Raw genomic sequence first — 70,176 nt, forward strand, 5'->3', positions numbered from 1 at the left:
CTATTCTATTCTATTCTATTCTATTCTATTCTATTCTATTCTATTCTATTCCATTCATTTTCATTCTCTTCTCTTCTCTTCTCTTCTCTTCTCTTCTCTTCTCTTCTCTTCTCTTCTCTTCTCTTCTCTCTTCCATTCCATTCCATTCCATTCCACCAGGACAGGAAGAGCCTTCCCAGGTCAGATCTAATCTCTTGAGGGTCAAACTCACCTAGGACAGAGTCCTGTTGAGAAAGGAGGACTACTCTGGTTCAGGTGAAGGGGTCCTCGTCCCCCCACTTTGGCTCCTTACAATGGTCAACCTCGAAGGAGGCATGAAAGCATCAAGGCCCCTTCACGGTTCCAACAATGGTGAGCATCAGGAGATGGACATGTTGGTAACGCTGAGAACAATGACCCTGTGGAACGACCTGCCTCCAGAGGTTGTGGCTGCTCCATCAGTGGAGGATTTTAAGAAGAGACTGGACAGCCATTTGTCTGGAATGGTGCTATAGATCTTCTAATTGGATGGGGGCGGGGGGGGAAGGGCTGGACTGGAGGATCTTGGGTGTCCCTTCCGACTCTGTTACTCTGTTATTCTTTCTATGATGACATGTATCCATCCCATCAAGCCCAAAGAAAGTCTGGAATGGTATAGGACGGGTAGGCAACCTCGGCTCTTTTACGACTCATGGACTTCAACTCCCAGAATTCCTGAGTCAGCTATGCTGACTCAGGAATTCTGGGAGTTGAAGTCCATGAGTCGTAAAAGAGCCGAGGTTGCCTACCCCTGGTATAGGGTCTCCAGCCGTGGGAAGGGGGCTGGACTAGAAGACATGCAAGGTCCATTCCGACTCTATTGTTCCATGTTCCATGTCTATGGAGATTCTCAGTCATCCAGGCCATGGTTGTCCCAGAGGTCCTTTTTTCACGAGGCAACTGGACTCGTGAAGTTCAGTCGCCTGGTGAAAAAAAACATCTTTGGGACTTCCATGTTCAATGTTGCATGGTGAGGATCAGGAGGTGGCCATGCCGATCACTTTTCTCAAGAGTGTTCCTCGGCGGTGTGTTCTCCTCTCCCCACAACTTGTCCACCGTCCCACACAGTCCTTCTTCAGAAACCCAGATCTCTTCTCCCATCATTCAGCAGGTGGTCTCCCAGAGACCACCTGCTGCCGGCGTCAACTCCCCTCCGCCCTGTGCGTTCCCACAGAGAGGGCCTCCTCAGGGTGCCTCCGGTCAGAGAATGTCGGCTGGTGGCCCCCAGGGGGAGGGCCTTCTCTGTGGGCGCCCCGGCTTTATGGAATCAACTGCCGGTGGAGCTCCGGATGGCACCGGATCTCCGCTCCTTCCGTCGGTTAAAGACCCATCTGTTCGAACAAGCTGGCCTGGCCTGATGGGGGAATGTCAGGGTTTTTATGGGTTTTTACATTGATTGTTTTAACTGGGCAATTTATTTAATCTTTTTTAACTTTTGTAAGCCTATTTATATGCCCTGTTCACCGCCCTGAGTCCTTCGGGAGAAAGGCGGTATAAAAATCCAATAAATGAATGAAATGAATGCATGAATCCTCCATCGCCACAGTCTCTGTATCCATTTCTTTTGGTGGCCACCATGTTCCGTGGGCTGCATGGAACCGAAATGTCTTCTTCGTGACCTCATTCCACTCAGGCATAGCTCCCTCCAGCCTCCTCAGTGGCCTCTACCACTAGCCCTGACCCTGGGGGAAATCCGGCACGGGGGTGGGGGGGAGGTGGCAGGTTGGGGGGAGATCTGTTCCTAGGCTGGGCTGGATGCATCATAGATGTGGCCGGGTCTGGATTGTAACTTCTGGGGCTCCTTTCTCCTCTGACAGCTCTTTGGAGGACAGCCAGGAACCCGTTCCTGACCCCATTCTCCAGCGTCTTGGGTGGTGACTCCAAAGATGCCGTCTCCCTCTTGAGATCAGACATGTAGCAGAGGGTGGAGGCCTTCTAGAGCGCCCCAGGCAGGGCTAACAGTTTGCAACTCGAGAAGACAAACGGATCCATCCATTCTTTGAGAAGGAACATTCAAAGACCACCCGATTCTCAGCAGTAGGAGGGCCACCAAAGCTTGGGACGAGGTGGGCGAAACCACAGTGCTGGAGACCATCTCCCCATCATCCTCAGATCAGGGTTTTTAGGGGATTTGGGCTGGGTCCCGACCCACTTCAGACCTTCGTTGTTCGATTGAAATATGTCCGGAAGAGGCCCTGCGTGGCCTGCAGAAGCTCCTCCCGTTTTGAATTCTTCCCGTGCTTTCACTCACAGCTTTTAAGTTCCTTTATTTCGGTCAGTGGCCAGCATTAAATCTTAACGAGATGGAAACCACCAACAGTTAAGTCACCAGGCAAGCGATGAAACGAGAAATGCAAAGCAGAGGAGATCAAACCCATGTGTGCTTTTCCAACAACATTTGGATATAGGAAATTATAGCCATGGTTGAGTATAACAAAAGAGATGGTTCTTTAGGCTTGTCTTTCTCAACCTCAACAACTTTAAGATGCGTGGACTTCAACTCCCAGAATTCCCCAGCCATCATGCTTTAAGATGCGTGGACTTCACCTCCCAAAATTCCCCAGCCATCATGCTTTAAGATGGGTGGACTTCAACTCCCAGAATTCCCCAGCCATCATGCTTTAAGATGGGTGGACTTCAACTCCCAGAATTCCCCAGCCAGTTATTCTGGGAATTGGAGTCCACTCATCTTAAAGCGGCCAAGCTGAGAAACACAGCCCAAACAGCAGTGCAATTGAGGAAGAAGTGTCAGAGAGATGAGAGAGGAGCTTTTCCGTGTTTGTGCATGCGCGCGCGCACGTGCATTAATGTGGCCATATGCATGACCAAACACCAGCAGCCATTGATGCGTTAAAGGTTTCCCATGCCTGAAGTAAAAATGACATTTGCAGAGATTCACCCACGGGCTATTTTGAAAATGACTCAGTTCCGCTGGAACGAATTGTTTGATAAGTCCATATTTGTTTCCGCTGAATCTGAGAACATCAGAAGGAACCTCAGAGATCAGCTAGTCCAACCCTAATCAGCAGGCATCAGCCCCCACAACATCTCTGATTGACAGACTCCAGCCTTGGGTTCAACACCTCCGGTGAAGGCAGCTAAGTTCCTAAGCAAATCTGACTTGTTAGGTTTCTCTTGAAACCATGTTCTTGTTGTTTATTTATGTCCTGCTTTTGTTATTTTTTTTAACAAGTAACTCAAGCTGGCAAATACACCTAATATTCCTTCCTCTTCCTATGTTCCCCAAAACAACCCTGTGAGGTAGGTCTGACTGACAGGGAGAAAGTTGCCCAAGGTCACCCATCTGGCTTTCATGGCTAAGATAGGACTAGAACTCACCATCTTCAGCTGATTGGCCCAAAGTCACCCAGCCAGTTTTCGTGCCTAAGGCAGAACTAGAACTCAACAGTCTCCCGGTGATTAATCCAAAGTCACCCAGTTGGCTTTCATGGATAAGGCGAGACTAGAACTCCCTGTCTCCTGGCGATTGGCCCAAAGTCGCCCAGCCAGTTTTCGTGCCTAAGGCAAAACTAGAACTCCCCGTCTCCTGGTGAGTGGCCCCAAGTCACCTAGCCCTCTTTCATGTTTAAAGCAGGACTAGAATTCACCGTTTCCCATTTTCTAGCCTGGAGTCTTAACCACTACACCAAACTTGCTCTTATATTATCCAATCACATTGAATAATAATTATTAATTGTATAATGAGTGATCTTGGCTGCTACATTACTTTGTGTTATTTCTCTCTTTTTTATTATTGTTTGAGTTAAGTTCTTTTTCCTGGGTTTTTAATTCTTTTTTTTATCATTTAGCCACCCAGAGCTGGGCCTACAAGCCTTCCCATCCTGGTTTCTTTAAACCTGCCCAGGAACCTGGATGCCCTTTTCTTTCAAACTCTCCTACCTCTCTTAGGCCAGTATTTCTCTCCCATCCCTCCTGGCCTAGCCCAACAGCCCTGCAAGGTAGACCAGTTTTGAAGAAGAGGGTTTCCCTCGAGAAGACCCATTGAGCTTTGTGGCCAAAGGAGGATTCGAACTGAGCTCATCCTGCTCTTAACTGACCCTCCTCCCCAGTCTTTACAGTCTTTCGGGGTGTCTCAACCGTCCCCCACCCACCCTGGCCAGAGAGGACTCTAATGGTTTCCTTGGAGGTCACCAGACCAGACAGAACTCCGGATCACTTTTCCAACCTTTATGACCAAGCTTTCCTTAGGGGAGAGGGGGGGGCTGGGCCCCCAGCCCCTTCCCATGCCTGGGTCAGGGATCATCCACGGCTCGGCCTCTCCTCGGCCTGGGAACGATGAATTGTGGTTTGCAAATTCTTTTCAAGTTCTCCAACTTTCACCCCCTCGTTGCTGGTGTCAGCAGGAAATGCCTTCCGGATGGGTCAGCCGAAGCAGCTACCGCACACACATCTTACACTGACACACAAAGGGGGCCTCCAAGGGCCAGGAGAAGGCTACTGTGCACCGGCCACCTTTCGCACGGCGGGCTGGGGCTTCCCAAGAGGCAAAACCTGAATCCAAGACCCCCTTGAACCCACGACCCCTGTCGCCTCTCCTGAAGAAAGATGCCCCCTTATTTTTCTCCTCTTCAGGAGATGCTCTGTCTGCAGGACTAAAGGAGTGAATTCTCCAAGGGAAAAAAAGCTAGAAGAGAGAGAGAGAAGGTTTAAAACTTAAGTCTTAAGGTTTTTTATTCGAGAGCCCAGAAAAGCCTCCATGTTCCTCAACCTGTGCAGTTCGAAGAGGTGCGGACTTCAACTCCCAGAATTCAGTTCTGGGAATTGAAGTCCTCACAGCTTCCAATTGCACAGGTTGGGAAACACTGCTCTGGATTATAACCCCCCCCCCCATCATTTAAAATCAGCCTTGAAAGAAAAACATGAGGTTTCAATGTCTGTGGAGATTCTCAGTCATCCAGATCCTGGCTGTCCCAAAGGTGCTTTTTTTTCCAAGAGGCAACTGGACTTTTTGGTTCTCCTTTGTCCAAGAAGCTTCTTCAGCTCCGACTGGATGGTGGGGAACGGAAGGATTTATACTCCTTGCAGCCAGCTGATCGTTTGCCTTCTTTTAGAGGGTCGTTGAGGACACTTGGAGGTTCACCTGTGTCCTGGGGACGGGGGGGGGGGTGTCACTGGAGTGGTGCAAATGGGGGTGCCTCCCCTGCTGAAGACAGGCACAAGAAAAAAAAAATTATAAAGCCACTTTTTCCGGTGCCTTTGCAACTTTAAACCGTCACTAAACGAATGGTTATAATTTGAGAGCTACCTGTATCACCCACAGAGGATTTGCAGTTCCCTCTCGCCCTCCTGGAAGTACAACACCAAAATTCCATTTCCCCACCCCCCCATCCCCCCCCCCGCTGCTGTGAATCACAACCCCTTGTGAGATCAGAGATCTGACATCAGTGAGTATCAAAGAGACGGACAAATCCAGACTTTGAAAAGCGCAGTTCAATGCACTGGGGAAGGCCCTGAGGTTAAGGGGGGGTGGGGGTGGTGTCAGCCCATCCAGATAGTTTTACAGGCTCCTGGGGGGGTGTGGTGGTCAGTCCACATCTGGATCCAATAGCACCTCTGGCCATGGCAATGAGGTGGGTGGGAAGAAGAAGACTCACTCCAGACGATGACCCGGTCGTCCCCGATGAGGTCCCAGAACACCTTTGGCAGGAGATCTGGAGATCTTGTTCTTGGCTGGGTCAAGAAGAGAGGCTTGTGTAGTTTTTCTGCTGACCCGCTGGGGGTCTTAGTCACTTTCCATCCCTGATCCACATCAAAGCCACTCAGAAGCTGCTGATGTGAGCCACAGTGGGAGAAGCCCGAAGGGAAACAGCTTGGGGGAATTAGATTTGGCAGGTGGGTGGGAGCTGGCTGCACAATTGGCAGGGGGTGGCTGGGAAGGCAAAAACGGCCCTCGTCTTTCTGACTCCTGATAGAGTGGAAGATGTGGTATGCCGGCTGAGCGAGAGATTCTGGGAATTGAAGTCCATAAGTCTTAAGTCATGTCGACTAGGGGATTGTGGGAGTTGAAGTCCATACATTTTAAAGCATGCCAGCTGGGGGAATTCTGGGAGTTGAAAGTCCATATGTCTTAAAGCAGGGATGTCAAACTGGAGGCCTGCAGGCCAGATGCATCATGCACAGGCCATGCCCATCCTGGCTCTGCAAAGACAAAAAAACGTTGTGAGACATCACGATATGTCACATGACGTGATCGAGTTTGACACCCGTGTCTTAAAGCGTGCTGGTTGGGTAATTCTGGGAGTTGAAGTCCATACATCTTAAAGTATGCTGGCTGGGGGATTCTGGGAGTTGAAGTCCATACATCTTAAGGCATGCTGGCTGGGGAATTCTGGGAGTTGGTCACTGGCTGGGGAATTCTGGTCATTTCATCCACATTGATTTTTACACCCTAAATCTCTTCATTGCAACACCTCTCCCCCCCGCCAATGTCCATCAAACTCTTTCTTGGCTTCTGGAATTAAGGCCCGGCATTCTGGGCCTTACTCAGCTTTCAAATCCTCCTGGTGCCCATTAGCAAAAGATGGGTGCTTTTTCCATCAACCACCTCGTGACTCGGTTGTTCAGAGCTTCGTATAATGAACGTTGGTGGGCTTGAACCCAGCTCGGCCTCCGTTTCTGGGTGGCCATGACTCTTCTCTGCTGGGACGGGATGCTGCTCAGTTTGATGGATGGACCACCCCCGGCTTGGGCTTTGAAAGTGTTTGGCCATCAGGCTGCCCATTGGGAGTGACATTCATGTTGACGGAGATCAACTAATGCACTAATCCGGGTGTGGATTGACACTTTCCACCCCAAAGTCCCCAAAGGCACAAAGGTACCAATTCTAGTCGCTGGTTGGCAAGCCAAAGGCCCTTTTTGGAATTGGGTGACCACCCAATCTCTCGTCCATCCCTCCCTATAGAAGTGATTCCTTTCCTCTCCCGGGGTTGGGGAGCGAAAGAGATGAGACCGGTGTATTTCCGAGGTGCGGGAGAGAGACCTGTAGTTCTCTGAGCAATTTCTCCTGGCTGCTTAAGCCATCCTGATGCACCTTTTGCCTTCCGATAGCAGGAACAAGCCAGCATCTATTCCATCTCTTGGCTAAGCTGCCTCACCCTCCTCCTGCTCGAGGCGAGCGTGCCAAACGCGGCGGGAGAGGGACCGGCCGACTCTCTTGCACGCTTCTGCTCGGTGCTGGGAGCAGAATTGCTCAATCTTGTGGCTGTTTGTACACCCCACCCCCTGCTCCACTGTGGCTGGTCTTGCTGGCACGGCCATAAATTCTTCTCTTGGCTTAGAGCAAAGCTTGCAAACAAACACTGATGTAATTCTCGCAGGACGAGGGTGGAGAAAGCACTGGGAATTACTCACCCCAAATTTGGACTTTCCTTTTTCCTTTTGCCTTTTCTTTTCCTTTCCTTTCCTTCAACTCCCAGAATCCCCCAGCCAGCTGTCTTGGGTTAGGGTTAGGCAGGCTGGCTGGGGAATTCTGGGAGTTGAAGTCCACCTATCTTAAAGTGACTTCGAAACTCTGCAAACTGAGCGATTCTGCACCCTAAAACTACATAAGGATCTGGGAATTGGCATTCAGCGTGATCTGAGTCTGCAACTGAATCACAAGTTCTCCAGAGAGTAAATGGCTTTACAGACAAGATCTGCGGATCTGTTCTGCTGCCGTCCTCATGAAATGGTCCATTTTATGGAGGTGCGCCTTTTCTTCCGGATACTGTTTACATCCCTCAATGGCCAGCCGGCAGGAATGTTTGCCGATAGAGTTTATACAGCAAATGCTTGAAGCTATTTTTAAACTTCGTTTTGGCTCCCACCCCAGTTTTATTCAGCTTCCCCTCCAGGGTTCTCGATGGGCCAGGAAATGCAGGTAATCCTCAACTTACAACAATTCGTTTAGTGACCGAAGTTACAACGGCACTGAAAAAAGTGACTTATGACCATTTTTCACACTTAACGACCGTTGCAGCCTCCCCATGGTCACGTGGTCAAAATTCAGGCGCTTGGCAACTGACCCATATTTATGACGGTTGCAGTGTCCCAGAGTCACGCGATCCCCTTTTGCGTCCTTCTGACAAGCAAAGTCAGAAAAAGACCTGCCCTCTATACATGGGACGCCGTGACTCAGTGGGTTAGGGCGCTGAGCTTGTCGATCAGAAGGTCGGCAGTTTGGCGGGTCGAATCCCGAGTGCCGCGTAACAGAGTGAGCGCCTGTTACTCGTCCCAGCTTCTGCCAACCTAGCAGTTCGAAAGCACGTAAAATACGCAAGTAGAAAAATAGGGACCGCTACGGTGGGAAGGTAACAGCGTTCCGTGCGCCTTTGGCGTCTAGTCATGCCGGCCAGATGACCATGGAGATGTCCTCGGACAAGTGCTGGCTCTTCGGCTTTGAAACGGAGATGAGCACCGGCCCCTAGAGTCGGAAACGACTAGCACGCCTGTGCGGGGTTACCTTTACCTTTACCTTTTTCTATACATGCTTGAAAGCCCTCTGTCCGAAGCCTTCAAAGTGGCCAAAACTTACACCCTGGGGTCACCCCAAGGGTTGATGCCAGCCTGCAGCTCCCCGTTTCTGCCGGTCCCAATCTTGCAGACTCCCCAAGAGCTCAAAAAGCTTTTGTCGTTGTGGGCAAGCTGTTACTCACACCACTTCCTGGCCAGCTGAGAGCCAAGCCTGTGCAAGCTAGGAAGAAGCCGTGTCATTTCCTCTCCCCGTGATGAGCGGCTTCTCCGTCTTTAAAACTTCTTTCTGGAAGTATAGATTTACCTGTCGTCCACCCCCACCCCCCTAGCAACGATCGACATGTTTTTTTCCCCGTCAGGGGCCCTGAGCCAAAAAATGGTGGTGCAGTTGACCCCAAACCTCCTTCTCTCTCTTTCTTAAAATGAAAAGAAAAAGGCAAAGGGGTTGGAGTAGAATCACAGAGTCAGAAGGGACCTTGAAGGTCTTCTAGTCCAACCTCTTGCTCAGGCAGGAAACCCTGTACCATTTCGGACCAACGGTGGTCCAGTCTCTTTTTAAAGTGGTTGACGGAGGCTGCAGGATCTGAGGAGGTCAGATGTTGGGGTACGCCTTTCGTCACAAAACGAGTGTTGGCACTGATCGATCAATTGTTATTATTTTGCCGTCCGTCTCTCCTACAAGGTCAGGGGTAGGCCACCTTGGCTCTTTTAGGACTGGTGGACTTCAACTCCCAGAATTCCTGAGCCAGCATGGCTCAGTATGGAAACCCTTGCCTTTCCCCTCAGCATGGCTAGCTGAGGAATTCTGGGAGTTGAAGTCCACCAGTCCTAAAAGAGCCAAGGTGGCCTACCCCTGCGATTCTGGGCGGCTGGCAAGTTATAAAACAAACAAGACATCGTCACTCAAAGATTAAAACAACACAAAGTTAAAATATCGCAGGTAAATCCTCGACGTACGACAACCGTTTTGAGTGTTTCTGTTGAGACATCGGTTAAGTGAGTTTTGCCCCCCCCCTTTTACGACCTTACTTGCCACAGCGGTTAAGTGAATCACTGCCAGGGTCGAAGCGAGTGAAACAGCTGTTAAGCGCATCTGGCTTCTTCCGCCTTGACTTTGCCTGTCAGAAGGTCACAAAAGGGGATCACATGACCCCGGGACACTGCGACCGTCACAAATATGAACCAGTTGCTAAAAGTCTGAATTTTGATCAGGTGACCCATGGGGAGGCTGTGATGGTCGTAAGTGTGAAAAACAGCCATAAGTCACTTCTTTCAGGGCCGTTGTCACTTTGAACAGTCACTAAGTGAAGTGTTGTAAGTCGAGGATTAACTGTCCCCATAGCCTGAATAAGAAAATAACCTAGGTCCATTCTTCTAGATCAGGGATAGGGAACCTTGGCTCTCGACTTGTGGACTTCAACTCCCAGAATTCCTGAGTCAGCATGGCTGGTTTGGGAATTCTGGGTATTGAAGTCCGCAAGTCATAAAAGAGCCAAGGTGGCCTACCCCTGTTCTAGATGATGGATCTTCTCTCCCCCACAACTCTTTAAAATTGTCTTGTTCAGGGATTCAACCATGCCAAAGTTGTGCAGGCCGTTCAAAAGCCCCTGAAAGTGCTTTTTTACACACACACACACAGAGAGAGAGAGAGAGAGAGAGAGAGAGAAACACACATCTCTGCCATCTGTCCGTCAGAATAAAAATTGGAATTTTCTTTTCGTTTTTCTCTCTCTTCTCCCCTGCAGCCTGCAGAGGAAGAAAGCCAGGGCTATTTTGGGGCTCAAACATAATTGTGGAGGCTGTTTGTTTTTGTTGGGATGCAAAGCGGTGTTATTGTTCCGCATGCTGAGTGCCTCTTTTACAATAGAGGAGCTCCTGGTCGGCTGCTGTTTTCGCCGGAGGAGCCAGATGTTCCTGGGAATTTGTTCCGCCTCTCGGAGCGTTGCTTACGAGTCTCACAATCTGATCAGGAAATGCATTTATAGGGAGCGGAAAAAGAAAAAGCGCTCTGCTGTTAGGATGATTGTTATTAATCTCCCTGGGGCTGTTTGAAAAGGCCGTTATCTCAAGCCCTTATCCAGCGACACAAAGCCGAGCCGAATGATGCAAAACCTATATTTTTTTGGAGTGGGTGCATTTTATGATGGGTTAAATTTGGATCCTGTCTCGGCTCAAGGCATCAAAGTCAACACTTCTTTCCCTCCTCACAATAACAAGAAGCCCTCTCAGAGGCAGGCATGGGTCCATTCACACAAGGCCAGTGGTGGGATTCAGCCAGTTTGCACCACTTCGGCAGAACCGGTAGCTAATTTTTTGTTGGCCAGGCCCAGAATGGACTTCCGGAAGCAGCGTCCACACAGAGAACCGGTTGTTCCCCTATTTGAATCCCACCACTGCCTTGAACCCAGCTGACCCATTGGTCCGTTTTATTGATTGGCACGCTACTCTTGAGTCATAAACGTCACAACTGGGCTCGCTCCAAGGCCCTGAGCCACCTGCAGGCATTGTGGTCGTACGTCGGGGACTACCTTTATGTATCCATTTATAATGTAGATTTATGATATACAGCCACCTGAGAAAAACAGATCTACAGATTTTTAAAACAGTCCAACTCCCCAAACTCAATCAGCAGGCTTGTTCTGATAACATCTCAATCTGGGTTGAAATTAAACCATGTTCCTGCAACGATGGGATCCTAAACAAACCAAACAGATTGGATTCCTTCAACGTCCATTAAAACATCCCCCAAAAATCATCACCAGGGTTGTTGTTGTTACTGATCATCGCACAGTCAGCCAGATGTTCAGACTGGATTTGGCATTTTTGTCTGCCTATGGAGTCCTTACCAAGAACCTGGGATAGGCAGATGTGGATGTTTGAATTGATGGTATTGCAAATCTCGTCACAGGATGGAAGCAGTTCCCAGGAAGGCTGCCTTTTGCCATTGACTGATGTCAATGCCGATGTCCAAGTGACAATTCGCTATCAGTCAGTTGCAAAAGGCAGCCTTACTGGGAACAGCTTCCATCCTGCAATGATGATGATATTTCTCTTGCTTTGCATGTACTCTGAAAGCTGCCACACTGCCACACAAAATTCCTTCTGTGTCTAATCACACAAATTAAAGCATTCAAAGCTGCTTAGCATGGACATCTGCAGACGGGGGTTAAGATCCTCACTTTTTTGGACACCCTCCCCCCGCTTCCCGGGTATCCCTACCAAATTACAGTACTGGGCTAATGCCCGGCCCAGGTTTATCCCTGATCTAGTTCAGGATAAATGCAGATCTTTCCTTACCAGGTTGTGTGTAAAACAAGCCACTGCATGAAGCCACAATATGGTTTTATTGGTTTGGAAATTGCATGTTACATAAATACAGCCATTTACCAATGCGGGTTTTCGGTTGAGCGTTTGTGCGAACCCGTCCAGTTCGTGGTGTCTGAATTTACTGCCGATACAGGTCATCCTCGACTTACAACAATTCATTTAGTGACCGTTCAAAGTTACAACGGCACTGAAAAAAAGGGACTTGTGACAATTCTCATACTTACGACCATCGAGGCATCCCTGCGGTCGCCTGATTTACATTTTGGATGCTGGACACCTGGTTCGTATTTATGACAGTTGCCGTGTCCTGGGGAGGGTCACGTGATCCCCTTTTGCGACCTTCTGACCAGCCAAGTCAATGGGGGAGGAGCTAGACTCACTTAACAACCAGGTTACTAATTTAACCACGGCAGCGATTTTACTTAAACGTGGCAAGAAAAGTCGCAAAATGAGGCAAAGCTCGCCAAACCAATGTCTCACTTAATAACATCAATTCTCAGCTCAATTGTGGTCGTAAGCCAAGGACTAGCTGTACTACTAAGATTAGGGGAGAAAGGCAAAATTGATCTTGGCAGACCCTTCCCTTCTCTTGTGGGGCCTGGGGGGGAAAGTTAGAACTAAGGAGAAATTTCCTGACTGCGAGAACTATTAATCAGCGGAACAGCTTGCCACCAGAAGTTGTGGATGCTCCAACAACGGAGGTTTTTAAAAAGAGACTGAACACTTGTCTGAGATGGTATAGGGTTTCCTGCCTGAGCAGGGGGTTGGACTAGAAGACCTCCAAGGTCCCTTTTGTTATCCTATTCTAAAAAACAACAAAGTCCACTTGCCTCCTGAAAAAGCACCTTCGGGACAGCCATGAGCTGGATAACTGAAAATCCTCCATACCATTCTTTTAGCGACTGTTAAGTTACAAAGGCACTGGAAAAAAAGCAACTTACACCTAGTCCTCACACTTATGACATTCGCAGCATCCCCAGGGTCAGCGGATCAAAATTTGGGCACTTGGCAACTGACGTGTGTTTATAATGGTTGCAGCATCCCGGGGTGGGGGGTGGGCGGTGGGGGGGTCACGTGATCACCATTTTGCGGCTTTCACAACCCAGCTTCCGACAAGCAAAGTCGATGGGGGAAACCGGATTCGCTGAACAACCGCAGTGATTGGCTTAACGAAAGAAGGTTATAAAATGGGGCGTAACTCGCCCGGACGACTTGCTTTAGCAATGGAAATTGTGGCCGTAAAGTTGAGGACGACCCGTAGTATTTCTTTCCACAGCTGGAGTAGCCCAATCCAGCCCGCCTTTTCGTGGTTATCCCAGCGCTGTATGAGCCCCAAAGAGCCCCCCCACTCCTTTTCCTCCTCCCCCCTCCAATTTCTCTGGGAAACCGGTATGGGGAGGGGGACGTGGGGCCGGCAGAACCACAAGATAGGAAGAAGAGTCGTTCACCCCATCCAGTTTTGGGGGTTTTTCAAAGAGCGAGGTCCGAACATTGTCCAAACGGCCGCATCGACGTGCCGCCAGACAGAGTCTAAAGCAGAGTTTATCCACTTTGGGGGACGTCTTCCCTTCCCCACAAGGTCCAAAAGCAGTAAATCGGGCATCGTCCAGCGACCCAAGAACTCCCCCAAAGTTTGGGCATCTGGAGAACATCCCCCTGGATCTTCCAAACTAGACAAATTCCGGACACTGTTCCAAAGTCAACACGGCAGCCCTTCAGCGGCTTTATCCTTTTTTTTTTTTTTTACAATTCCTGAACCCTGATCAAATTTTAATTGAGTTCTTTCTTTTCTGCTGTCTTGCAGGAAGTTGCTTCCTTGCACTTCTCTTTAGCAAAGAGATGGTTTCTTCTTCCCGGCCTGTTCTTGGTGGTACATCCGTGTCTCTCTTCTTCTTCCTCCTCCTCCTCCTCCTCTTCCTCTCTCTCCTGAGAAAGTCCTCTCCACCACCGAAGCCAAATAATAATAATATAAAAAGAATCCTCACCTCCCCCCCAAAAAACATAAATTTACCAAACAATAACAACAACAACAATAATAATAATAATAATATACGGTAAGTTGTTTGTGTTTTTTTAAAAAAAAAAGAGAGAGAGAGAGAAAGAAAAATGCCTTTTTTGGGAAGACAAAAATAAACAGATGAAAGAAAAAAGGCAGGAGGTTTTAGAAGAGGGGAAAAACGAAGCCGGCGTCCTCGCAGTCCTGACTCCTTCCCCAGAGGGATCTTTCAGACGTTCCAACCTGACCCGAACGGCAATCCCAAGTCCGCAACCCATCCTATTTCTCAGCTGCACCGGCAGGATTTGACAATCATGTTGGAAAGTTGTTCTACTTTGGCTTGTCGCCCGACGTAGTAAATGATGCCCAACGGTTCCAGCTCATCGGGGACACAACAGGGTGCAGCTGAGGCCGAGGGATTGTGCAGGTTGTAGAGAGCGAGGACCTATGCGGAGGAGACAAAAACAGCCTGCTTAGAGATCCAAGGTTTCATAGCAAGGCCACACACCTGGAGTATGGCATCCAGTTTTGGTCACCACATGACAAAAAAAGGTGTTGAGACTTTGGAAAAAGTACGAAGAAGAGCAAAGAGAGAAGCAGGCTGGAACTAAGGAGAAATTTCCTGACAGAACAATTAATCAGTGGAACGGGTTGCCTTCAGAAGTTGTGGGTGCTCCAACACTGGATGTTTTTAAGGAGAGACTGGACAGTCACTTCTATTCTATTCTATTCTATTATTCTATTCTATTCTATTCTATTCTATTCTATTCTATTCTATTCTATTCTATTCTATTCTATTCTATTCTATTCTATTCTATTCTATTCTATTCTATTCTATTTTCTATTCTATTCTATTTCTATTTCTAATTCTATTCTATTCCTCCACTCCATTATTCTATTCTATTCTATTCTATTCTATTCTATTCTATTCTATTCTATTCTATTCTATTCTATCTATTCTATTCTATTCTATTCTATTCTATTCTATTCTATTCTATTCTATTCTATTCTATTCTATTCTATTCTATTCTATTCCACCACTACATTATTCTATTCTATTCTATTCCATTCCATTCCATTCCATTCCATTCCATTCCATTCTATTCCATTCTATTCTATTCTATTCTATTCTATTCTATTTTCTATTCTATTCTATTCCTCCACTCCATTATTCTATTCTATGCTATGCTATGCTATGCTATGCTATGCTATGCTATGCTATGCTATGCTATGCTATATTCTACCCTTCAGATGATTGAATATCTTTCCCAAGTGTGCAAAATTTTTAATTGGAAAGTCTGTTTTATTCTCCTATTGTTTTTTCCCTACTCTAGTAACCAATTGTTGTGTTCCTGTCTTTTATTGTACTCTTTTTATGGTTAAAAGCTGGTCAAACACCATAATAAAGAGATGGGATTGGATTGGATTGGATAGCCATCCAAACGAAGCCTTCATCACAGGTCTGGGCCACCCACCTCTTTCTTCCCTACCATCTTGAACCTAACCGGCCATCAATCTTGGCTGGTCAAATGCCAGTCCCTTGTGCAACGTTTAGCTAATGCCTTCTCCGGAGGGAGGTGCCAGCCTGCAAACCAACCGCAGGGTGGCTCGGTGCCCTGTTTTTTCATCCAAAGCCAGGAAATTAATTATCCTTCCTCCTTTATCAAAACAACCCAAGCAGAAAACCAGGGGTGTCCACAGAGCATGGCCATTAAACTCCTAAAAAGCCAACAAGGGCTTAACCGTTCCATAACTTGCAAATATAGTTTGAAGTTTAAAAATGTTGGGCCTGCTTCACAAGGGATGGGGAATTAACATTCTTGCAATATCACTATGGCAGTAAGATTTCTAGTTAAAAGGTAGAATTACTGATTACAGAAGAATGGATTGTAATTTTTAATTTCGAGGATATGGTAAAGATCTTAGTGTACCTGAAAGACTATTTGCAACAGAGAGATACTACGGAGCAAATATGGGACTAAAAAGTATTTTTTTGCATTTGAATAATTATTGATATGATATATATACGTTTGGAGTTTATCTATATGAGTTAAAGTGTGATAGTTTAAATAGTTTAGGATTGTTTGCATAAGTTAGATTATGATTGTTTGTATTTTATACCCTGTACTCAGCTCTGGGAAGTTGGGGGGGGGGGAAGGGAGGGAGGGGTTGGGGAGGGTTGGGGAGTGGGAAGAGGGTGGGAGGGGAGGGGGTTGGGAGGGGTTTTGTTTTGCTAAAGATAAAATGTATTGTAAAACTTTTCAATAAAAAAAAACATTCTTGCAATATCAATATTCAGCTAAGGGGGAGATAATATATGTATATAGGTAGTCCTCGACTTACGACCACAATCGAGCCCAAAATTTCTGTTGTTAAGTGAGACATTTGTTAAGTGAGCTTTACAATCTTTCTTGCCATAAAGTTGTTAAATGAATCGTTGCAGTTGTTAAGTTAGTGACATGGTTGTTAAGTGAATCTGGATTCCCCCATTGACTTTGCTGGTCAGAAGGTCGTCAAAAGGGATCACATAATCCCGGGACACTGCGACCGTCTATAAATACGAGTCAGTTGCCAAGCGTCTGAATTTTGATCAGGTGACCTCGGGGGATACTGAAACGGTCGTAAGGGTGAAAAACGGTCATAAGGTACTTTTTGGGGGGCCCTTGTAACTTTGAATGGTTACTAAATGAACTGTTGTGAGTTAAGGACTACGTGTCTCTTTTTTAAAAAATACACATTTTTAATATGTGGTTTATTTTTTGTTTTTGTAATAAAAAAATAATTCCCTTTTTTTGGAGTTTTGTATAAAAAAAGTTGAAAAGCAAAAAAAAAAATAGTATAAAAAAACCCCAATAAGTGTGTTGATGGCACCATCTTGACTTTTTTGACCACCCTGGCCAGAGGGCAAACGCTTTCCCTTACCTTGCTGTACTGAGTGTCCGAACTCCAGAGATAGGGACAAGGCCCCATGCAGAAATTGGCATAGTAGCCTTTGGGTTCGTAGATCCACTTCCATTTTAAATCTTTTCGGAAATCGATGTAGAAACGGCGTACGCAGCAATTCTTTGCTTCCGGTGATCTAGGAAAAAGGAGCCATAAAAATGCCCTTAAGTCCTTTTGCTCTGAATTTTGGAACCTCCAATTTTATGAATGGAATGGAGCGGAAATAATGTAATGTAATGTAATATAATATATAATATAATAATATAATATAATATAATATAATATAATATAATATAATATAATATAATATAATATAATATAATATAATATAATATAATATAATATAATATAATATAATAAATATAATATAATATAATATAATATAATATAATATAATATAATATAATATAATATAATATAATATAATATAATATTATATTATATAATATAATATAATATAATATAATATTATATAATATAATATAATAATATAATAATATAATAATACAATATAATATAATATTATATAGTATAGTATATAATATATATAATATAATTAATATAATTAATATAATTAATATAATATAATATAATATAATAATATAATATAATATAATATAATATAATATAATATAATATAATATAATATAATAATATAATATAATACAATATAATATGATATAATATGATATATTATAATAATAATATAATATAACATAACATAACGGAACAGAATACTTTGTGTGATTAGGCCCACAAGGAATTTGGTGCAGAAGTTCTCAGTGTACATGCAAAACAACAGAATAATAATCATCATAATAAAGATATCAATAAGAGAAGGTAGTAGAAAAGATGAGAAAGGTAATAGTAATACAGCCATACTACATGGGTAAATAGACATAAGACAGTATTTTGAGAATTAGGTGTTCAGCAGAGTGATGGCACAAGGGGGAAGGATGTCTCTGTATCATATATTTATTTGATTGATTGATTGATTGATCGATCAACTTGATCAATCAATCAAGTTTTAAAACAGCTGATGGCGGGAAGCACCCAGCCTAGCAGGGATCAAGCACAAAGTTAGCCTGGAGTCTCTGCTCAAGCGGAAAAGGGCTAGGAAGACTCTCCCAAAGTTCCTTGGAGGCTGATCTATTCGGTGACTGCCAGTCTGGGGAGATTCCTGTATGAGAGGCAGAACGCAATGAAGTAGTTAGCTCAGACTCTGCCTGTCTGGGTCTGGCTGGTCACCCCTGACAGCGACTTACTGACTGCTGCAGAACTCTGCATCCGGAGCAGCCCGTTTTCTCCGCTTGTGACTTGAGGAATCAGCTCGTTCTGGAGTGGTGGACATGATCAGCAGGTACGGCCGCTGCTTTGTGTCCAGACTTAATGGGCCCTGGTCCCCTCTTCTGACTGTGATGCCTGCAAAAGGAAAGTGGAGTCACTGATTGGCATTCTCCGCAAAGTGACACGGGAGGCTCCATTGAATTGGGAATCTGTTGCGACTTCCTCAAAACTCAGCTGGAAAACTGCTCTAAATTTTAACGAGGATGCATCAGGAGGGAAGGAAGGATCCAAATTACAGGTAGTCCTCGACTTTCAACAGAATAGAATAGAATAGAATAGAATAGAATAGAATAGAATAGAATAGAATAGAATAGAATAGAATAGAATAGAATAGAATAGAAATACAGAATAGAATAGAAATACAGAATAGAATAGAATAGAATAGAATAGAATAGAATAGAATAGAATAGAATAGAATAGAATAGAATAGAGCAGAGCAGAGCAGAGCAGAGCAGAATAGAATAGAATAGTTGAAAGGGGCCTTGGAGGTCATCTAATCCAACCCCCTGCTCAGACAAATGGCTGCCCAGTCTTGTCTTAAAACCTTCCAGTGTTGGAGTATTCACCACTTCTGGTGGCAGGTTGTTCCACTGGTTAATTATTCTAACTGTCAGGAAGTTTCTCCTTCTGGGGAGGTCTGCTGTAATTTTGAACAGCCACTAAGCTATCGGTCAAAATTTAAGGTCTACTTGTAATATAGTACAGTGTTTCTCAATCTTGACAGCTTCAAGACTGGCTGGGGAATTCTGGGAGTTGAAGTCCACCCGTCTTGAAGTTGCCAAGTTTGAGAAAGAAAGAGAAGGGAGGGAAGGGAAGGGAGGTAGCTTCCCATATTCAGAAGTGACTCCTGCATCATTTTGACCATCCTTTGACCAAACCTTTCCTCTTAACTCATTACTCATACATTCTGAGCATCCGAGCACATGATGCAACCTTGGCAGACAAATCAAAGAACCTTAACTGTCTTTCCCTCACCCCCTTCTCCTCCCCCCCCCCCGATCGCCACCCTGGGAGCCGAAGGTCAGTAATTCCTTGCAAAAAAAAATCTGACCAAGGCTTTTGTAAGCCGGACGTCACCCAAGAGAGAGCCTATTGCCTCCCTGTGTGACTCAACATGCACAACCTCAGCCACGAACGATGGAGGGGGAGTGGCCGGCAACTCCGGCGGAAACGTTGAGACTGAAACGGGAAGGAGAGATTGGCGTGCTCACCCAGAGGTGCCTCTGCTCTAATTTGGGAGGAAGTTTAGGGAGAAATGACTGTGCTAGGTGTGTTTTGGCTGCCAAATACTCAAGAAGGGTGTATGCCTGGCAAGCAGGACCCCTACAGTGGACTCTGCACATGGCCCCATCCTGATGGCCAGTGTCCCCTGCAGACTTTCAGTCACCATGACACAAAAAAGATGTTGAGACTCTAGAAAGAGTGCAGAGAAGAGCACCAAAGATGATTAGAGGACTGGAGGCTAAAACATATGCGACGGACGGTCACGGAAATTGAGTATGTCTAGTCCAGGGTAGGCAACCTTGGCCCTTTTATGACTCGTGGACTTCAACTCCCAGAATTCCTGAGCCAGCGTGGGGGAAACTATGGCCCCCTCATGACTCGTGGACTTCAACTCCCAGAATTCCTGAGCCAGCATGGCTCAGCTTGGAAACCTCTCCCTTTCCCCTCAGCATGGCTGGCTCGGGAATTCTGGGAGTTGAAGTCCATGAGTCATAAAAGAGCCAAGGTTGCCTACCCTTGGCCTAGTCTAACAAAGAGATGGGCTAGGGGTGACACCATAGCAGTCTTCCAATATTTGAGGGGCCATCCCAAAGATGCTTTTCCAAAGGCAGATGGCTATGGAGATTCCCAGTCATCCAGGTCGTGGTTGTCCCTAAGGTGGCCACTGGCCTTTTTCCGTTTTTCTTTGAAGACGTTTCACTTCTCACCCAAGAAGCTTCTTCAGCTCTGACTGCATGGTGGGGAGTGAAAGAGCTGAGGAAGCTTCTTGAATGAGAAGCGAAACGTCTTCAAAGAAAAACAAAAAAAAGGCCAGTTGCCTCCTGAAAAGGCACCTTTGGAATTCCAGCTGTATTATTCTGAGGAGGAGGGGAGGGGCGAAGGAGGGGGAGAAGCAGGAAAGGTTTTCTTGCCTGAGCAGAGGGCTGGACTAGATGACCTCTTCAGCTCTGACTGGATGGTGGGGAATGAAAGGGTTTATACATTCCTTGCAGACAGCTTGCTCCTTTGCTCTCTTTGCTTTTGCTGTCTGCGAGGAGTATAAATCCTTCCGTTCCCCCACCATCCAGTCAGAGCGGAAGAAGCTTCTTGGAATGAGAAGCGAAAGGTGTTCAGAGAAAAACAAGCCAGTCCAGTTACCTCCTAAAAAAGCACCTTGGGGATTTCAAAAGGCAACTGGACTTCCTTAGTCCTTTTTTTCTTGAAAACGTTTCACTTCTCAACCAAGAAGCTTCTTCAGTTCTGAACTGAACTTTGGAAAAGCAACTCCGGGATAACTGTGACCCAGATGGTTGAGAAGCTCCACAGACATTTGAGGGGCTGTCACAGAGAAGAGGAGGGTCAACCCATATATAAATAAAATTATCATTTATTATTATTATTATTATTATTATTATTATTATTATTATTATTATTATTATTATTATTATTATTATTATTATTATTATTATTATCCAAAGCACCAGAAGGCAGGACAAGAAGTGAGGGGTGAAAACTAATCAAGGAGAGAACTAAGGAGAAACTTCCCTGGCAGTTAGAACAATTAACCAGTGGAACAGCCTGCCTCCAGAAGTTGTGAATGCTCCAACACTGGAAGTTTTTAAGAAGGGACTGGACCAGCTGAAATGGTATAGGGTCTCCTGCCTTAGAAGGGGGTTGGACTAGATGACCTCCAAGGTCCCTTCCAACTCCGTTATACTGTTACTTTCTTTTAGCTGACATAACTCAGCCAGTGGGGCAAGCTGGGCTGGTGTGCGTGTGGATGTTAGTGTGCACAATTTTCAGCAATCCCGTAGAGTCTCAGCAGGGTGTATCTCATGGATGTATGTGTGTGTGAGACACACACATACACACACAGACAGACACACACACACAGAGAGACAAACACAACTGGGTCCCTGGGCTTGGCACAGCTGGCATACACATTACCCTCTGCCAGCCCCACACCTTCACCCCCAAATCTCTGGACGAAAGAAAGAGCGGCAGGCCTCAGAAGAAGGAAGCCTGGCTCGGCCAGATTCCCAGAAGGAAATCTGACTGTGTGACTTGCAGTTGTCACTTCTTGAGTGTGAGGTTGTGCAGGCAGCAGAGATGTGCGAAAGGGGGGCACTGGGGGAGCAGGAGGGGGAGACAAATGAGGCCTCTAGTCAGGACCTGGGTCTCGACTCCCCCATTAAGGTGACAGCCAAAGATTTATCTTCTGAATGCTGGGGTTTTCGTTTCGTTTTTTTTTCTCTTCAATTCCCTGCAAATTATCCTTAGCCTGGACGGGGCTTGCAAAGGTGTGATGCTGCTCTGTGAACACAGTGTGTGCATTGATGCATCCCACGCTGACCCCGTAAGCTTCTGTTTACAAAGCAGAAGTCATCGGACAGGCTAAGAAGCTGGCTTGGCTTGGCAAGGTTTAGTTCTGCCTGCCGGGCAGCCCTGACTCACGTGGCGGGGCCCACCCTAGCTTAGCTCCACGGAGAGGCTTCCCGGCTGCAGGAATGTTGTAAAGATAAAATCAAAAGGGAAAAAAACACAAAAAACCAAGCCCTAAGCCACCCAGCGTCACCTTGCAGGGCCGACGGGCGGCATAAAAATTTAATGCTAAGCACATTTGATTTGTGCTTAGATTGTAAGCCGCTCTGAGTCTTCGGAGAAGGGCGGGATATAAATGGGATTAAAAAAAATTTAATGTAAAAAAGAAAGAAAGATAATACAATGAAACGAATCTTTGCAAGGATCGTGGCAGGCACGAACTGCGATGAAGAGCAGAAGGCTCGTCCCCCAGCCTATTATGGGCAGTCCTCGGCTTACGACCGCTAAGTGGTGGTGGTGGGGGGTTGTTAAGTAAGCCAGGTCTGATTTCACAACCTTCTTTTATTGGGGTTTTATGAGACTCAGATGGTTGTTAAGCAAATCTGTTGGTAAATGGCAAACATGTGACTCAAGTGCCTGAATTTTGATCCCCTGAGAGCAGGGATGTTTCGACGGTCATAAATGTGAAGACTGGGTATAAGCCAGTGTTTTCAACGCTGTTGTAACTTCAAAGAAGCCACTAAGGGAATAGTCATAAGGCGAGGACTACTGGCGTCTCCCCAGAGATTCTAGCCCACGATGGTGTATGGGGGCCACAACCATGATTTAGATAACTTAATAAACAATGGGGTCAAATGACAACTTGGCCAGGTGCAGACACCCCCCCCCCAACCCAGACCCCCTCCCCTTTGCCCAGCACTTACCTTCGATTTTTATTGTTAGATCATTTCGTTTCCCATCACAGGAACAATGAGTGCTAAGTCGAAATCTTCCCAGCTCGTCTGAAATACATACATTAGGATTAGGTGTGTGTGTGTGTGTGTGTGTGTGTGTGTGTGTGTGTGTGTGTGAGGATTGGAGTTCTCCCTAAAGCCAGCACGCTGTTTCAGAGAAGCCCCCTGGCCCAAAAGCAGAATCGAAGTGTGCTTAAAGCAAAAGGCTTTTTGCCCATTTCAGGGGAAGTTCTTATCAGATGCCTCCTTCCAGCTTTGGAGTAGGTTGGCATATACCATTCCCCCCAAGGTTATTTAAATTTGGCAATTTTAAGATGGGTGGACTTCAAACTCCCAGAATTCCCCCAGCCAGCATGCTTTCTTAGTAGAATAGAGCTGGAAGGGACCTTGGAGGTCTTCTAGTCCAGCCCCCCGCCTCCACTTAAGCAGAAGAACCTATATCATCTCAGACAAGTAACCATCTAGCCTCTTCTTGAAAATCTCCCAGAATTCCCCAGCCATCATACTTTGAGATGCATGGACTGCAACTCCCACCATTCCCAGCCAGCATGCTTTAAGATGGGTGGACTGCAACTCCCATCATTCCCAGCCAGCATGCTTTAAGATGGGTGGACTGCAACTCCCATCATTCCCAGCCATCATACTTTGAGATGCGTGGACTGCAACTCCCACCATTCCCAGCCAGCATGCTTTAAGATGGGTGGACTGCAACTCCCATCATTCCCAGCCATCATACTTTGAGATGCGTGGACTGCAACTCCCACCATTCCCAGCCAGCATGCTTTAAGATAGGTGGACTGCAACTCCCACCCTTCCCAGCCGGCGTGCTTTAAGATGGGTGGACTGCAATTCCCACCATTCCCAGCCAGCGTGCTTTAAGATGGGTGGACTGCAACTCCCAGAATTCCCCAGCCAGCCATTCTGGGAATTGGAGTCCACTCATCTTAAAGCGGCCAAGCTGAGAAACACAGCCCAAACAGAATTCCCCAGCCATCATACTTTGAGATGCATGGACTGCAACTCCCACCATTCCCAGCCGGTGTGCTTTAAGATGGGTGGACTTCAACTCCCACCCTTCCCAGCCGGTGTGCTTTAAGATGGGTGGACTGCAACTCCCACCATTCCCAGCCAGCATGCTTTAAGATGGGTGGACTTCAACTCCCAGAATTCCTCAGAACTCACCAGAATTCTGGGAATTGAAGTCCACCCACCTCAAAGCTGCTACGTTTGAGCCGCCCTGCCTTATCTGCAAACCGGCTTCTGAAAACTGAAGTCTACCCTTCGGTTGGCACAAAGGGGCGCGAGTCCCCAGGGCCACCCCAGTCACGCAGCCTCCTTCCACCCTACCTCTGCTTGCGAGCCACAACCGGAGGACGTTGGTGACGTCGAAGGAGAGCCATTCTTTTTCGCTCTTCAGCTTCACCGACAGCCCTTGCAGGTAGTACCAAGTGGAGTCGTTCCCCGAGTGGGCTTTTTGCTAAGGAGAGACGGACAAGACAAGAGGCATAAGAAGGAGCAGCCTCTGTGCACCTTTACCCAGCCGGACAAAATACGCTGCCTGGTTTCTCCTCCAGCTTTTGAGCTTTCGGTTTTGAAAGAAAAAGGTTCTAGTCCTCAAAAACATTTCGGTGCTATTTTTCTGCTCTTGGGGCAGAACCAAGAGGCAAAGTTTCCTCCCCCCGCCCCACCAAAAAAAAAGTGGCCCCTTTGGCAGTGTCATTTAACCTCGCCACAAAAAGAGAAACGGGCAGTCAGTTGTGCAAGTGAGGCTGCGATAACATTTCATACTAAAAGAAATTTAGAGACGGTTCGTTTTTCCTTTCCCTTTCCGTTAACAGCAGGAGCGTCCAACCGTGGCAACTTTAAGGCCTGTGGAATTCTGGGAGTTGAAGTCCACCAATCTTAAAGCTACCAATCAGAGAGAATCAGAGAGATCTCCTTTCAGTTCTGTCGTCACGTAAACGAATGGTTTACATCAAAGACTGCCTGTATCTTCTGGGAACGGTGAAGGAGGAGCTGTCTTCACCCTCTTTCTCCCACACAAACTATCTTAGCTTGGCTGTCTCTGGAAGGCAGCCCCTCCCTTCTGGGAATCCAGACTACATTCCACCCCATCTTACCTGGTAAAGCTCCATTCGCTGCTCTTGTCCGTTCCCAGAGGCGTGCATCCTCAGCTCTGCACGGTACAGCAGGTTGGGGTCACTAAGGACCTGTCGGATTGGAACAATTTCGAATCCAAAGTAGACATTTTGGTCATCCTTCTTGTACTGATCGCCGTAGCTTGCTGAGACAGGAGAGAGGAAGCATTGCAGGAGATTAGCTGAAGTTCTTCCAACCTTGGCCACTTTGAGATGAATGGACTGCAGGATCCAGAATTCCCCAGCCAGCATGGGAATTCTGGGAGTTGAAGCCCGCCCATTTGGAAGCAGGCTAGTGGTGGAATTCCTGGGTTCACTCATTATAAGTTTCATTACTGTTTTAGAGCGGGGGCTGGTCTCCAAACTTGGTAACTTTTAAGGCTTGTGGATTTGAACATGACGGCTGAGGAATTCTGGGAGTTGAAGTCCACAAGTCATCAAGTTTGGACACCCCTCGGTCTTCAGAGATTGGTAGGACTACATCTTCCAGCATTCTCAGCCAGGAGGGAAAGGAGCAACCAGACTGGGGGATTCTGGGAGTTGAAGTCCATACATGTTAAAAGTGACTAAGGTGGAAAAATTCTGTCTCAGCCTCACAATAATGCAGCCAGGAGCTTATCCCGAGAAAAAGGCCATCATGATCCAATTCACACAAGCTTTTAAACCAGGGGTCTTCAAACTTGGCCGCCTTAAGACTTGTGGACTTCAACTTCCAGAATTCTGGCTGAGGAATTTTGGGAGTTGAAGTCCACAAGTCTTAAAGCAGCCAAGTTTGGAGACCCCTGTTAACAAAGCACAATGGCTCTGTTCATATCACAAGCAACATTCAAACGAGAACTATTGTCTGGCCTGAGGTGATGGTCTTGCCGAGTTTATTTATTAACCACATTTAAATTACAGGTAGTTCCCCCACTTATGACCACAATCGAGTCCAACATTTCTGTTGCTAAGTGAGGCAGTTTTGCCTCATTTTATGACCTTTCTTGCCACAGTTGTTAAGTGAACCACTGCAGCTGTTTAATGAGTAACACAATCGTTAAGCCAATCTGGCTTTCTCGTTGATTTTGCTCATCCGAAGGTTGCAAAAGGGGGTCACGTGACTCCGGGACACTGCAACCGTCATAACTGTGAGTCAGTTGCCCTGAATTTGTGACCGTGGGGATGCTGCGACGTTTATAAGTGTGAAAAGCAGTCATAAGTCGCATTTTTTTCACTGTAACTTCAAATGGTTACTCAGGAAGATTCATCACCTCCGGCTCCCTTTGAAGGCAACTCAGCAGAATCAGCAAATCAATCCGCAGGTTTTGTATTCAAGATCTAAGCCCAGCTCTATGGGTCAGGCCCAGCTGTATGACCTCTGGAGGTCAGTTGTTTTCGGAAGTCTAGCTCATCCCGCCATCCATCCAGGCAAATCGGCCGATTTCCAGAAGACGCACACCAACCTCAGCCCAACCTCGGGTTTTTTTGCCCGGACGACTACTTCGTCACAGCATCTATTTTGGCTACAGGAAGAGACTATTTTTAAAGTTTCTCTTCCTCGTGAGATCAAAGGAGCTTTGACTTTGGTCAAACAGACAGAGATCACGGGTTTGTTTGTTGTTGTTTTTTTTCCAGTTTCTCTCCAAGTCTCCAACCACAGCATTAAGGACCGTTCGGGGTTTTTTTTGTTTTTTCAAAAATATGCACCGTCTTCCGTTGCAAACAAACAGGACACAGCAATTTGGAGAAAACAAAGAGAGAATCCAGGGCGAGGAAATTGGAAGGAAGAAAGGAAGAAAAACTTCGGAGGAGGAAAAACAAAATATCTTGTATTTCTAATAAAAGAGAAGAGAGCAAGTAAACGAGAGAGAGAGAGAGAGAGAGAGAGAGAAGATAAAGAGAAAAGAAAAAAGAAGATAGAAAGAAGAGAAAGAAGAAGAAAGAAAAGAAGGAAAGAAAGAATGAATATAAAGAAAAAAGAAAGGGAAAAGGAAAAAAGAAAGAAGAGAAAAAAAGAAGATAGAGAAAAAGAAAGAAAATAAAGAAAAAGCAAAAAAGAAGGAAAGAAGAAAGAAGAGAAAGCATGAAAGAAGGATAAGAAGGAAGAAAAAGAAAGAAAGAATAGAAGGAAGGAAGGAAGAAGATAAAGAAAAAAGAAAGAGAAAAGGAAAAAAGAAAGAAGATAGAAAGAGGATAGAGAAAAAGAAAGGAAAAGGAAGAAAGAAGAAAAAGCATGAAAGAAGAAGGAAGGAAGGGAGAGAGAGAGAGAGAGAAAGAAAGAAAGAAAGAAAGAAAGAAAGAAAGAAAGAAAGAAAGAAAGAAAGAAAGAAAGAAAGAAAGAATCAATCCCCAGGTTGCCAACTGACCTAAGGAGATTGGCTTTCTCTGCTCTTCTGCCCTCCCTCTGCAGAAAGCAGCCAATGTAAACTTGCAGAACTGTGAACTTATCCAACCAGCCCAGGAAGAACTGGTGAAAAACAGAATCGCATTTTTCCAGAGAGCGTCCTTCAAGCTCCCATGAAATCATATAGTGTTTTCCCTTCCAGATGTTGGGAGTCTGACTCAGTCGTGGGGTCATCTCTGAAGTTGCCAATTTATTTTTTTTTCCCCCTCGCCCAGCCTCAGCGGCCTCGGTTGCAAATAGCTGCTCTGTCCCTGCGTCCCTTAAAACCGGGGTGCCCAAACCTGGCAACTTTAAGACTTGCGGACTTCAACTCCCAGAATTCCTCAGCCAGCTGTGCTGGCTGAGGAATTCTGGGAGTTGAAGTCTGCAAGTCTTAAAAGTTGCCAAGTTTGGGCACCCCTCCTCGAAGGACAGAAGCCCTGGGGGGGAGGGGGGGAAGAGAAGCAGGAAAGTTGCCTTCCCCTCTCCTCAGCATCCCAGCCGCCACCACTAGGAACCACTTCCCTATCGGTGGCATGACAGGAGAAACTGGCCCCCGGGTTTCCCACTTCCCCTCTTCGAGTTTGGATGTGGTCATCCTTTTTTCATTGTTTCCAGATGACATGGCCGCGGGGAGGAGAGTGACCGCAATTTCTTGGGGAGGGGGGGCAGGGGGGGGAAAAAGGAATTTTACAGCTGATGTTTTACAGCTGCAAAAAGAAAGATAAGGCCTGCGGCCTTATCAGCCGGAGGAAATTCCCAAACTATTTTGGGACTTTCCGACATGACAAATAAATAAAGAAATAAAACAAAGGAGGAACCGGTTTGGCCCTACTCGCTCCCCTAAATTAGAAGTCGAACTCGATCCCCTGCTGACCTCAGTTTTCCTTGCTGCGAAATGGGATCGGGTCCAGAAAAGGGTTTCTAAAAAGAAGGCCTTGCATTTAGTCTTAAAACATGCTGGCTAGGGAATTCTGGGAGTTAACATCCAACCAATTTAAAGAATGAGCTCTGGGGAATTCTGGGAGTTGAAGTCCACCTATCCTCAAGTTGCCAAGCCTTTTTTTTAAAAAAGCCCTCCCTTTTGGAGTACAAATCCTCTTCTTACTTCACTGTAAACCTCACTGGGGACGCAGGTATGAACCACCGGTACCGTGGCAGATATGATTCATTGTAGGCCTATTGCTTTTTCTGATCTAGCCCTGGATCTTCACTTCAGGGGGTTAGACTAGAAGACCTCCAAGGTCCCTTCCAACTCCTATTCTCCAAAGCACCTGAAGGCAGGACAAGAAGCAACGGATGGAAACTCATCAAGGAGAGAAGCAACCCAGAACTAAGGAGAAATTTCCTGACAGTCAGAACAATTATTCAGTGGAACAACCTGCCTCCGGAAGCTGTGGACACTGGAGGTTTTCAAGAAAAGATGGGGCATCCATTTGTCAGAAATGGCATGGGCTTTCCTGCCTGAGCAGGGGGTTGGACTAGAAGATCTCCAAGGCCCCTTCCAACTCTGTTATTCTATTCTGTTCTGTTCTGTTCTGATTTACCCCACAGAAATGACACCATTGGCTGAGCCTCTGGATCTGGCAAGTCTCCCCACGGCTTTGGGGTTGCTGTGGGAGGAGACAAAACAGCCGGATGGGGCTTCTGGGGGGAGAAGAACCTGAAGCCACAAGGGGAAGTTGGTTTAGGGACCAGGCGGGGGTCCTTATCCCCGGGAAGGGGCACAAGACATCCGTCTTTGGAGCATCAGCTTATCACCAGCCCAAAGGCTTTGCTAAGTCATGCTACCGGATGTGTCAGCTCTCCCCACAACGTGCGCTCCCCAACACATACACACACACACACACGTGGGGCTAGAGTCTTTGAATCTCGCCTCTTGTGTGACTTCTCTCGTTCTCCCCTGGGTGACAGTAAAACCACAGAAGCCACTCGGGGGTTGTCTGTGGAATAGCACTCTGCACGCGCACCCAGGCGCCCTTGCTACTTTTCATGGCAGGGCTTCGGGCTTTCTGCAATGGATGGGATGAATTGGTGATGCTGGGCAGTGCCACTTTGGTAGGCTGGGCGGGCTGGCATGATGTGAAAATGGCTACAATTTCATTGCACTTGACCAAATAACAGAGCTGGAAGGGACCTTGGAGGTCATCTAGTCCAACCCCCATCTCAGGCAGAAAACCCTATGCCATTTTAAGCAAGTGCTTGTCCAGTCTCTTCTTGAAAACCTCCAGCGATGGAGCAACCACATCTTCTGGAGGCAGGTAGTTCCACTGGCTAATCATTCCAACTGTCAGGAAGTTTCTCCCATCCGTTGCTTCTTATCCTGCCTTCTCTTTGGAGAATAGGTTGACACACATACCTCTCAAAGATTGGATATGACTGCTGTCATATCAGCTGTCATAAAGTGCCAGATTGAGGCCTTCAAATTTTAGAATCTTAATTTCTTTTTTTTTTTTTTACCTTCCGCCTCTTCTGTCTTTTTGCAGGATTGGGAAGAAAAATTTGCACGAGGAGCTCGGGAAAAATTTACGGGAGGGGGGAACGGGCCCTCATGCACAATCAGCAGGATATGATGATTAAAGCCAGTGAACTAGGGTGGCTAAATTGATGGAGCCTCCAGGGGCAGAAGCAGTCTACCTCAGGCGACCAGCAAGCAATCCAAGAGAAACACACCCTCCAAGTGAGCATAAATGCCATTTGGCAACAGAACCAGACCATCTATTGCTAAGTGGGCTTGGCTCAGTTTATACAGGTAGTCCTCGACTTACGATCCACTATGAGCCCCAAATTTATGTTGCTAAGCGAGACAGTGGTTAAGTCAATTTTGCCTCATATTATCGCCTTTCTTGGCCCACTTGCTAAGCGAATCACCGCGGTTGTTCAGCTAGTCACACGGCTGTTAAGCGAATTTGGCTTCCCCGTGGACTTTGCTTGTTCAGAAGGTCGCAAAAGGGGATGATCACGTGACCCCGAGTCAGTTGCCAAACGTCTGAATTTTGATCAATTTGAGGATGCTGTAATAGTCACAAGTGTGAAAAAGGATCATCAGTCGTCGTTTTTTTTTTCAGGGCTGCTGAAACTTTGGCCGCTAAATGAACCGTTGTAAATCAAGGACCACCTGCATTCAGGAGTCGAGCGATGGAAGTGAAGTGGATCGCACAAACAGCAAAAAAGAAAAAATGGTCCATTTCTCTCTCTCTCTCTCTCTCTCTCTTTTGGCACAGCCCACAGAAACCCATCCAGGCCAAACCCCCTTTTGGGAGAATTAAGCCCTACAGCACAACACACACCTACGGAAAAGTCTTCTTGTGCTTACACAAACCTTTTCCCGGATTCCCGGGCTGGCTGGCACGTGCCGGGAGGGGGGGAGAAGGGGGAACGATAGAGAATCCATCTTACCTTCTAGGAGACCACAAGAACTACCCAGGTTGCCTCCCACGCCCGGAGGGCTCCTGGATTTGTTCAGGCGACACGCCAGCCACACCCAGCAGGTAATTACACCTTGAACCAAGACGGAGTTGGCTGCAATCTGGGTGGGATCTGCGTCTTTTCGGCAGACTCTTGTCCCCCCCCTCTCCTCCCCTCCCCTTCTCTCCTCTGTCTGTCATCTCCTCCCTGCTCAGTTCCCAGAAGTCCGGATGCTAATTTTGCAGCCTGTGGGAAGTTTTATAGCCCAATATGTCATTCTTTATACCCATCTTCCATCTTCCTTTTAAAACATCAACAGAATCCACAACGGACGGAGAATCCGTGTCTCCGGCGCATGACCGGCAGTCAAGCTGAAACTCAGCCAATTGACTAAACTTGGCCAGTTATCCAGACCTAATCCACATATCAAAGGATAAGGTCTGCAGATGCAGACGGGTTAGTTCAGTTAGGTCTCCCAGAGGAACTGCATGTTCACAACGACAGACATACGCAGAAAGCAGACCAACACACAGCCCTCAAGGGTCACCCTAGAATCGGCACGTAAGACGCTTCCAAGCCAGGACAAGCTCCCCCTGTAAAACTCTGCGGGCTGTGCCCCATTTTTCTGCAGCTGCCCCAAAAGGCAGTCGCTTTTGCTTTTAGGAAGGAAACATTTCTTCTTTCTTCACAAGTCTCTGGATTGCATTTGTAGTTTCTTCTTGCACAGGTTGGAAGCCCCAAGCCGGAGGAATGACGTGCCCAACAGGGTGGCCACAAAACACGGCTTGTGAAGGTTGGCGACAGTAAACCTGGTGGCCAACTTCTTCCTTGCCCTAGCTTGCTGGGCTCCTGTGTTTTGTTTTTTTTTTAGCTTCAGGCCCTGATAGAGGATCCTGGTTAATTCTGGCTCTCCAGAGCTGCTAAGGAGCCCCAGAATTTGAAAATAGAAGGCGCCAGCTTTGGCCTGGCTGTGCCAAGCGCTCCTCTGCATGTGTAAATCTGGAATGTTACCAGGTTTCCTGCTTGAAAAGGAGGGTTGGACTAGAAGACCTCCAACTTTTATTCTGTAATTTAGTTCGGCTTTTGGTCTGGGTAGTTCTTGGCTTATAAGCACTCATTTAGTGACTGTTTGAAGTTACAACGGCACTGACAAAAGCGATTCGTGACCAATTTTTCACACTTAACGACCGTTGCAGCATCCCCCTGGTCAGGTCATCAAAATTCAGACGCTTGGCAACTGACTCACATTTATGACGGTCGCAGCGGCCCGGGGTCAAGTGACCTTCCGACAAGCCAAGCCAATGGGGGAAGCCGGGCTCTCTTAACAACCGTGTGACTAACAACTGCAGGGATCCACTTACTGACCCTGGGAAGAAAGGACATAAAATGGCGCCAAAGTCCCTTAGCGTCTGTCTTGCTTGGGCTCGACGGTGGCCGTAAGCCGAGGACTTACCTGTACAAGGGCCAAACGTTCTCACCACCGCCGGATGCGGGACCTCAAGCCTGCCCAACCAACTTCGGTTTGCACCCGCCACTGCTCCTCCCCGCCGGCAAAGCTGAGCTTGCGAAAACAGCCAGAGAAAAACACATCCGCTTCATTGCTCCCGGCCCCTGCTTTGGTTCAGTAAAAGAGTTTCTACAAATGTAACATTGGGGGGGGGGAATTATACCAAAAGAAGCCAAGAATTAAGGGAGAAGCATCAAGAGCTCATCCCCCCCACCCCCACCCTTTTCTGAAAATAAATTTGGGGGGGGGAAACACTTCCTCCTAAAACCGCTGATTGGGCTTGCAGAAGTGAAACCGAGGCCCACTTTATTTTATTTTATTTTTTCCCCCTTTGGAGAAAAGCGCCCGGGATTTCATCGCCGCCCCCTGCAGAAGCCAGCGAGATACGTTTTCCTCGGCCGGCGCTTGCCTCTTTCCTCTACACAGGACCCCCTTTCTGAAAGTCAGCGTCAGGCGGCCAAGCTGGGTTCCGACGGGAGCCCAGTTAAGTTGCCGGAAGCCGTCTCGGGTCTTTGGGATTTGTCTTTGGGCAGAAATTGGCAGGATGGAGAGGAGCAACTCTGGCGCACTGCAACGCAAAGCCTCCCGAACGTGTTTTGTGTGTGATATTGTGAGGCAGGTACAAAAGGGTAGGATTTGCATTGTGATGTCAGGAGGCAGGTATCCTGGCATCAGCAAGGTCAAACGGGGTCAGAGAACTCCTTGTGTTGTATTGTGTTGTGTTTTTTCTATTCTATTCCATTCCATTGTATTGTACAGAGAGTCTCCAACTTACGGCAGCCGAGCCCAAAATTACTGTTGCTAAGCAAGATGTTTGTTAAGTGTGTGTTGTCACGTTTTACAACCTTTCTGGCCTCGGCTGTTAAGCGAATCACTGCCCTTTGTTAAGTTAGCAACCCGGTTGTTAAGTGAACCTGGCTTCCCCATTGACTTTGCTTGTCAGAAGGTCGTCAAAAGGGGATCCCGTCGCCTCGGGGCACTGCGACCGTCATAAATGTGACCTTGGAGGTAATCTAGTCCAACCCCCTGCTCAGGCTGGAGACCCTTCTCTGCTTCTCCCACCCCCCCCCCGCACTTTCCCTCTCCTCAGAATAATAGAGCTAGAAGGGACCCTGGAGGTCATCTAGTCCAACCCTCTGCTCAGGCAAGAAAACCTTCTCTGCTTCTCCTTCTCCCCCCCCCCCGCTCCTCCTTAAAATAATAGAGATGGAGGGGACCTTGGAGGTCATCTAGTCCAACCCTCTGCTCAGGTAGGAGAATCCTTCTCTGCTTCTCCTCATCCTCCTCCTCCCTCTCCCTACTCAGAAGAACACAGCTGGAATTCCAAAGGTGCTTTTTCAAAGAAAAACAAAGTCCAGTTGCTTCCTATAAAAGCACCTTTGGGACTGAGCATCTCCATAGACAATAGAGCTGGAAGGGCTCTTGGAGGTCATCTAGTCCAACCCCCTGCTCAGGCAGGAGAACCCTTCTCTCCTTCTCCCCCCCACCCCCACCCCTTCCTTCTCCTCAGAATAACAGAGTTGGAAGGGACCTTAGAGGTCTTCTAGTCCAACCCCCTGCTCAAGCAGGAGACCCTAGACCGTTGCAGACAAGTGGCTGTCCAGAAGATGCAGTGACGGTCTATGGCAGAGATGTCCAACCTGTGGACTACAATTCCCAGAATTCCCCAGCCAGCACAAGTCTTCCATTTGCCAAAGTTGGGCACCCCCTGCTCTATGCTGGATGAAAACTCCAGAATTTTAAAAGCCTCTTTTCTGACTCACACGTTTTGAACAGTTTTTCAAAAGGGGCGCCCCCCCCCCAAAAAACCCCCTCCAAATTTCCTTCTAGAGGGCTGATGAAGTCCCCAAACCCTGAGAACCGGAGCTGGTTGAGATCGTTCCTTCTCCTTCATCTCCATCAATGGAGGAAGCATCGTCTTCCTTCCGGATCTGGGTCAGCCTGCAGCCAGCGTCACAAGCCAGCCCGCTCACCGACCAACGAAGGGCCAATCTGTTCTGACTTCTAGTGCCCCGGTGCCCCCCTTCGCCGTGCCTGCCCCCCTCCCCCCTCCCCTGCCTGGACTCACGGTGGTCGATGGAGAGCATCGTGAAACGGTGCACCTCCTTGGCGTAGTATTCTTCGTGGACGGTCTCCTGCGGCTCTTCGGCTGCCATTTCCCGGATAACCTCCAAGGTGCTATTGTAGAGGGCCATCACCTCCTCGGATAGGACCCTGGGCTCCGAGTCTTCCACTTCGGGGGGCTTGGGGAACTTGAGTTTGCTCAGGATCTGACCCCGGATGGCCTCGATCCGCTTCCGTTTCATCAGGTCCATGTCCAGGGTCTTGCAAGTGGAGAAGGCCCAGGTGGAGCAAAGCTGCTGGAGGACCACCAGGAGAAGGAGGAGCCAGCCCGTGGCCTGCTGCGAGACCCCCGGTGGCCCCAAGAAGCCCCGGGGCCTGTTGCCGCTTCTTGACCCCATCGTGACGGTGCTTCCTCTCCTCTTCGGCTGGCAGCTCGCGGCTCAGAGTCCTCTCACTTCCCAGCCGAGGAGCTCTTGAGAGTTTCTTCTCAAAAGATCTTCTCCGTTCTTCTTCTTCGCGCTGCCCAGCAGCCGTCCAGCCGAAGGGCTTGAAAGACCCTCCAAGCGCTCTCCAGTCTGAGCCGGCTCAGCGTTCAGGCAGCCGGTTTCCAGGAGGGGCAGAGACCCACGCTACTGCCTGGCACCAGCGAGGCAGCCCATGCGTCCGGATGCCGCATCTATCCAAACTCACCCCTGGCACCGGATCAGAGGGCTCCCGTGCCCCGCGCTGGGCAGACGCCTGCAGAGTCGTCCGGCTTCGCTTCAGGAAGGGTTGAGGGTGCTTGAGAAGCTGTCACAAGCCAGAGGCCTCGGGACCTCAGCAGAATGAGGGCCACGCTTGGCAGGCAGGCAGGCAGGCAGGCAGGCGGTCCCGGGGAAAGGCGAGCCGCTGGGTCAGGCCTGGCAGATGCCACCACTTCTCCTCCCCTGGAGCCAACTGGCCCGTCCCTGTCTTCCTCTGCGGAAAGGGCTGTAATTTCACCACTCTTGTCGGGACTTGCTGACGGCGAGCTTGGAGGTTTATAAAGCCGTTTTTTGCCTCTCCCCGGCACCGGCTCCACCCAGGAAGTGGAGGGAAAACAGTGCGCTGTATATAACTTGCACTCAGGGAGAGAGTGGTGGACAGTTACTCTGGAAAGAAAGAAAAAGAAAAGAAAGGAAGGAAAGAAAGAGACAGAGAAAGAAAGAAAGAAAGAAAGAAAGAAAGAAAGAAAGAAAGAAAGAAAGAAAGAAAGAAAGAAAGAAAGAAAAAGAAAGCAAGAAAGAAAGAAAGAAAGAAAGAGAAAGAGAATAGAAGGAAGGAATAAAGGAAGAAAAAGAAAGAGAGAAGAGAGAAGAGAGAAGAAAGGAAGGAAGGAGGGAGGGAGGGAGGGAGGGAGGGAAGGAAGGAAGGAAGGAAGGAAGGAAGGAAGGAAGGAAGGAAGGAAGGAAGGAAGGAAGGAAGGAGGTTCTTGCATTTCTTTCTTTCCCATCTACCCTACCTATCTACCTTCTCTTTTTCCTTTCGTCCCCACCGCCTTCCCTTTCTCTCCATCCCTCTCTTTTCTCAAACAAACAAAAGCTGAGAAACAGCGAAATGTATTCACCGCCAGGTAAAACAAGGCCGGGAGGGATGCCTCCTATTCTGGATCAGCAAAGAGGATAAGGAGTCTAGAGGCTAAATCCAAGATGAACAATTGAGAGACCTGGGAATGTCTAGTCTATCAAAGAGAATGACGAGGGGGGACGTGATAGCAGTCTTCCAGTATCTCAGGGGCTGCCCCAAAGAAGAGGGAGTCAAGCTATATTCTCCAAAGCCCCTGAAGGCAGGACAAGAAGCAACGGATGGAAACTAATCAAGGAGAGAAGCAACCTGGAACTAAGGAGAAACTTCCTGACAGTTAGAACAATTAACCAGGGGAGCTTCAGAAGTTGCCTCCAGAAGTTGTGGGTGCTCCATCACTGGAGGCTTTTCAGAAGAGATTGGACAGGCATCTGACAATGTATAGGGGCTGGGCTAGAAGGCCTCCAAGGTCCCTCCCAACTCTTGTTATTCCGCATTCTTTATTTGCAGACTCCCCTCTCCCCTTTAAATAAGGCACCCCAAAGTCATTCCTTAATTGGGGAAAGTGGCAGAGCCTCTTCCCCTGGGCTGTGCCATGGAAGCTGAGAACGAGGTGGGCACAGGTAGGTTATAGCATGAATGGACATTGGAGCCACGTAGCCATCAGATAGGAGATTTATGTGGATCGTGGCACGTGGCCGCCCTCCTTTCCAGGCCAGGGTGGAATAGAGCTAAGCAAGTAAGCGACGCCACTTGCAAAAAACCAAGACCCTCTTTACAAATCACGATATGGGTGGGGGGGAAAAAAACACACCTCCATCCATTTTCTGTTCACACCAAGTTTCCTGGCTACGCTCCCGGTCCACGGTTCAGTTTCACAACTTCTCCGTCACCAGATATTTAAAGCCTCGTCTTTCTCAGAGGCCTTAAGTTCACCGGACAGTCAATTTCATTCCCCACCCCCACCCCTCCGTTTCACGTATCCTGATATAAGATGGTTCGCCACATGCCAAGCGAGAGGGCAATTCCAGCCGTAGCCAAGGGAGCTATTTCGGAGCAGCTGCATTGGGGGGGGGGAAAGGGGGCTTTGGGGTTGAGTTACACCCCCAACTGCATTCAAACCAGGTTACATGTGGCGAAATCCAATTTTGGGCTGCAGATTCAGGAGGTTGTTATAGGGTAACTAGCTAAGGAAAGAGACTGGACAACCATTTGTCTGAAAGGGGGTAGGATAGGGTTTCCTGCCTGAATGGGGTTGGACTAGAAGACCTCCAAGGTCCCTTCCAACTTTGACATTCTATTCTATTCTATTCTATTCTATTCTATTCTGTTCTATTCTATTCATTCTATTCTATTCCATTCTATTCTATTCTATTCTATTCTATTCATTCTATTCTATTCTTCAATCCATTATTCTATTCTATTCTATTCTATTCTATTCATTCTATTCTATTCTATTCTATTCTATTCTATTCTATTCATTCTATTCTATTCCATTCTATTCTATTCTATTCATTCTATTCTATTCCATTCTATTCCATTCTATTCTATTCTATTCTATTCTATTCTGTTCTATTCCATTCTATTCTATTCTATTCTGTATTTCTATATTCCCTCCCCCAATATACAGGCAGTCCTCACATTTATGTCGTTTGCAGTGTCCTGGGCTCACGTGATCTCCTTTTGCGACCTTCTGACAAGCAAAGTCAATGGATAAACCAGATTGGCTTAGTCACCACGTTACTAACTTAACAATTGCAGCGATTCACTTAACAGTTGTGGGAAGAATGGTCGTAAAATGGGGCAAAAACCTCACTTAGCAAACGTCTCACTTAGCAACATAAATTCTGGGGTCAATTGTGGTCGTAAATCGAGGATTACCTGTACTAATGAGAGAGTGTGCCTTTCTACCATCGTTCTGCCCCGAAAAAAAACTTCCCTTTTTTTGCAAACCTTCCCAGCGGGAGATTGAATAAAGTCCTGGACCGGTCTTGGGTAACTCCGCAACACCACGGGAGAAGGTCAGCGTGGTCATCCTGCCCTCAGGCAGCAAGGCACACAAACACACCCCGCATTGTTGTGTTGCTGTTTCCCACAGAAACACACCAAAGCTGGGGAGGCCAGATCATCGCCCTAAGCGTATAAAAACACGCCTCTTGGCAGAGATGAACAGGAGGTGATGACCTGTAGGAAAGAAGGATTTTCCGTATCCGCACAGTGGCCGAAATTGCTGGAGGGATAATCGGAAGCAGGCTTTTATGGCCAAGTGGCAGGTAACTACAGACGGTCCTCGTTTAGCGACTGCCCCATTTAGTGACCATTCCTTCTCCATGTTACCATGGTGATTTTTTTAAAAAAAGGAACTGGATCACAACTGTCGCAGGTCTGCAGTGTTTCTCAAGGTTGCCGAGATGGAGAAACGTTGCTGGGAAGCGGAAGGAAATTGCAGTTCAGATTCTTATCCTTTTTTTTTCGTATTACGACTTTAAGGTGGCAAACATATCCAGTGCTACTCCCTCTTCCTATCTTCCTCACAACAATCCTGCGAGGTGGGCTTGGGCTGTTTATAAAAATAATAAAAGCAGGATCGAAATAAAAGAAAAAAAAAACCTGAAACCAGGTTTGGGAGATGCCTGGGCCCCACGTGGCTGCCCTTTACGACAGCCACCTCCAGAGATTTGCAAAGCTCCTGTTTAATCCAGCTTTAAGCCATCTTTACAAACCTGCTTATTCCTCCCCCCCCTCTCCGGCTTGGAATTACAGGCTTGTCGGTTGGATTGGTCTCTTTTTAGTGGCGAGGGACGGAGGACGTGGTGTTTTGTGGTTCCCTCCTTACGCCGGTTGGTGTTTTCATGTGATATTGTGTATTGTTTTATGCATCATGTTGTGGTTTTCATCTGGTGAACTGCTGGCGTTCTTCTGAGGTCAGGCAGCTTAGAAATTTGACAAAAATGGAACTGATCAATGGGGGGGGAAACCAGGGGGGGAAGAAATTGCTACTTTCTGTGCTGGGCACTGTGTTGTAACAGAGCGTGTCTTTTTGTTTTGGATAAATGAGAATTACCAGATTTAACACAAACACAGTAAGCTGACATTGCATAAGAAATTATAACTGCAACTCTTTTTATTTATTTATTGCCAAAACTACAGCTTTGGTTCCCTCTGGTGGCCATGGCCAGAATTACACCTCTCTTAGCACCTCAGACAGGACCAAATTGAGGGTATTAAATCTGGTTAAAACATTTATCCAAAACAAAAAGGCAAGCTTTGTTACAACACAGTGCCAAACACACAAAACTGTCCCAATTCTGCGGCTCCCAGAATTCCCAAGCCAGCTAATGGAATTCTGGTAATTGAAGTCCACAGACCTTTTAAGTTCCCAAGCTTGAAAAATACTGCCGGAGCGAATTTGGCAACCATATATATATGGCATTTTTTTTTTAAAAAAAAATCATTTATTGTGTTTACCCTCCACACAGTGGAGCAGGAAGGGACTTAGAAGGGCAGGAGAGATTGCAAAGTATAAGATAATTTTTTTTCCCTAGAGGTACCTTTTAAAGCCTCTGGCTTTGCTGCAATTCTTCTTTCTCTTAACATGAAGAAATGTTTGAAAGAAGGGCTCGACAGAGAAAAACATTTAAAAATAGTTCTCCAGCTGCTGTGTAGAAAAGCTCAACATTGACATGTGTACGTCCTCGACTTACAAGCTTGCTTAGTGACCGAAGTTACCAGGGAACTGAAAAAGTTGACTGATGACCGTTTTCCACACTTACGACCGTCGCTGCCTCTCCATGGTCACGTGATCGAAATTCGGACGCTTGGCAACTGTCTCCTATTTATGACCGGTGCTGCGTGTCACGGGATCCCCTTCTGCGAACTTCTGGCAAGCAAAGTCATTTTGAGAAGCCAGATTCACTTAACAACCGTGTTACTAACTTAGCAACGGCGAAGATTGACTTAACAAAACATTCAGCAAAAAAAACCTACTTAACTGTCTCGCTTAGCAACGAAAATGTTGGGCTCGATTGTGGGGGTAAGTTGAGGACTACCTGTATTGCTCAGATTGTGGCAATCTTGTAGTGGAGCATGATGGGAAAGTAAAATGGCAATTCACTGTGTCAAATAGTGCACTGTGCACTGTGCTGGCTGGACATTTCTGCAGGGGTGGTCAAAAAAGTCAAGATGGCAGCCACGATTGCATGTAAAACTAGGCGGGGCTTCCACCCCACAGAGTTGCGGGCGCCATCTTGACTTTTTTGACCACCCCATGAATGCCTTCGAGCCCCCTCTAACTCAAAGGAGTAAAAATTGCTGCCCCTCTTCTATCCTGCAGCACAAGACCGGGCCCAGGATCGCTGTTTGTAGAGTTACCGCTGATAATTTTCACGAGAAGCTGTCTTTAAAAAAAACAAAACCCCCACAGACAAAACCAGTTGCAAGTGAATTAGAAAATAGTTTTTTTCCCTTGATTAAAACAGAACCCCAAACATCTTGCAGAGAACAAGCAACCAGACTGAGTGAGGCTTCCTGCTTGGATGGATCCGGCCAAACTCTGCTCAAGAGAATTGAACCAGACAGGACTGAAAGAAGCGCCGCCAGAGAAATCGGGAGCGAGAAAGCAAGTCCAGGGGACGAACGAAGAGGAGTCCCAGTTTGGGTTGCAAAGACAGAGGTCAAAGTTCAGATTACAGCTTGTGATTCTCGCAGTCCAAGCAGAGCTGGGGGGTCTTCCTTCCCAGAGCAGGTGGTGGGGGGGGGAGAACAAGTCCTTCCCATTCCTGACGTCTGGGAGTTCACAGACCCATCGTCCTCCTCCAAGCCGAGCGGAGGGGCTCAGCCCCTGGCACTCAGCATTCCACCCCGTAGCGGTCAAAGTTACGGAGCAGCACGGCCAGCTGGAGGTGCACGGTGCCCATGGCGCAGGTCCGCAGGCGGTAGCGGTCGCCCCCCATGTAGATCAAGTCGCTGCTGACGAGCTGGGGGCCCCCTCCCACAAAACACTGGGACAGCTGCTCCTGCCAAGAGCCCAGCGGGCGCCAGGTCACGCACTGCAGCTCGTGGAAGCCGGGGCTGGAGGGCACGTGGCAGAAGCCGTAGGCGCAGAGATCGATGCGCCCAAAAGCATCCTGGCGCCACACCTGGACGTAGAGTTTGGGCCAACCTGCCGGGGGGGGGGGGGAAGAGAAAAAAATACAACAGCCTGCCCCTTCATCTTGGTTTTTAGTTTTAAACTTTTTATTCTGATTTTAATGGCTTCATAAAGCACATTTTAACTTGTATTATATTGTAAGCTGCCCACAATTGAAATATGAGCGAGATAGGTGAGGAAGGAAGGAAGGAAGGAAGGAAGGAAGGAAGGAGGGAAGGAAGGAAGGAAGGAAGGAAGGAAGGAAGGAAGGAAGGAAAAAATGGAGGGAATGAAGGAAAACAAGAACAGTGGGAGGGAGGGAGGGAGGGAGGGAGGGAGGGAGGGAAGGAAGGAAGGAAGGAAGGAAGGAAGGAAGGAAGGAAGGAAGGAAGGAAGGAAGGAAGGAAGGAAGGAAGGAAGGAAGGTCCTTTGCTGATAGGCCAAGTCTGGGACTTGTAGTCCACACATTTTAAAGTTGCTATGGTTGAGAAACATGGTTTAACCACTTCCACAAGGCAGAATTTTGAGGCCAACAGTGGCAATAACAAAAACAATCACCTTCAGCTCCTTCTGTCTCCTCACCCCAATTTCCTTGGGCCCACCCCGTTCAGTTCCTCTTTCATAATTAGGGCCAATTTTTGTTTTTGATCCACTGGCTTGGATTTGGTACAAAAATATATCGTCTTCCCCAAGCATGACGTCCCCAGCAGTAAAGGGAGCTGAAGAGGCCAATTTTAATAATTATACATTGTCCATTCAGCTAGGACAGGGGTCGGCAACCTCGGCTCTTTTATGACTCGTGGACTTCAACTCCCAGAAGTCATAAAAGAGCCGAGGTTGCCGACCCCTGAGCTAGGAAGAAAGGAAGGAGGCAAGAGCAGTTTTTATTCATCTGTTGGAAGGAGAGGGTTAGGGCGTGTGTGAAAAAGACAGTCTTGGGCTGGCCACAAGTTCAAAATCAAATCCCCCAAAAGACAAAACGGCTTTGCCGCTGCTCAAGCTGAGAAACTTAATTTGGAACCTGCTTCCCTCCTGATTTATAATCCCTTGCAATATTTATTGCATCGGTTGCTTTATTCTCTGCCTGTGCTGTGCTTCAGATCAAGCACCTAATAAATAAAAGCATTACAAAAGGCCCGATGCCACCTTCCAGGATCAGATGCCGCCCGGATGCATGGAATAAATAACGGAATAATGGAAGTGCGAAGGCAAAACCGGGGCCTCCCTGTGCCAGTACAGTCTACCTTTGAATTCCAAAGGGAAGGCAAAGCTATCTATACCCCATTATTATTATTATTATTATTATTATTATTATTATTATTATTATTATTATTATTATTATTATTATTATTATTATTATTATGCCATCTACTGGTCGTTAAAAAGAGCACCAAGGATCCCATACTTCAGTGATGCCATCGGGATGTTTTTAAAAGTTATTTCTTTGTATCCCACTTCTGTTATTTTTACAAATAACTCAAGGCAGCAAACATATCCCACACAACTTCCTCCTCCTGGTTTCCTCACAACAACAGCCCTGTGAGGTGGGTTGGACTGAGAGGGAAGTACTGGCCCAAGGTCACCCAGCTGGCTTTCCTGCCTAAATTGGGACTAGAACTCCCCGTCTCCAACTTTCTAGTGTGTGGCGCCTTAGTCCCTAGACTAGGGGTAGGCAACCTTGGCTCTTTTATGACTGGTGGACTTCAACTCCCAGAATTCCTGAGCCATCATGGCTCAGCTTGGAAACCTCTCCCTTTCCCCTCGGCGTGGCTGGCTCAGGAATTCTGGGAGTTGAAGTTCACCAGTCATAAAAGAGCCAAGGTTGCCTACCCCTGTCCTAGACCTAGACCAGGGGTAGGCAACCTCGGCTCTTTTATGACTCATGGACTTCAACTCCCAGAATTCCTGAGTCAGCTGACTCGGGAATTCTGGGAGTTGAAGTCCATGAGTCATAAAAGAGCCGAGGTTGCCTACCCCTGACCTAGACCAAACTGGCTCTCAAGGAGTCAGGAAACCAGGGTGTCATTTACAGCTCTCAGCCACAATCATCCAGAAACATAGAGGGAACCCACCCACCCACCCCGACTTCCTCTTCCTTACCTTGCAAGCCTTTGGTGGCAAAGTGGACATCGATGGGGTGGCACCAATAAGCCACATCCCCTAACTGGGGATGGTCAACCTGCGTCTGCCCTTCCCGAAGACCCGACAGCAGTTTCCAGGCTCCACCTGAGAGAAGCATCCATCCACCAGTGGTTAAACAGAACGCCAAGGATTCCCAACAAGCCAACTTTATATCCCTCGGTTTGGCTTCTGACCATCTTAGCCTTTCAGAATAACAAGAGTCGGAGGGGGCCTTGGAGGTCCTCTAGTCCAACCCCCTGCTTTCATTCAGCAAGTTGCGGATCTCTTGATCCCAGTCCAAGAGTAATTGGCTCTTTTCTTGGGGATGGTCTTTCCTGGTGGTCTCCCATCCAAGTCCAGCATGCCCGCAGACCCTGCCCTGCTGCCGGCGTTTCCCTTCCCCACCAACTGAGCAGCCCTCCCTTCCTTGGCGGGCCTGGGGGCTGCAAGTGGGGACACACCCCCCAAACTCCCAAAGGTTGCACCCTTCCCACCCGCGGGATGCTCCCCACCTGTCCCACGCAGAGACCTCCTCCCCCCGCACCCACCTGTGTGGATCCCCCATTTGCAAAAGAGGGAACTGCTGGGGAATCCACTGGCTCCCACGAGCTGGCCAATGACGTGCACTTCGGCCATGGCCCCTTTGCGGGCGGAGCCGAGCCGGGGACCGCCGGATTGCAGAAAGCGGGCTTTGCAAACCCTTCGATGCGGCGGACTCGGGCTAACCCGGGTCAGGCTGTGTCCGGAAAGCTGCTTGGGAAGGCGAATGCACGGGTTGCAACGGTTCAGACGTTGCAGCAACGGCGAAAGCGGGTCGCGAGGGCGGGCGGGCGGGAGGAAGCGGGGGCGGAGCCTCCCCGCGGTAGTCAAGACGCCTCGCCCGTCCTGCCTCCCGATTGGTGCGTGGTGGAGGGGGCGTGGCCTGGAGGTGTATAAATACAGGGACCGGAGGGCGGCGTTCGTGCAGAGAGCGTGGGCGGTGCCGCTGTTGTGTTATTCCTGTGTTTATTTCTCTTTCCCCATTTTGATTAACTTCCCTCCTTTCTGGGCTTTAGGGAAATCAAATTGCAGCCTCTTTTTATTATTATTTATTGTTTGTTTGTTTATTTACAGACTCTCCATCTCACACCTGGAGGGACTCTGGCCTGCGTGCAGTTAAAAACATAAAAAACGTCAATATTGCAGAGAAAGCAAGTTTTTGGAATTCAGCTTGGGCTGCGTTGGTGCCCTTTTCCCATATAAATTTCATAAATTCAGGGAGTCCTCGACGGTTTAGTGGCTGTTCAAAGTTACAATGGCGTTTTTTTAAAAAAAGGGACTTTATGACCGTTTTTTCAAGCTTACGACCGCTGCAACATCCCGTGGTCACGTGATCGAAATTCGGACCCTAGGCAATTGACATGTACTTAGGATGGTTGCAATGACCCAGGTTAAAAGAGCCTTGGTGGAGCAGTGGGCTAATGCCTCCTTAAGCAACACCAGCTGCCTGCAGTTAGTGCAGGTTCGAGTCCCACCAGGCTCAGGGTTGACTCAGCCTTCCATCCTTCCAAGGTAGGTAAAATGAGGACCCAGATTGTTTGGGGGCAATTAAGCTGACTTTGTAATAATGCCGCTTGGGGTGTGTGTGAAAGCCCTAACAAGCAGGCGTATACATAGAATGAAGGCTACTGCTAAGCTTGTAAGCCGCCCTGAGTCTTCGGAGAAGGGCGGGATATAAATGGAATTAAAATAAAATAAATAAATAAATAAATGAGACCCCCCCCTTTTGCGACCTTCTGACGAGCAAAATTAATAGGGTTGGGGAAGCCAAATTTGCTGAACAAAGGGTGCTGCTAACTTCAGAACTGCAGTGCTTCACTTAACAAGTTGTGGCAGGAAAGGTAATAAAATGGGGCAAAATTCAACTTAACAATTGTCTCGCTTAGCAACGGAAATTTTGGGGCTCCGTCGTGGCTGAGGACCACCTGTCCCACCTGGAGCTGAGCCAGGCCATTTGAGGGGCCAGGATGCACCCCTCAGTGGCTTGCGGAAAACGACTTTAAATTGCCTTCCACTCCTGGGTTTCTTGTGATATTTTTTTTTTACACTTCAGACACCGAGAGGGTGCAGTCCTGCTCTTTATCTCATGGATTCCGTTTTATTTAGAAAAACGTGGGAGTTGATCCCAGAAAAAGCGTGCCTTTAAATGTCAGTGGCTTTTGCTGTCATCGATGCAGCTTCCAGAGACACGAACGTGGTTGATTCATTGGACGCATATCTGCATTTTTGCAAAATTCAAAAACGGCATGCATAATTTTTTTTTTTTAAACAAAAAAAAATCCCAAAATGCTGTTTTATCTTGCAGAAATACTGGTTTCTTAGGTGACGGAGACTCCTGGGTTTGATGTATTTTAAGCCTCCTAAAAAAACGTGTCAAAATAAAATGTACATTTAACTGTAGAAAATGTCTTTTGTTGTTTTTTTTTTTTAAACGGTGGAAAAGCACACGAAGCCAAGGGTTTTGATCCTGGTGGGGAAATGAAAGATGCTCTGTCTTAATTAATGATCTTGTGTGGAGTTTAAAAAGCACCAGGAAGCGATTGAAAGGAAGAGCTAATCACAAAGGCTGACAGATTATTTTGTAAAATTGGAGAAGCAAGCGGATCAATCAGCCTTCTTACTACAGCAGCGGATGTTTTCTTGCACCTCGCCCCATTAAAGCTGGCAGCAGCATCAAGTTAAGGGTTTGCATGTCAGTATCGTGGAATTAAGACGCCACCGGATTTTTGACGCAGCTCCCCCATCCTCCAACCAAGATGAAATGAACGCAGGTAGTCCTCAACTTATGACTTCAGTGAGTTAAGTCAATTTTGCCCCATGTTACGACCCTTTCTTGCCACAGTTGTCAAGCGAATCACGGCAATTGTTAAGTTAGTAACAATTTCCTGCAGAGTGCACTTCCTGGTCTTCTCTCCTTAGCGGACCTGGTATAGGCAGTCCTCTGACTTACAACGGTTTCTTTAGTGACCGTTCAAAGTTACGACAGCGCTGAAAAAAGTGACTTATGATTTTTCACACGACTGAGCAGCAACCCCCACGGTCACGAGCCCGAAATTCAGACACTTGGCAACTGACTCGTATTTATGACGGTTGCCGTGTCCGAGGGTCACGTGATCCCCTTTGACGACCTCAACGTCCATGAGGAAGCCAGATTCCCTTAACAGCTGTGTTGCTAACTTGACAGCTGCAGGGATTCACGTAATAACTGTGGCAAGGAAGGTCATAAGATGGGGCAAAAGTCGCTTCACAACTGTCTCACTTAGCGACAGAAATTTTGGTCGTAAGTAGAGGACGTAGTTAGTATCTTGAAAAAGGACTACCAGACTTTCTCTGATTGTGATCTACCATTCTGAGTTGGTCAGAATGTAAGAATTGTCATTCCTCAGTCTTGGAGAGTTGGAAAAATAGTTACCACATTCCTGATTCTTTAAAACTTTAAAAGCACCCAAAACTTCTGGAGGCAAGTCGTTCCACTGATTAATTGTTCTGACTGTCAGGAAATTTCTCCTTAGTCCGAGGTTGCTTTTCTCTTTGATTAGCACTAAATCACTCACATATTCACTTCACTAGAGTATAGAACAAAACGTTTGGTGTTTTAAAAAGCCACATCAAGAAGGTGTGTGTGTGGGGGGAATACATTAAGGCTGGGGCCCAAGAAATTTACAATTTAAATTGGTACCACCTCATTAAAATCTGAGCCTCTCTTTCCTCCATGGATGCTGATTCCCCGCCCCCACCCCCAGCCTCTGTGGTGCAGCATCCCATCCGAAGAGGACTGCCAGGTTGGATTTAAAAAAATACAGGTAAGAGATTGATGTTTCCATCTGTCCTTTCTCCTTTCCTACCCAGGCAGTAATCGCGGGTAATCACCTTGGGCGCTCGTAAAGCACGTTGAGTTTCTACCTGGGATTTTTTTTTCCCAGCCTTTAGTTCTTGGGCTTCAATTGACTGGAAATTTTAGGGCTTCAGGTAAGTGTGCCATAAAAAAATGACCTTTTTGGTGCTTTGGGAAGCTCTTGATTCTGACCCTTTTGAAAACTGGGCTTATGGGCTTTGTTGTTGTTAGCTGCAAAGTCGTGTCCGACCCATCGCGACCCCATGGACGACGTTCCTCCAGGCCTTCCTGTCCTCTACCATCTTCTGGAGTCCATTTAAGCTCACGCCTACTGCTTCAGTGACTCCATCCAACCACCTCCTTCTCTGTCGTCCCCTTCTTCTCTTGCCCTCCACCTTTCCCAGCATCAGGCTCTTCTCCAGTGAGTCCTTCCTTCTCATTAGGTGGCCAAAGGATTTGAGTTTCAGCTTCAGGATCTGGCCTTCTAAAGAGCAGTCAGGGTGGATCTCCTCTAGGACCGACCAGTTTGATCACCTTGCAGTCCAAATGGGCTTTGTTAGGTATATCTCTTAATTGGTAAAATATCCTAATAAAACATCTCCTGGTCTGTGGTCAAGCCTTGCTGGATTTTTCAAGGTGTTTGTAAGGAAAAGTGGGAAAGTTTTCAACTAGTATTTTCAAGTTTGTAGCTAGAGCAGTTTCTACATCCGTGTTTCTCATCTCAGCAACTTGAAGAGGGGAGGACTTCAACTCCCAGAGGCAGCAAGGTTTAAGATAGATGTACTTAAACCTTACTGGCCGGGGAATTCTGGGAGTTGAGGTCCATCCATTATAAAGCTTGCTGGCTGGGGAATTCTGGGAACTGAAGTTGGATGGACATCAATTCCTGGAATTCTCCAGCCAGCGTGCATTAAGATCCAGTCTGATTCAAATCAACATCAATTCTCCTTCGGCCATAGTTGGCTGGGGGATTCTGGGAGTTGAAGTCCACCCCACTTCAAGTTGACAAGGTTGAGAACTATTGTTCTGGTTAGTGAGAATGTACAACGTGTGTGTGTGTGTGTGAACTTTTATTGCAGAGTTACAGGTACGAATGCGTGGGGTTTTTTAAATTTTATTTTGGGGACAGAAGAACCTCCTGTGCCAAATTGTGAAGCTGAAGTTTCTTTCCTTGCGAGACAAATGAACTGTCAGCAGAATAAGAGGGGAAAGCAAAGTGGGGTTTATGCCAATGACATTTAAAACGAGTATTTCAGAACAATTTCAGCTGAAGAGAGAGACCTGTGCTGTTTTTCTTCAGCAAGGAGGCTTACGAACGTGACCTTTCTCAAATCAAAATAGCTACCCCTAGGCACATTAAGCTACCCTGGCTAGGTTTATTTTGATCCTATAGTTGCATTTCCAAATGCCACCAGCCTTGGTGCTTAGCTAACTTTCAGAGTTGGTGAAAATACGTCCTCAAATCTCAATCCTGTAATCGATATTACGAATGCTCAGGAACAACCTTTTGTGTTTAAAACAATAAAGGTAAAATTATTGAGGCAGTTTCAACTCCTGAGGAATTCATGCTGGCAGGCTATTATACCATCTTCATTCCCCCCCACCTCTTGTTCAATAGTGTCTAATGCCTGAACAAACCACTGTAGTTTTCTCAGCAAGGTTTTTCAAAAGTGGCTTGCCATTGCTTCCTTCCTAGGGCTGAAAGAATGTGGCTGGTTCAAAGTCACCCAGCCAGCGTTCAGGCCTAAGGCAGGACTAGAACTCAGAGTCTCCTGGTGATTGGCTCAAAGTCACCCGGCTGGCTTTGATGCCTAAAGCGGAACTAGAATTCCCAGTCTCCTGGTGATTGCCCCAAAGCCACCCGCCTGGCTTTTATATCTAAGGCAGGACTAGAACTCACCGTCTCCTGGTGATTGGTCCAAAGTCACCCAGTTGGCTTTCAGGCCTATGGCAGGGCTAGAACTCACTGTCTCCCGGTTTCCAACTTGATGCCTTCACCACCAAATCAAAGCAGCTCTCCGTTATCTTCTATGACCGTGCTTTTTCATCTTCCCGGTCCTATCCAAGACCCCTCTCCCCAGCCAGCCAGGTAGGACCTTCCTTTGCCCTTAAGGCAGGGAGAGGCGCTGACTCAGCAGCACACCTGTCCCAGGTGCCTGCCCTCCTTGCCTAAGACTTCCTTGACTCCAAAGTTTGCGCCCAGCCTCCAATACACTCTGGGGAGGGGAGGGGGCCTTCCGGGACTCGTGGGCTCTTTAAATCCGTGAAATTGAACGGCGCAGCAATTCCAAATTTTAATGGTCCCTGTGTTGTGATGACTCTCCAATTTTCTGGATGACACCCTCCTCCCCCCCCCCCGCTTTGCCGCTGCTGTTTTGATAGCCCAGCTGCTGCAGAGGCACAACACAGACAGCGGTGTCAGCACAATTTCCTCCAGCAGCATCTTCCCAAAATTACGACCTTTAATTGCACCGCACCATCTCTTGCAGGGACGGACCCTGTGACTCTCCTTCAGAGCCTCCAGGGGGCGCTGCGTTTGCGTGTCAGAACGCCAAGTGGGAAGATTTGGCATTTGCATCGATTTTGCTTTCCCTTTTCTTCACAGAAAGAGAGAAGAGAGAGAGAGAGAGAAGACTTAAGGTCAGATCTCAATTTCTCCAGCACATGCTAAGAAACATCGTGGATCTTTTTCAGCTTCTTCCACAGGTAAAACAGGTAAGGGTTCGCCAGGTAAAAAGGGGGAGAAAACAAAACAGCTTTTCCCAAGGGAAGCTTCAGCCACAAACAAGCTTCTATCAACGGATCCGATTTACTTTCTCTTTCGAGGATCTGGAAGCAGACTCCTGAAATCCTGTCCCTCTGTTGGGTAGGTCTATTCTAGTGAAAAGAAGGACCAGGGGTGACTTAATAGCTGAATAATATTCCAGGATTTGAGGGGCTGCCACAAGGAAGGGGGGGGTCACGTTATTCTCCAAAGCACCAGAGGGCAGGACGAGAAACAAGGGGTGGAAACTCATCAAGGAGAGAAGCAACCTGGAATTTCCTGACAGTGAGAACAATTAACCAGTGGAACAACCCGCCTCCAGAAATAGTGGGTGCTCCAACACTGGAGGTTTTTAAGAAGAGACTGGACAACTATTTGTTTGAAATGGTGCAGGGTTTCCTGCTTGAGCAGGGGGTTGGACTAGATGACCTCCAAGGTCCCTTCCAGCTCTGTTATTCTGTTCTGTTCTTTGGTTTTGATCTTTTGCTTCCCTCCCCCCCCCCCCAATATGGCTAATCAGGTTCAAATTTGAAAGAGGATGTCCAGTTCGGCTATCCAGGCGATGGCCATTGGTGTTCCTTCGGGCAGATCTATTAAATTTGTTAAGGCAAGGGTCTGCAACCTTGACAACTTTTAAGACTTGTGGACTTCCAGCTCCCAGAAGGAATTCTGGGAGCTGAAGTCCACAAGTCTTAAAAGTTGTCGAGGTTGCAGACCCCTATGTTAAGGGAATCACACTTCCTCCATTGCCTTTGCTTGCAGCTGGGAAGGTCACAGATGGCAAAGACGTGACCCCGGGATGCTGTAACCATCATAAATACAGGCCAATTACCAAGCAGCCAAATTTTGACTACATGACCGCGGAGACGCCACAACGGCTGCAGCTGCAAGGACTGGCCACGAGTCTCTTGTAACGCTGAACTAAGCGAATGCTTGTCAGCCAAGGAAAAGGAGCAATTCACAAAAGCATCACTGGCCATCCCCTAGGCATCGGGGAAAATAAGATAAATGGCAGCAGAAAACTTCTCCCTTGCGGCCTCTGTATGGCCAACAAAGTTTCTAGTCCTCTTGGGAGGAGGGAGAAATGCTAGAGAAGCTTTGCCTGGTTCTCAGGGGTTCTCTGAATGAGGCAGAATGCTTGCCTGCCCACTCTAGAAAGAGTGCAGAGAAGAGCAACAAAGATGATTAGGGGCCTGGAGGCTAAAACATATAAGGAACGTTTGCCGGAATTGGGTCTGTCTAGTTTCATGAAGAGAAGGACGAGCGGGGACAGGATAGCAGTATTCCAGTATCTCAAGGGCTGCCCCAAAGAAGAGGGAGTCAAGCTATTCTCCAAAGCACCAGAAGGCAGAACAAGAAGCAACGGATGGAAACTAATCAAAGAGAGAAGCAACCTAGTAACTAAAGAGAACTTTCCTGACAATTAGAACAATTAACCAGTGGAACTCCTTGCCTCCAGAAGTGGTGAATGCTCCAACACTGGAACTTTTAAAGAAGAGACTGGACAGCCATTTGTCTGAGATGGTATAGGGTTTCCTGCCTGAGCAGGGGGTTGGACTAGATGACCTCCAAGGTCCCTTTCCAACTTTATTATTATTATTGTTCTTCTTCTTATAATAATAATTATTTCTCAGCTGGAACACAGAGATGCTTGCAACCCACCTTTGCCAGGATCACCGTCTGAACGCATCCTGTCCTCTCCCCTGTCCTCCGTTATTACACATCGCTGACGGTGCCGCACACATTTTCTGCTACAAGAGTTTTTTATTCCACCCGGAGCCTGCTTTGGGGTGATTTATAATCCACGACAAGACTTGTGTCTTTCAGTAAAGGCAGGTTATAACGTCCTCGCAATAAGTTAGCAATTGTTCTTTGATGGGAGAAGTGTCGAAGCTCCCCCCCCCCGGTGACCAAAGAACCCATCTTCAGAAACCGGTGTACCCAAGAAGTACCATCTGAATAGCTCGATTCACGCCTTCACAAATCAGGAAGAAAAAGGGACTTAGGGAGGCCGAGTTTGGGTTCCGTTTTGAAAAGCTACCTTTTAATTTGCCCATTATGTGTAATTTGCCCATTAAAGTTTAATTTGCCCATTAGGTTGGTTATTAATGACCAAATTACCTGCCACCGAAGAGTTCGCTCTTCAGACATGTACGTGGAGAGTGTCTCGAATGCGGAGAAATTTTAAAAAAAAACAGGCCCTTTTCATGCCCGTCTCTAATAGGTCTGTCTTTCCAGTAGGATGTGACAGGATGGGCACACCCTGGGTACCGTCTGTTAAACAGGGTCATCTAGAAGGGTTCCTTGTCAACAGCATCTTCTTCCCAGGAATCTGGATGATCCAGGCTTACCTGTCTGTCAAGAGGCTTTGAAAATCTGGCTCTCTTCCAAGGCACTGGGCCAGGAAGTCTTGGCAGCCTGTTTTAAATTTAGGAATTTAGGAATTGCCTTGGCATGATAGGAGTTGAGGAGGAAGAGATGAGTTAACCATCCCTTTAGCCCAGGAAAACGGGAAAGCGTCAGAAAGAAACTCAAGACGGCCCACCCTTGATTCTCTTCGGTATAAGAGGGACGAGCATCCAGGACCTTCTTGGATGAGAAGTGAAATGTTTTCAAGGAAAAAAAACAACAAGAAAGTCCAGAGGAGGAGGAGGAGGAAGAGGGGAGAGGGGGAGGGGGGAGGGGAAGAGGAAGAAGACCACTGTGGAGTCCTTGGTGCTCTGAAGTCCTTTGGTGGTTTCTTGCAGATGTTTCATTAGCCAACTAGAGAACATTTCATTACCCAACTGAAAGGGAGTGGGGTTTGGAAAGAGGAGGAGGAGGAGAAGAAGAAGAAGAAGAGGAGGAGGAGGAAGAGGAGGAGGAGGAGGAGGAAGATGACTGTGTGGCCCTTGGTGCTCTTTGAGCTTTTTCTTGCAGACATTTCATTACCCAACTAGGTAACATCAACAGTGCTAAAGAGTAGTGGGGTTTGTGGTGAGGAAGAGGAGGAGGAGGATGAGGATGACTGTGTGGCCCTTGGTGCTCTTTGAGCTTGGCTGTTTTCTTGCGGACATTTCATGACCCTAGTAGGTAACACCATCAAGTGCTAGAAGGGGGTGGGGGGCGGTTGCTCCCATTTTCTACACGCACATATATACAAATATACTTTTCCATCGGAAAACTCAGCCAAAGCTATATGCTGTATAAAAGGAGAGGGACACGTCCCTCCCTCCAAGGAGGTTGCTGGGAAGTCATGTAAACCCTCGCAGGTGGGGGCATGATGTAATGCAACCTCCCTCCCTCTCAGAATGGGACTCAGAAAGGCTCACAACAGGCTGACCTTGTGCTACAAACGGCAGAAAAATAAGGGCAAAAAGCGAGGAGACGGCACAGAGTGTTTTTTTCTCCCCGTCCTAGGGCAGTCTTTCTGAATCTTGGCCACTTGGAGAGCTGTGGACTTCAACTCCCAGAATCCCCCAGCCAGCCAGTAAAGAAGAATGGAAAAGTCACTCTTGTTTTACTTCCAGACTGGGAAGGAGCAGCCTGGGATGAACTCGACCCCAAATTGGGGACTCTCCGCCGCAGTTCTCTTCAGGGCCAGAGGAATCATTGGTTCTGCTTCCAGCTTTGGTGCAGATTTGGGACTGTAAAGCACATTTGCGTAAGAAATGGATGTTGGAAACAGTATTTGGTTCCTCTCCTTGTTTTGCCATCTTCTGGCTCTCTGCTATATACTCTAAAGTTTTGGAGGGCTGGATTGTAAATCCAATAGGGACGCGGTGGCTCAGTGGGTTAGGACGCTGAGCTTGTCGATCAGAAGGTCGGCAGTTTGGCGGGTCAAATCCCGAGTGCCGCGTAGCAGAGTGAGCGCCTGTTACGCGTCCCAGCTTCTGCCAACCTAGCAGTCCGAAAGCACATCAAAATGCAAGTAGAAAAATAGGGACCACTACGGTGGGAAGGTAACAGCGTTCCATGCGCCTTTGGCGTCTAGTCATGCCGGCCACATGACCATGGAGACGTCCTGGGACAAGCGCTGGCTCTTCGGCTTTGAAACGGACATGAGCACCGGCCCCTAGAGTTGGAAACAACTAGCACGCATGTGCGGGGGAACCTTTACCTTTATTGTAAATCCAAGGCTTTTGTTCTTTGCCTTTAAATCAAGGATAAACCAACCCCATCTTCCTTCCTCCCTGCCTCCCTCCCGCTCACAGCATCAGTTCTTCAAACCAAGTGAAAACTCCCATTTCTTGCTAGGCTGGAATCAAATTGCTTTTCTCTGTTCAACTCAAATAAGATCTGTCACCTTCCTTCCTTCCTTCCTTCCTTCCTTCCTTCCTTCCTTCCTTCCTTCCTTCCTCCCTCCCTCTTCCTTCCCTCTCTTCTTTCTCTCCTTCTTCCCTCCTTCACTTCCTCCCTCCTCCCTTCTTCCTCCCTCCCTCTTTTCCTCCCTCCCTCTTCCTTCCTTCCCTCTCTTCTTTCTCTCCTTCTTTCTTCCCTCCTTCAATTCCTCCCTCCCTCCCTCCCTCTCCTCCCTTCTTTCCTTCCGCCCTCCCTCCCTTTCACAGCATCAGTTCTTCAAACCAGACAGAAACAGATCCCATAATCACAGGCCCCAGTTCCTTGCCAGTAACAAGCGAAAATTCCCATCTCTTGCTAGGCTGGAACCAGGCTGCTTCTCTCCTCTTCAGCTCGGGCAGGAGCTTCCACCCATCCCAAGCTCCCTCCTTTGCCCTCCTGCCACGGCAAAGAGGCAGCATCACCCCACCCACCTTGCAGTTAAGAGCAGAGGAGGAGGAGGAGGAGGAGGAGGAGGAGGAGGAGGAGGAGGAAGGCTGCATTCACACCTCGGTCACCCGCACACCGTGCTAAAACCCAGTTTAGCCAGGCCGGCCTCCGACAGTCCCCACGGTGACAGGCTTCGTCACACACTTATTCTTTTTTTAAAATTTTCCTCTTTTTTTTTTTTTTTTTTGCAAAAGTGACCCTGGGTTCACGCCACGTTGGCCACATGCACCTCTGGGTTGCAAGCTCCACCGCCAGCCCCAAAGCTTTTGCATCTCTAATTTCGAGTTTTCCAAGCCCTCCGCCAGGCAAGAACATTCAGGGGAAAACAATCTGAATTGTCACCGAGAACATGTTGCACTACAGCAGCCAGAACAAAACCGTAACACAAGCCACGTCGGTTTTTTTTTTATACTGCAAAGCTGCAAATGAGCTCCTGAAGAACTTCACATGCATGAGGGGCATTATTGTCAAGAAAGAAGGATTTTTTACAAAAGCTTTGTTTTACAGCTTTCATTTTCCTTTCCCCCCCCCTCCCGTTCCCCTGTTACCAGGCCAACTTTAAAACATTGCAAACCCCAGATAAGAGGAAGCAGTTCTCCTGAGCTTTAAAAATCTTGAAACAGAGCTGGGCCGTGTGAGCTGGCTCTGAATAAAACCTCTGCTGAAATAAAATCAATGGATGATTAGACAGCCTTTTGCAACCTGGTGCCCTCTGTATCTTTCCAATGGCATTTCCCCCAAACCAGAAAGTTCCAAACATCCTGTCTCACAATTAAAGTCTCCAAAGAGGCAAGAAGTCGTTTGAGTGCTGTATTTCGCAGAAACTGAACTGGGTGATCCCGGAAATAAAATTGCTGGTCCTGAATGAGTTCCCTAAAATCCAGGGAACAACGTGGCAACTTTTTTCAAGCTTTGAAACATCTTGGACCAGCAGACCAGAGAATGAGTGAGGGATCTGGGCTTGGTCTTTACTGGCCTCCCCAGGGTTTCCACTGGAAGCCCCACAGCAGTTCTAGGCTCTCCAGGATATCAGGAAAGATTCGGGAAGAGAAAATAAGTGACCAGAGAGAGATTTTTTTGGGAAAGGCACGGATGGGAGAGATAATTTGTAGCTCAGGGTTGAACTGTGGGGGGTCCCTGGTGCTCTCTGAGCTGGGTGGTTTTCTTGCAGATGTTTCAGTACCCAGCTAGGGAACATCGTCAGTGATAGAAGGGAGGGGGAGGAGGAGGAGGAGGAGGAGGAGGAGGAGGAGGAGGAGGAGGAGGAAGACTGTGGGTCCTTGGTGGTCTCTGAGCTTGGTGGTTTTCTTGCAGATGTTTCACTATCCAGCTAGGGGACGTCATCAGTGCTAGAAGGAAAACAGAGAACAAACCTTTCTCCCTCTACCACAGATGACGTTCCCCAGCTGGGTCACGAAACGTCTGCCAGCAAAGTGCCAAGCTGGGAGTCCACCCCCCCCCCCCGGAGCCCGCCCTTCAACCTTGGGCCACGAACGCTCTCTTCCGTTGGCCTTCCTTCCCCCCTGTGTGGCAAGGCACGCTGCCTTGTCTCCTGCTAGCTGCAACGCCAAACCTTCCATGACATCACAGCACGTCGGACTCCCCTGTGGGTCGGCACACGAGGAGGATCCCGGCTGCAGGTATCCCTTTCAGGGTGTGGCGCTCCCCTTCCCTCCTCGATTCTCCAGGCCTGGGAAAGAGAAGCCCTGATTGGGGTGGGGGGCTTGGGAAGGCAGAGAGGCGCCCGGCTGCTGCCCCTCCTGGCTGCTTTGGAAGCCAAAGAGGAGATTTGAGTCACCCTGAGCTGCTCAGGCAAAAAAGTAGGTCAGGATGAAGGATTAATAAGTCAGGACCAAGGGAAGAAGGGAGGCGGCTGGGGGTGGGATTGGGGAGGGAGGGAAAAGCCAAGCTTCTCAGCAGAATGGCTGTTTTTCTCTTTTCCCCCCCCTCCCCAATCCTGGTTAACTGCAGGCTTGGCCCTTCCCTGGACTAGATTTAACGAAGATTTAATGTTGGGGTAGAAAAGGAGGGAAAGTCACCCACAAACGGGCAGTTCTGGAAATCGGTGTGGTCGTGGCTGGCGCCCTTCTTTCTGGATCTCTTTAAACTTTCCAGATTGGATTTCTCGGTGGTCTCCTTTCCCTCGCCCCCCCCCCCCTTTGGAATCTAGGCCAGCCAAGCCTTGATATCTCTCTCGGTTTCCAGCCCGACGCGATGCCAGGACCGCCAGGCGTTTATTCCCTCGCCCCCCCCCCCTCGCCACACACCTACCCCACCTTTTTCCCAGACAAAGCGGATAGAAGCAACGTGGGAATGGCTCCCCGTTTGATTCGGAGCCGGCGAGGGAAGGGCGGGGGCTCCCTTCCCACGTCTGCCTGCTTAAGCAAGCTCGGGGTTTCTGAGTCGGGTGGATCGCTCCTGCTCGATCCCAGCAAGCTGGGGCAGCAGGGACCCACTCGGGAGTCCTGGAAGGGCAGCCAAGTCTGGGTAGAGGGAGGGGGGGCGCCTCTCCTCCCCCTCCCTTCAACCCTCAGTTAGGGCAGCGTTTCCCAACCTTAGGAACTTGAAGATGCGTGGACTTCAACTCCCAGAATTCCCCAGCCAGCATAGCTGGCTGGGGAATTCTGGGAGTTGAAGTCCACGCATCTTCAAGTTCCTAAGGTTGGAAAACGCTGAGTTAGGGATCCATCTCCGGGTTGCTTATCGCAGCGTTTCCCAACCTTAGGAACTTGAAGATGCGTGGACTTCAACTCCCAGAATTCCCCAGCCAGCTATGCTGCCTGGGGAATTCTGGGAGTTGAAGTCCACGCATCTTCAAGTTCCTAAGGTTGGAAAACGCTGAGTTAGGGATCCATCTCCGGGTTGCTTATCGCAGCGTTTCCCAACCTTAGGAACTTGAAGATGCGTGGACTTCAACTCCCAGAATTCCCCAGCCAGCTATGCTGCCTGGGGAATTCTGGGAGTTGAAGTCCACGCATCTTCAAGTTCCTAAGGTTGGAAAACGCTGAGTTAGGGATCCATCTCCGGGTTGCTTATCGCAGCGTTTCCCAACCTTAGGAACTTGAAGATGCGTGGACTTCAACTCCCAGAATTCCCCAGCCAGCATAGCTGGCTGGGGAATTCTGGGAGTTGAAGTCCACGCATCTTCAAGTTCCTAAGGTTGGGAAACGCTGGCTTATCGGAGCCAAACAGACTTTCTGCCCCCTCCCCGCACTCCTCACTCCGCCTCCCCCCCCCCCGCCAAGAAAGCAAAAGGGAGGGGCGGCAAAGAAAGGCTGGGAAAGCGAGCTGTGCCTACCTTCCCTGGCTCGGAGCCCAGCGAGCTTTTCTTTCCCCCCCCCGCCCGCCCCAGATCTGGGGGAGGGGACGCTCCAGCCGCCCGCCCTCCCCCGCGCGCATCTTGAGCCGCGGGCGCCAGGTTGACGGGAGAAAGCGGCGGGGCCCGGGCCGAGGAGGAGGAGGAGGAGGGCGAGCGACCCCCGGCCGCTGGGTGGGCGCGGAGAGGGAAGGAGGCAGGCAGGCCGGGCGGGGAGACCCCCGCCAAACCCCCGCCACGCCGCCCTCCTTCCTCGCCCCCAGCAGCCGGCGGTGGCCACAGCTGGCGGGGTCCATCATGCTGGGCTGCAGCCCCCTCCGAGCCGGGGGAGATGGGTCCCGCTCGGCCCAGGAGGCGGATCCGGCCCACCTGGCCGCCCCGGGACGCCGGCACTAAGCGGTGAGTGCCTCCCCCCCACCCCTCCGCCCTTCCCCCGGGCTCAAAACCCCTGGCGACCCCCTTCCTGGCGTCGGACTACAACGCCCAGCCTCCACAGCCAGCCGGCTGGGCATTCCGGGAGCGGATCTGCCTGCCACGCGCCGCCTCTTCCCGGGTTCCGACGCCTCTCCCGCCGGCGACTTCACACGATCGAGGGGCGGAGAGGGTGGGAAGGGGGGCTTCCCCGGCGGCCACAGCAGCGAGATTCTCTCTCCACAAGAGAATCCGCCTGGATCCCTCCCTCCCTCTTTCCCCTCCCCGAGAAAAGCAGATTTACCGCCACCCCCCTCCACACACACACCCCTCTCTCTTCACACGTTACCCGGGACCCCCGCCCCCCCACCTTGACTCGGAGGTTTCTCCGTAATCGCGTCCCTCTCGTGGCCACCGGGCTACGTCGGGCGCTGAGTGCTTGGAGGGCCGCGGGGTGGACTCGGAAGCTCCGCCGTCGGCTTAAGGCGTTGGGGTCGTGTGAATCCGGCGGGAGCTTGGGCGAAAGCGGCGATGCAGTCCCGCTAACCCGGGTTAGCAACCGTGCGTTGTGAACTCAGCCTTGAGCGCGCAGGAGAGTGGCCGCGGTGAGTTTTGCGCGTCTTTGCGGGTCCGCTGCCTCTGTTCGAGAAACAACCCCCTCCCTCCTTGCTCAGCTTGGGCCCTCCACCCACCCCGGGCCCCCCACCCCTTGGCACCAGAGGATCCCCTCCCCATGGCCCAGCCCGAAGCCCGCTGGACGCTGGGATGGCCAGTAAAAGCAGAGCTGCCCAGCCGCGTCTCCAAGCAGACGGGGCCCAGGAGGATGGGCTCGGGGGTCTCTCTCCCTCCCTGTTTCTCCAAGTCCTTGGGAGTGGCTTCTCCTGGAGAAAGAGCCACGCGGGGTCTCTCTCTCTGACTGGGGCAAGAAGGCTCTGGGATGGCCCCAGATTAAGCTAGGGCAGCGGGGGCACAATGAGGACATCTGTCCGCCCCCCCGTGGAGGATCAGCTGGGCTTCAGTTGCTAAAGGTGGGCAGCTTGGAGATCCTGGAGAACTGAGAACCAGCAGGTACTTTGTAGTCCCTAGCTAGCCCTAGCTTGGGACCCCTTTCTGGGCAAGGCTGCCCAGTCAACCTCTCACCCTTTCAGGGGAAAGTGACCCCCTCCCCCTCGATTTCCTTCCACAAAAAAAAAATGACCCAAAGCCCATTTCTGTTGGGCTTTTCATTTCCTCTGCCTAAGGAAGGTGTTTCCCCGATGCCCATTACAGCCAGCCCCGTTTCACACAACCCCCAGATCCCTAGAATCGGCAAAGCGATGCCCAGGTTTTGTTTTTTTTCTTCCCATCGGAAGGGTCTTCTAAACCTAAAATGATGAGCAGCCAGCCGGTGGAACAGGCTGCCACTTGATAGGTCTTCAGTGGAGACCTTCAAACAGAAGCTGATTGGCCCTTTGTCAGATTCTGCATCGATCAGGGGGTTGGACTAGATGACCTCTAAGGTTCCCTCCGGATTTTTATCCTTCTCTCTTCTGCCCTCTCATCTGTGCTGGACGGCAACTCACATGTTGCCCAGAAGAGCTGTCGGCCGTAATGAACCTCAGAGGATGTTGTTTTAATTGCCAAAATGATCATTTCAAGACTTGTTTTTTTTTTTAAAAAAAACAGAATTTATAAAGTTTAGACTTTTGTTTGTGACTGTGTTTTTCTCCTTGGCATTAATGCTATTCAATGTAGGTACCTAAGTGAGGAGGGAGCTGCTTAAGCAGAAAACATCTCAAACTTACCTTGGTTGAACCCTCTCAAATAATATCCCAAACTAACCTAATTTATTTGCACAGCCTGCAAAACGCCACCTTGCAGCGACTAGCTTTAGACTCCCTTGCCATTTTAAACCAACATTGCAATTACTAGTCAGAATCCGGTACAACTCAGCCCCCCCTCCCCCCCCCCCCGTTTTAGTCCTGTCAATGTAAATCTGAGTTCACACGTTACGCTGAGCTAGGATTGGCTTTGTTGTTTCCCCGAGCAAATTACATCTGGCTAGTTTCGTGCTTGACCTCCAAACGAAACAACCTGGGTCCCAAACGTGCGTTTTCACACAACCTCTTGCACCAAAGGAGAACATACTTTCGTGTGAATGGGGTGAAGGAGGAGTCAGAGCCAGCTATGCTGGATAAATTCGCGACTCAAATGCGCACGCTGGCTAGGCTGCCCTGAAAACGCCTGATTCAAGGCAAGCCTACTTTGCTTGCCACCCGACGCCCAAACTGTTATTTTCAGATCTATCCTGGTTTGATATTCCAGCTAGCGAATGCCTGCTTTGGAGGCTGAACTCTTGCATCTAGTTTGATGGACCCACCACTCTGGTTATTTTGCTCTCCTTCCCTGGGCAGCGACAGGTGTTAAACAGAGGGGGGGGGGTGGCGATAGGAAGGTTTTAACATCTCTAATAAAATACCCGGCAGTTTTTGTCACGAAGCCAACGGCTTCATCCTATTTTTACTTCTGTGAAATAGCTCCCGTACTGAAAAGCGGGAGAAATATCAGCTAAAGACGTAAGCGCAATTAGTGATGCTGCAGGGAGGTGTTGGGGGGGGGGGGAAATAAAAAAATAAAATAAAACACAGAGAAATTTCTGGCGATGAAGAGATTCAGAAACTCTACAATTCCGCTTAATTCTACCAGGAAATGATCTGGGATGACTCACCAATCTCCTTCCCCTTAAGAAGTCAACTTACAGCCTGCGCCTTCTCCAACGGCTTAGCGACCTGTAGCCCACCACCAGGTGCCCTGGCTTGACAGGTGCTTTACACACACACACACACACACACACACACACAAACACACACACGCATGCTTACACACACACACACACACACACACACACACACACACGCTTCTGAAGTCCCCGGCAGGCAGTAAAAAAGCAGGGGAGGCTGTTGAATCAGATTTTGCTGGAGAGCAGATGGTTCCTGCTCACCCCCACGGATATTCCCAGAGAGCTTGGCTAGGCAAAGTAATTTCTCTCTCTCTCTCTCTCTCTCTCTCCAGCTATCCGCTATCATCTCTGTGTACCTCTCTCTCTCTCTCTGTCATTTATCATCTATCTGTCTCAAATCTATCATCTATCTATCTATCTATCTATCTATCTATCTATCTATCTATCTATCATCTATCTATCTATCTATCTATCTATCTATCTATCTATCTATCTACCTACCTACCTACCTACCTATCATCTCTGCCTGTCTATCATCTATCTAATCTCCTAGCTTTATTATTTTTACAAACCAATCAAAGCTGCGAACCCATCTTAAATGTCTTCCTCCTCCTATTTTCTCCACAACAACCAGCCTGTAAGGTAGGTTGAGTTGAGAGAGGGAGTGGCAGAGTCACTCTACTGACTTTCATGCCTAAGGTGCAACTAGAACTCACCGTCTCCTGGTGATTGGCTCTAGATCACTCATAATGTTTTCATGCCCAAGGTGGGACTAGAACTCACCGTCTCCTGGTGATTGGCCCAAAGTCACCCAGCCGGCTTTCATGCCTAAGGCAGGACTAGAACTCACCGTCTCCTGGTGATTGGCCCAAAGTCACCCAGCTGGCTTTCATGCCCAAGGCAGGACTAGAACTCCCGGTCTCCTGGTGATTGGCCCAAAGTCACCCAGCAGGCTTTCATGCCTAAGGCAGGACTAGAACTCACTGTCTCCTGGTGATTGGCCCAAAGTCACCCAGTTGGCTTTCATGCCCAAGGCGGGACTAGAAGTCTAGGAATATCAGAAAAGGCTGGGAACCTTTCTAGCCAGTTCGAAATTGAAAGGTACATCCAAACTCTCTCCTGCTCTTACTCGCTGAGTAAGAGAGTACCTGCTGCTACCCATAATGTCTTTAGTTAGTTAGTTAGTTACTAAATTTATTTTAGTTTTAAAGCGGTGCGTGCATCCTCACTTACACAGAAGCCCACCACTCACGTGGAACCATCCCTCCTCCCTTCCACTCCACCCCCCATGTCCACAAAGCTGGAAAGATTGGAGAACTCTATCTAGTGAACCATCACTTAACTATGAGCCAGCCGTGTGCTGCAGCAGCCAAAAAAGCCAACACAGTGCTGGGGTGTATTAACAGAGGGACAGAATCAAGATCACGTGAAGTGTTAATACTGCTTTACAAGGCCTTGGGAAGGCAACACTTGGAATACGGCATTCAGGTTTGGTCGCCACGATGTAAAAAAGAGGTTGAGACTGTTCTGAACCAGCCCTCTTCTCGCAACCCCTATTCAAAAAGAAGAGTCTGGAGAGCGTCCAAGGCTAAAAGGCTTCTGCCAAGATTTAATTACGCAGTTAACAAAAACACTAGAGCTTGTCTTCTCAAGCAGAAAAGTTGCTTTCAGCAACCAGCCCCTCCCCAAACACTCCTTTTATAGAGAGCTCAGGGCGTGGTCTCCCTGTGCCTCCTCCCGAGGAGTCCCATAGCCTTTCTTTGTTTGTTCCTGCTCGACTGCCTCCTGCGTCGGGCGTCCTTGAACAGGGCCAGCTGTGGGTCATCATCCTCCGCACTCTCGGGCTCACACAGCTGAGAAGAGGTCCCCGGCTGAGGACTCTGCAAAGCCTCCAAATCATCATCAGCCGGTTCGTTTCCCTCCTCCCCCACATCTGAGTCATCCGATACATCGGAGCCGGCTGTCGGACCCACAGGCTGGCCCTGAGTCACAACAGAGACTCTAGAAAGAGTGCAGAGAAGAGCAACAAAGCTGATCAGGGGACTGGAGGCTAAAACATAGGAAGAACGGTTGCTGGAATTGGGTATGTCTAGTTTAATGAAGAGAAGGACGAGGGGGGACATGATGGCAGCCTTCCAATATCTCAGGGGCTGCCCCAAAGAAGAGGGAGTCAAGCTCTTCTCCAAAGCACCCGAAGGCAGGACGAGAAGCAACGGATGGAAAGTAATGAAGGAGAGAAGCAACCTAGAAATTTCCTGAGAGTTAAAACAATCTGTGGACCAACTTAGAACATAGAGCATAAAATTAGAGCTGAAAGGCACCTTGGAGGTCTTCTAGTCCAACCCCTGGCTTCAGCAGGAGACCCTATACCGTTTTAGATGAGTGTTTGTCCAGTCTCTTTTTGAAAGCCTTCAGTGATGGAGCACCCACAGTCGCTTGCCTCCAGAAGCTGTGAGTGCTCCATCACTGGAGGTTTTCAAGAAGAAACTGGACAACCCTTTGGCTGAAATGGTATAAGTTCTCCTGTTTGGGCAGGGGGCTGGACTAGAAGACCTTCAAGGTCCCTTCCAACCTTGTTAATCCGTGTTCTGTGACTCTTCTCCCAGCATTCAGGCCAAGTTGAAGGAAACTTTTTTCCAAAGCTTGAAATGTTGTTTTCTTGGCTAGGGCTAAGCACGGAAGCGAAGCTAAATGAACAATCTCCAGAAACTCCAGACCAAGCTGGCTGTAATTTCTCCCCTGTGCTATAATTTAAAACCCTTTAGGATTCCCGCCGGAGCAAAGTTGCACAGCATGTACAGAGAGAGTTGAATTTTAATTTAACCGGATTTTGGCTTTGGGGAAGAATGGGGGAGCAGAGATTGCTAGAATGCAGCATAGATTTTATCTATCCCAGTTTCTGGAACAAGCAGGAGGTGTAACGATTAGCCTAAGGTGGTTTCATTTCAAGTTGTCACCCCTGGAAGGAAAGATGGGGGTAACAAAGGAACGAGCCATTTGCAGCTTCTGGATGGTGTCGAACTACAAATCCCAGCAGCCCCAGCCAGCACAAGTGATGGTTAGGCTTACTAGGTACGGAGGCCTGCCTGAGGTCACAGCCTCAAGCAGGCAATCCCGAGAACGCTGGGATATGGAGAGGCAGTCCTCGCTTTACGACCACAGCAGGGGCTTCTGTTGAGATGGTTGTTACGAGAGCGATGCCCTATTTTACGACCTATTTTGCCATGGGTGTTAAGCGAATCGCTTGTGGCCATGAAGTGAATCACACAGTCTGTAAGCAAATCTGGCTTGCCGCCTTGATTTTTGCTTGTCCAGAAGACGGCTGGGAAGATTGCGAATGGTGATCCTGTGACCCGGGGATCCTGTGACCTGGCTACAACCAGCCAATTGGCCAAGGGTCCAAATTGCCAAGGAACACTGGAACGGACATAAGTGTGAGGACTGGTCACAAGTCCCATGTTTTAGGGCTGTCATAACGTGAATCAGAATGAGGACTACCTTACTTCAACTAGAGCAGGGGTGTCCAACTTTGGCAATTTTTAAGATGTGTGGACTTCAAATCCCAGAATTCCCCAGCCAGCCAATCGAAGCCCACACGTCTTAAAGTCGCCAAGGTAGGACAACCCCTGCTTTGGAAGACCACTACTCTAGTTCCCCACCCTTGGTTTAAACTCCCAGAATCCCCAGACCGCAGAGGAATTCTGTTTGGAGACAGCCGGAGAGCGCCAGATTGCATAAAGTCAGTCAACGTGTTGGCAGGCTGGTGGTGCACTGTGGGTTCTGTGTGTGTGTCAACCCAAATGTGGGACTGCGATATTGTGATGGCCGGGTGCGTTTTTGTGTGTGTTTCTTTGAAGCGGGCTCTTCTCTGGCTTTCCGCACAGCTGCCCTTTAATGCTCCAAAGGTTAAGCAGGAGTCCCAGCCTTTGTGGCCTCTGGTGCCGTTTCACCATCAAAGCATCGATTTCTTAATTTCTGGCCTTCCCCCCCCCTCTATTTTTTTTAAAAGGCAGCTTTCCGCCCCCACATATCCCCGCAGTCCCTTGCTGCAAGGGGATCCATCTATTCTTGATTGAGGAAAAACAAAATCAAAGCCGTAAAGGAAGGAATTCACACGGGGAACCATAAAGCCGAGGAATTGGGGCCAAAACTGTTGAGCTGGAGATAATTAAAAGGTACAAAGGGGATGGGGGGTGGGAGCTGGGGACAGGATCCTTGGAAAAGTAACTCATTCCTTAAGACGACCAGTAGCCAGAATACCTACCAAAGCCAAAAAACCTGCTAATCGATAAATTACAGTACTTGGTGGTAATTCTGCAAAAGAAAAAGAAAAAAGACATTCAGCTTTGCATTTTCCAACTCATTTACTGGCTCAGGATAAGCGCTCTGAAACAACTTAATGCAAACTGTTCTTCCGTTAGCAAAAGGCTCAGCTGGGGCTCATTAAATTCTCCAATCCAGCCCCTTTCTTGCCCCTAGGATTGGCTGCTGGGCACCTTTCTCAGCAGCTGTTTTTACAGAATAAGGCTCCTCCGGACTATTTTATTTATTTATTTATTTATTTAGGCCTTTCTTCCTTGGCATCCCATTTTTCTTGTTTTTACAAATAATTCAAGGCAGCAAATATACTCAATAGACTTTCCTCCTCCTGTTTTGACCATAAGGACAGCCCTGTGAGGTGGGTTGGGCCCAGAGAGAGTGACTGATCTAAATTCATCCGGTTGGCTTTCGTGCCTAAGGCGGGACTAGAATTCACCGTCTCCTGGTGATCGGTCCAAAGTCACCCAGCTGGCTTTCGTGCCTAAGGCGGGACTAGAATTCACCGTCTCCTGGTGATTGGTCCAAAGTCACCCAGCTGGCTTTCATACCTGTGAGATTAGAACTCAACTCACTATTTCCTGGTAATTTGCCCAAAATCACCCAGCCAGCTTTCCTGCCTAATGTGAGACTCTCCTGCTTTCTAGTCTGGTGCCGTAATTACTGGACCAAACTGGCTTTCAAGAAGCCATGACACCACCATGGCATCTACGGCTAGGGTCATCTGGAAATATAAAATATAAGGGGAAACCCTTGTCCACATTGCTTGCTGGAGAATTCTGGGAGTTAAAAGTCCACCCATCTTAAAAGTTGCGAGGTTGAGAATCACTGGTCTACCAATCTCTCCGTTCCAGGCACAACTCTCTCCAATTAGTCAGCCCTCAAGAGACTCTGCACAGGCTCAGAGGTTAGAGCCTCGCCCTCAATCCCAATTTAGAAAAATTGGGACTCCTTCCCTAAGCTTGTAAGGCCACCCTTTAAACATGCTGCAATTTAAGCCCTGTTTTTAAGAAGGCCAATTCAACTGAAGAGCATCGCTGCCGAATGAGATCCTGGTCTGTCTGCCTGCATTCAGGGAGGGTGGGTGGGTTACAAGCCATAATGCCTTCCCAAGTTTGTTTGCCTGTCCATCTCTATCACCACCACCACCACTTCAGGCAAACAGGTTGACGCAATTCCCACCCCAGCTTGTCAGTTATAATTGAACCATCATCTGTGCCGGTCAAATAAAAGGCAGGCGCGATTAAATACTGTACAATCAGAACACACACACACACACACACACACACACACACACACAAAATCCCCGGCATCTTCCTTGGGGAATTAGGCAGAGAAGTCCATTTTGATCATCTCACAAAGGGTTCCTGGCGCTGTGGCTGTCTCACACTTTTAGTGCAATTCGGCTTTCAGCTAATGAGCCGTCATCCTCTGGATGGGAGATCCACTGCCAGGCCTCATCAAGCCAAACCCGTCGCCAGCTTTGAAGCTGGTTCCAAACACACATTCGCACCTGTTCTGTGAAAATTCCGGTCCTGGGCTGGAATCCACCCAGGGTGGATCAAAGTGTGTTTCCCATCTCAGCTCACCTGTGCTTTTTCAGAATTCAATTTTCAGTTCAAATCCCAGGTGCAGCTTACCCGTCCTTAGTAAATGACCCCAATGGGACCCAACCTTGCCCTTGCTAAGCAAGATTGTGGCGACGTGAGTTTTGCTCCGATTTGTGACCTTTCTGGCCACAGTTGTTAAGTGAATCACTGTCAAAAAAAGGGGATCACGTGATCTCCAGGGTGCTGCGACCGTCGTAAATATCAGTTACTTGCCAAGTGTCTGAATTTTGATCCCGTGTGACCACGGGGGACGCTGCAGCAGTTGTAAGTGTGAAAAAGACTACTAAGTCACTTTTTTTTCAGTGCCATTGTCACTTCGGTCACTAAATGAGTGTTTGTAAGTTGAGAACTCCCCGTAAATAATAAAATCTTCCCCAAAGTTGTGTCCTTTGCAAAAAAAGACAGGGCTTCAACACACCTGTTTGGAGGACTAAACCCCACCCAGGACTCAAAGGAGAAACCTGGGGCGTGCCAGAGACCCCTCTATTCTTAACAAGCAGAGGAGGAGGAGTGGGGGTGAGTGCAGCAGCCTTTCCTCCCCGGAGCAATGGTACAGATAGTCCTCGACTTACGACCACAATTGAGCTGCCAACATTTTATGTTGCTATGTGAGAGATGGGTTAACTGAGTTTTGCCCCATTTCATGTCCTTTGTTAAGTGAATCCCTGCAGTTCTTAAATGAGTAGCACCATGGTTAAGTTAATAATAATAATAACAACAACAACAACAACAACAAGTTGGAAGGGATCTTGGAGGTCATCTAGTCAAACCCCCTGCTCAGGCAGGAAACCCTATCCCATTTCAGACAAATGGCTGTCCAGTCTCTTCTTAAAAACTTCCAGTGTTGGAGCATTCACTGCTTCTGGAGGCAGGCAGTTCCACCGGTTAATTGTTCTAACCGAATCCGGCTTCCCTTGTTGACTTTGCTTGACAGACGATCAGGAAAGCGGGTCACGTGATCCCCGCAACACTGCAACCGTCATAAATATGAATCAGTTGTCAAGCATCCGAATGTAAATCACGCGACCGTGGGGGAGGCTGTGACGGTTGTTAAGTGTGGGGGAAAAATGGTCCCAAGACCCTTTTTTCAATCTCCTTGTAACTTCAAATGGTCACTAAGCAAACTCTTGTAAGACGAGGACTCTGCATTTCTAGTCCGTTCCCAGCAGTTCCTCCTCCGCATCCCCCAAACTCGATGCAAATCTGTATCTATATCGGCGGCATTTATTTATTTATAGCAAAAAGCTTCTTCTCCGGCGTTCTGCTAATCGGCCATTGTTTTCCAAGCTGCTTTGGAGAATCTGTTTGTCTCACGTTACACCCGCTGTTACCTCCACCAGTTTCCTAGCTTAAAGGGGGCAGCTTCCTCTCTCTCTGTGTGTGTGTGTGTGTGTGTGTGTTTTCCACTAATGGTTTTTATCAGCAAAGTTGCATTTTCCTTGCCGGGGAAGAAGAGGAGCTGGGGTGGGAGGGTGGGGGGGTGGAAAGAGGAATAAAACAGCCCCCCTTCCCCTCCAGCAGCAATTCCTGTCCACGTGGAGGGTGCAAAAAGCAAGAGAGAGATTTTTTTTCCCTGGGGCTTTCTTGGTTGCAAGGGTATTGTTTCACACACGCACACACAAACACAAACACACTTACACACGCTGCCACATTCTCACTTTGACAGCCTCTTCAAGCAGCATCTCCTTAGTTGCCATTGTGGCTTCCGGCAGGGTTGAATGATTCACAAGACCAGCCTAGAGGGGATCTGATAGGCCGTGCAAAGGAGAAGCTGGGCAGGGGGAGATAAATCAAAGTGGGGGGGGGGGGCTCTGTAGACGTCGGTGGGTTTGAGACTTCTTTAATGGGAAGTGAATCATCCTCTCCTCCTGGGGAGAAACGAGCGTATTGGTTGCAAAGCAGGAGAGAGAAAGGGAGGGGAAATTATTCCTTATGGAGATTGGATCCCCTTCGCCTTTGCCGAAGCTGCGCTCCCTCTGAAATAGCAAAAATCAAAAATAGAAAAGAAAAAAACCAGAAGGTCTGGGTAATTTATTTACTGCTACATCTTGCAAAAAGAGCAGTTGCTTTTGGAAGGATTGCAAAAAAAACATCTGTCACAGCTTCGTTTGGGTCTGAGAATACGGCCTTCCATAATCTAAAAGCTATAATTCCCAGGACGCCCTGCTGGCTGCGACTCCCAGAATTCCTGCTATGTTAATTGATTTTTTTTACCCCACCTTGATTACTTTCTAAGTAACTCAAGGCGCTGAACATGCCTAATACTCTTTCCTTCTCCTATTTTCCCCACAACGACAACTCTGTGTTGGACTGTGAGTGGGACTGAGGGACTACTAGTTTTCATGCCTAAAATGGGACTAGAACTCATCCTCTCCTGGTGATTGACCCAAAATCACCCAGCTCGCTTTCATGGCTAAGGTGGGACTAGAACTCACTGTCTCCTGGCGATTGGCTCAAAATCACCCATCAAGCTTTCATGACTAAGGTTAGGACTAGAACTCACCGTCTCCTGGTAATTGACCCAAAGTCACCCAGCTGGCTTTCATGCATAAGCAGGACTGGAACTCACCGACTCCTGGTCTTTAGGCCAGCACCATTACATCAAACTGGCTCTCTTATATAAAGTGAAATAAGTTAGTTATAGCTGTACTGGCTAGGAATTCTGGGAGATGTAGTCCCGAGGGGCTTCCAGAGGGTACCAAGTTGGAAAATAGGCGAATAACTGGTTCTCTGTGTGGATGCTGCTTCCGGGACCTGGGCAACAAAAAATTAGCTACCGGTTCTGCTGAACTGGTACTAACTGGCTGAATCCCACCACTGGATGGATGGATGGATGGATGGATGGATGGAGAGACAGACAGACAGACAGACAGCGAGACAGACAGACACAGACAGACAGACAGACAGACAGACAGATAGATAGATAGATAATGACCAGTGGTGGGATTCAAATAGGTGAACAGCCGGTTCTCTGCGTGGATGCCGCTTCCGGAAGTCCATTCTGAGCCTGGGCAACAAAAAAAATTAGCTACCGGTTCTGCTGAACTGGTGCAAACTGGCTGAATCCCACCACTGGATGGATGGATGGATGGATGGATGGATGGATGGAGAGACAGACAGACAGACAGACAGACAGCGAGACAGACAGACACAGACAGACAGACAGACAGACAGACAGATAGATAGATAGATAATGACCAGTGGTGGGATTCAAATAGGTGAACAGCCGGTTCTCTGCGTGGATGCCGCTTCCGGAAGTCCATTCTGAGCCTGGGCAACAAAAAAAATTAGCTACCGGTTCTGCTGAACTGGTGCAAACTGGCTGAATCCCACCACTGGACCCGGTCCTTTGCAATGGCTGTCTGTTTCCAATTGCTTTCCCAGGTAGCCGAAGGGTGAGGATCCCTTATTAAGCAAGAACCAGCTGGAAGACACAATGGAGAATATCCACGAACTACAGCATCCGCTCCTGGGAAATTCTCCTAGCAAGATCCTCCTTCCTGGAGGGATGCTGAGCTGGGCAAGTCCCCGGGACCCTTCTGGATTG

The 70,176-nt window shown here is 48.3% G+C and overlaps 3 protein-coding genes across 3 annotated transcripts in view; 1 reads left to right on the forward strand and 2 right to left on the reverse strand.

Annotated features, from left to right (window-relative positions):
• Positions 1 to 11,815: 11,815 nt before the first annotated feature.
• Positions 11,816 to 35,413, reverse strand: TGFB1 (transforming growth factor beta 1). Its single transcript, XM_083369124.1, has 7 exons — positions 34,065 to 35,413; positions 24,702 to 24,865; positions 23,929 to 24,058; positions 22,552 to 22,629; positions 18,022 to 18,178; positions 16,736 to 16,892; positions 11,816 to 14,258 (listed from the first exon to the last, which is right to left on the reverse strand). The coding sequence occupies exons 1-7, from the start codon at positions 34,456 to 34,458 to the stop codon at positions 14,100 to 14,102; spliced, it is 1,239 nt and encodes a 412-aa protein (XP_083225250.1). The 5' UTR covers positions 34,459 to 35,413; the 3' UTR covers positions 11,816 to 14,099.
• Positions 35,414 to 39,869: 4,456 nt separating this feature from the next.
• On the reverse strand, positions 39,870 to 43,635 carry B9D2 (B9 domain containing 2). The gene is made up of 3 exons (XM_083369601.1): positions 43,400 to 43,635; positions 42,831 to 42,956; positions 39,870 to 40,763 (listed from the first exon to the last, which is right to left on the reverse strand). Exons 1-3 carry the CDS (start codon positions 43,485 to 43,487, stop codon positions 40,450 to 40,452), a joined length of 528 nt encoding a protein of 175 aa, XP_083225727.1. The 5' UTR covers positions 43,488 to 43,635; the 3' UTR covers positions 39,870 to 40,449.
• Positions 43,636 to 70,065: 26,430 nt separating this feature from the next.
• TMEM91 (transmembrane protein 91) overlaps positions 70,066 to 70,176 on the forward strand; it is a gene marked incomplete at both ends in the record, with an annotated part of 3,220 nt that continues 3,109 nt past the window's right edge. Inside the window, one exon of the mRNA XM_083368940.1 lies at positions 70,066 to 70,176. This exon is cut by the window's right edge and continues 306 nt beyond it. Coding sequence (XP_083225066.1) covers positions 70,066 to 70,176 — 111 coding nt within the window.

The sequence above is a fragment of the Vipera ursinii genome, assembly GCF_947247035.1.
Source record: "Vipera ursinii genome assembly, chromosome: 9".
NCBI classification, from domain to species: Eukaryota; Metazoa; Chordata; class Lepidosauria; order Squamata; family Viperidae; genus Vipera; species Vipera ursinii.

Bases quoted from the DNA above. Each gene is read 5' to 3' on its own strand.
- B9D2 (XM_083369601.1), bottom strand. From the start codon at position 43,487: ATGGCCGAAGTGCACGTCATTGGCCAGCTCGTGGGAGCCAGTGGATTC. The intron at 42,957-43,399 runs GTGGGTGCGGGG...TGCTTCTCTCAG, and splicing joins CAAATGGGGGATCCACACAG to GTGGAGCCTGGAAACTGCTG. The intron at 40,764-42,830 runs GTAAGGAAGAGG...CCCCCCCGGCAG, and splicing joins TGCCACCAAAGGCTTGCAAG to GTTGGCCCAAACTCTACGTC.
- TGFB1 (XM_083369124.1), bottom strand. From the start codon at position 34,458: ATGGGGTCAAGAAGCGGCAACAGGCCCCGGGGCTTCTTGGGGCCACCG. The intron at 24,059-24,701 runs GTAAGATGGGGT...GTCTCTCCTTAG, and splicing joins AGCGAATGGAGCTTTACCAG to CAAAAAGCCCACTCGGGGAA. The intron at 16,893-18,021 runs GTAAGTCGCTGT...CCTTTTTCCTAG, and splicing joins GCAGAGTTCTGCAGCAGTCA to ATCACCGGAAGCAAAGAATT.